The 54,497-nt window shown below is 42.9% G+C and overlaps 3 protein-coding genes and 1 long non-coding RNA gene across 4 annotated transcripts; all 4 read left to right on the forward strand.

Annotated features, from left to right (window-relative positions):
* The first annotated feature begins 12,421 nt into the window (after positions 1-12,421).
* On the forward strand, positions 12,422-33,548 carry LOC118383371 (oocyte zinc finger protein XlCOF26-like). The gene is made up of 4 exons (XM_052507013.1): positions 12,422-12,518; positions 13,359-13,456; positions 13,560-14,304; positions 32,582-33,548. Exons 1-3 carry the CDS (start codon positions 12,422-12,424, stop codon positions 14,271-14,273), a joined length of 909 nt encoding a protein of 302 aa, XP_052362973.1. The 3' UTR covers positions 14,274-14,304; positions 32,582-33,548.
* On the forward strand, positions 18,034-23,332 carry LOC127923103 (death domain-associated protein 6-like). The gene is made up of 2 exons (XM_052507014.1): positions 18,034-18,611; positions 23,289-23,332. Exons 1-2 carry the CDS (start codon positions 18,419-18,421, stop codon positions 23,330-23,332), a joined length of 237 nt encoding a protein of 78 aa, XP_052362974.1. The 5' UTR covers positions 18,034-18,418.
* On the forward strand, positions 23,338-32,583 carry LOC127923104 (zinc finger protein 235-like; the record flags this gene model as incomplete). Its single annotated transcript, XM_052507015.1, has 8 exons — positions 23,338-23,341; positions 25,340-25,402; positions 25,561-25,800; positions 29,681-29,853; positions 30,151-30,253; positions 31,573-31,709; positions 31,867-32,100; positions 32,304-32,583. Coding segments are annotated over 8 exons (1,230 nt in total), but the record flags the coding sequence as incomplete, so codon positions are not given.
* A 9,706-nt stretch (positions 33,549-43,254) lies between the features above and the next one.
* On the forward strand, positions 43,255-46,441 carry LOC127923105 (uncharacterized). Its single transcript, XR_008113315.1, has 2 exons — positions 43,255-43,295; positions 46,118-46,441. It is a non-coding gene; the product is annotated as an uncharacterized LOC127923105 (long non-coding RNA).
* Positions 46,442-54,497: the final 8,056 nt, after the last annotated feature.

Below are 54,497 nucleotides of genomic sequence, written 5' to 3' on the forward strand. Positions count from 1 at the left end.
TCAGGACCAGTAAAACACTGGAACTCAATGTGATTGTCATAGGAGGAGGAAGGAGGTTCTGGCTGCCGTGTTCAGGACCAGGAAGAACTGGGTTCTGAGGAAGATCATGACCATGACTCTGTGACTCCAGGTTCTGGCTATGCATTCTGTGTTCATCATGTCCTAAACTCCAGATCTGGGTTCAAATGATTTAAAAACATTCAAAACTCAGTGTTTCTGGCTGCCGTGTTCAGCCATGTTGAACTGGGTGATGGTCAGTTTTGACTAGCCCAGGACATATTGATTTCAATCACAGACAGATTTTCCAGAGATGGAATCATGTCTACTATTGTCTGGTGGACTGTAGTAAAAACTAACTCAAGCCCCTGTTTTGATGTTGTCAAGTAGATATGGAAGAAGAGGAGGAAGAGGAGATAAGATTGACTCTGGCCAGTCCAGGTTGGCTATGCCAACAGAAAGAGAATCTAACCCAGGTAATATATTACAATAGAAAGAGAACTAACGCAGGTAATATATTATTTAGAAAGAGAATCAGAATAAAGCCTATTATATTATTATTGCTGAAGTGTCAGCTAGTTATTGATGGTCACTTTTAGATTATTGGACCAGGCACATATTGATTTCAATACTAAGCACAGACTATTTTAAATTACTACTGAACCCATGTCTACTATTGTCTATTATGGCACTACACAGTACTCTAAAAATAACCCCTAAGCACCTGTTTTGATTATTGTTCTACTATTATTGTTAAGATTATTAGGACCAGGGAGAAATAGGTGTGGCCTAATACCAGGTATTATTATTACTACTAAACTACTAGGTAATATATTACTATTATTATTACTACAGGTAATATATTACATTAGAAATTAATAGAATAAAGCCTATTTATTATTATTGTTATTATACTATTATTATTATTATTATTATTATTATTATTACTTACTACTATTATTATACTACTATTATATTATTACTACTACTACTATTACTACTAATTACTATTATTATTATTATTATTATTATTATTATTATTGTTACTATTATTATTATTATTACTACTAATACTATTATTATTACTACTAATACTACTATTATTATTACTACTAATACTACTATTATTATTACTATTCCTGTTATCATTATTATTACTATTATTATTACTATTATTATTATTATTATTACTACTACTACTATTATTGTTACTATTATTATTACTACTAATACTACTATTATTATTATTATTAATATTATTATTATTACTACTACTACTTCTTATTACTACTACTACTACTACTACTACTATTATTACTATTATTATTATTACTATTACTACTACTACTACTAATACTACTACTATTACTGCTATTATTACTACTATTATCATTACTATTATTATTATTACTATTACTACTACTAATACTACTACTATTACTGTTATTATTACTACTACTACTTCTTATTACTACTACTACTACTACTACTACTACTACTACTACTACTACTATTATTATTATTACTATTACTACTAATACTACTACTATTACTGTTATTATTACTACTATTATCATTACTATTATTATTATTACTATTACTACTACTAATACTACTACTATTACTGTTATTATTACTACTATTATTATTACTATTATGATTATTACTTGTATTATTATTATTACTACTATTATTATTACTATTATTATTACTACTAATACTACTATTATTATTACTATTACTGTTATCATTATTATTACTACTATTATTATTACTATTATTATTATTATTACTACTACTACTATTATTGTTACTATTATTATTACTACTAATACTACTATTTTTATTACTACTACTACTACTACTACTACTTCTTATTATTATTACTACTACTATTACTACTACTATTATTACTATTATTATTATTATTACTATTACTACTACTACTACTAATACTACTACTATTACTGTTATTATTACTACTATTATTATTACTATTATTATTATTACTATTACTACTACTACTACTAATACTACTACTATTACTGTTATTATTACTACTATTATTATTACTATTACTACTATTATTATTACTATTATTATTACTACTAATACTACTATTATTATTACTACTAATACTACTATTATTATTATTATTGTTACCATTATTATTATTATTACTACTACTACTATTATTGTTACTATTATTATTACTACTATTACTACTATTACTACTACTACTACTATTATTACTACTATTATTACTATTATTCTTTTTCAAATGTTTTATTACTATTATTATGTGAAGATCTATTATAAAGTTTTAATGAACATTGTGTTCCAGTCTTATTGGTTTGATGTTTTACAGGGCTTGTTATTGTTAAAAGAGAGGATGAGGAGGAGAGGGACAGAGAGAAGGATGAAGAGGAGGAGGAGGAAGGTGTGGATAGGACCAAGCCAGGTAATCACTGATCAGAACATGCATCCAGAGGAGGAGGTGGGGGATGAAGAGGAGGAGGAAGGTATAGATGGGACCAAGCCAGGATTTATTTAAACACATGACCAATTCATATACACATTAATATACAATAAACACATTCAACTATCCATTAATATACAATAAACACATTCAAATACCCATTCATATACACATTAATATACAATAAACACATTCAACTACCCATTAATATACAATAAACACATTCAAATACCCATTCATATACACATTAATATACAATAAACACATTCAAATACCCATTCATATACACATTAATATACAATAAACACATTCAACTACCCATTAATATACAATAAACACATTCAACTACCCATTAATATACAATAAACACATTCAAATACCCATTCATATACACATTAATATACAATAAACACATTCAACTACCCATTAATATACAATAAACACATTCAAATACCCATTCATATACACATTAATATACAATAAACACATTCAACTACCCATTCATATACACATTAATATAAAATAAACACATTCAACTACCCATTCATATACACATTAATATACAATAAACACATTCAACTACCCATTCATACACATATTAATATACAATAAATACATTAAACTCCACATTTATATAGACATTAATATGCAAAGTGCTGTACAGAAACCCATTCTAAAACCCCAAACAGCAAGCAATGCAGGTGTAGAAGCACGGTGATTAGGAAAAATTCCCTAGAAAGGCCAAAACCTAGGAAGAAACCTAGAGAGAAACCAGGCTATGAGGGGTTCTGGGGCCCCACAAGGGTGTGTTCTCAGCCCTCTCCTGTACTCCCTGTTCAGCCATGACTGCGTGGCCATGCACGCTCCAACTCAATCATCAAGTTTGCAGACGACACTACAGTGGTAGGCTTGATTACCAACAATGACGAGACGGCCTACAGGGAGGAGGTGAGGGCCCTCGGAGTGTGGTGTCAGGAAAATAACCTCTCACTCAATGTCAACAAAACAAAGGAGATGATCGTGTACTTCAGGAAACAGCAGTGGGAGCACCCCCTTTCCACATTGATGGGACAGCAGCGGAGAAGGTGGAAAGTTAAGTTCCTCTGCGTACACATCACGGACAAACTGAAATGGTCCACCCACACAGACAGCATGGTGAAGAAGCTGAAGAAATTTGGCTTGTCACCTAAAACCCCCACAAACTTCTACAGATGCACAATCGAGATCATCCTGTCAGGCTTTATCAACACCTGGTAGGGCAAACTACCTTCCCTGAACCGTAAGGCTCTCCAGAGGGTAGTGCGGTCTGCACAACGCATCACCGGGGCACTACACTTCCCTGAACCGTAAGGCTCTCCAGAGGGTAGTGAGGTCTGCACAACGCATCACCGGGGGCAACTACACTTCCCTGAACCGTAAGGCTCTCCAGAGGGTAGTGCGGTCTGCACAACGCATCACCGGGGCACTACACTTCCCTGAACCGTAAGGCTCTCCAGAGGGTAGTGCGGTCTGCACAACGCATCACAGGGGGCAACTACACTTCCCTAAACCGTAAGGCTCTCCAGAGGGTATTTGAGGTCTGCACAACGCATCACCGGGGGCAACTACACTTCCCTGAACCGTAAGGCTCTCCAGAGGGTAGTGCGGTCTGCACAACGCATCACCGGGGGCAACTACACTTCCCTAAACCGTAAGGCTCTCCAGAGGGTATTGAGGTCTGCACAATGCATCACCGGGGCAACTACACTTCCCTAAACCATAAGGCTCTCTAGAGGGTATTGAGGTCTGCACAACGCATCACCGGGGCACTACACTTCCCTAAACCGTAAGGCTCTCCAGAGGGTATTGAGGTCTGCACAATGCATCACCGGGGCAACTACACTTCCCTAAACCATAAGGCTCTCTAGAGGGTAGTGCGGTCTGCACAACGCATCACCGGGGCAAACTACCTTCCCTCCAGGACACCTACACCACCCGATGTCACAGGAAGGCCAAAAATATCAAAGGACAACAACCACCTGAGCCACTGCCTGTTCACCCCGCTATCATCCAGAAGGCGAGGTCAGTACAGGTGCATCAAAGCTGGGACTGAGAGACTGAAAAACAGCTTCTATCTCAAGGCCATCCGACTGTTAAACAGCCATCACTAATATAAAGAGGCTGCTGCCAACATACAGACTCAAATCACTGACCACTTTAATAAATGGATGTAATAATGTTATCACTAGTCACTTTAAATAATGCCACTTTAATGTTTACATATCTTACATTACTCATCTCATATGTATATACTATATTTTATACCATCTATTGCATCTTTCCTATGCCGCACAGCCATCGCGCATCCATATATTCATAGATACATATTCTTATTCCATCCCCTTACATTGTGTGTGTGTATTAGGTAGTCGTTGTGAATTTGTTAGATTACTTGTTGGTTATTACTGCACTGTCGTAACTAGAAGCACAAGCATTTCGCTACACTCGCATTGACATCTGCTAACCATGTGTATGTGACAAATAAAATGTGATTTTATTTAAACCTATGAAACTACCCATTCATATACATTAATATACAATAAACCCATTAAACTACCCATTCATATACACATTAATATACAATAAACCTATTAAACTACCCATTCATATACACATTAATATACAATAAACCCATTAAACTACCCATTCATATACACATTAATATACAATAAACCCATTAAACTACCCATTCATATACACATTAATATACAATAAACCTATTAAAACCCATTCAAACATTAATATGCCCATTCATATACACATTAATATACAATAAACCCATTAAACTACCCATTCATATACACATTAATATACATAAAACCCATTAAACTGCCCATTCATATACACGTTATTATACACAGCAACACGAAAAGCAAAACAAAATTATAAAAAACAGACTCAGTAAAACGGTCCCCCTAACAACCATCTGAAAGGCCCTAGAAGGTCCCCCTAACAACCGTCTGAAAGGCCCTAGAAGGTCCCCCTAACAACCATCTGAAAGGCCCTAGAAGGTCCCCCTAACAACCGTCTGAAAGGCCCTAGAGGGTCCCCCTAACAACCATCTGAAAGGCCCTAGAGGGTCCCCCTAACAACCATCTGAAAGGCCCTGGAGGGTCCCCCTAACAACCATCTGAAAGGCACTAGAGGGTCCCCCTAACAACCATCTGAAAGGCCCTAGAGGGTCCCCCTAACAACCATCTGAAAGGCCCTAGATTCTAGGGCCTAGAAGGTCCCCCTAACAACTGTCTGAAAGGCCCTAGAGGGTCCCCCTAACAACCATCTGAAAGGCCCTAGAGGGTCCCCCTAACAACCGTCTGAAAGGCCCTAGAGGGTCCCCCCTAGCAACCGTCTGAAAGGCCCTAGAGGGTCCCCCCTAGCAACCGTCTGAAAGGCCCTAGAGGGTCCCCCTAACAACCATCTGGAAGGCCCTAGAAGGTCCCCCTAACAACCATCTGAAAGGCCCTAGAAGGTCCCCCTAACAACCGTCTGAAAGGCCCTAGAGGGTCCCCCTAACAACCGTCTGAAAGGCCCTAGAGGGTCCCCCTAACAACCATCTGAAAGGCCCTAGAAGGTCCCCCTAACAACCATCTGAAAGGCCCTAGAGGGTCCCCCTAACAACCATCTGAAAGGCCCTAGAGGGTCCCCCTAACAACCATCTGAAAGGCCCTAGAAGGTCCCCCTAACAACCATCTGAAAGGCCCTAGAGGGTCCCCCTAACAACCGTCTGAAAGGCCCTAGAGGGTCCCCCTAAACAACCATCTGAAAGGCCCTAGAGGGTCCCCCTAACAACCATCTGAAAGGCCCTAGAAGGTCCCCCTAACAACCATCTGAAAGGCCCTAGAGGGTCCCCCTAACAACCATCTGAAAGGCCCTAGAAGGTCCCCCTAACAACCGTCTGAAAGGCCCTAGAGGGTCCCCCTAACAACCGTCTGAAAGGCCCTAGAGGGTCCCCCTAACAACCATCTGAAAAGCCCTAGAAGGTCCCCCTAACAACCGTCTGAAATGCCCTAGAGGGTCCCCCTAACAGTCTGAAAGGACCTAGAGGGTCCCCCTAACAACCGTCTGAAAGGCCCTAGAGGGTCCCCCTAACAGTCTGAAAGGCCCTAGAGGGTCCCCCTAACAACCATCTGAAAGGCCCTAGAAGGTCCCCCTAACAACCGTCTGAAAGGCCCTAGAGGGTCCCCCTAACAACCATCTGAAAGGCCCTAGAGGGTCCCCCTAACAACCGTCTGAAAGGCACTAGAGGGTCCCCCTAACAACCGTCTGAAAGGCCCTAGAGGGTCCCCCTAACAACCATCTGAAAGGCCCTAGAGGGTCCCCCTAACAACCATCTGAAAGGCCCTAGAGGGTCCCCCTAACAGTCTGAAAGGCCCTAGAGGGTCCCCCTAACAACCATCTGAAAGGCCCTAGAAGGTCCCCCTAACAACCGTCTGAAAGGCCCTAGAGGGTCCCCCTAACAACCATCTGAAAGGCCCTAGAGGGTCCCCCTAACAACCGTCTGAAAGGCACTAGAGGGTCCCCCTAACAACCGTCTGAAAGGCCCTAGAGGGTCCCCCTAACAACCGTCTGAAAGGCCCTAGAGGGTCCCCCTAACAACCATCTGAAAGGCCCTAGAAGGTCCCCCTAACAACCGTCTGAAAGGCCCTAGAGGGTCCCCCTAACAACCATCTGAAAGGCCCTAGAAGGTCCCCCTAACAACCTTCTGAAAGGCCCTAGAAGGTCCCCCTAACAACCGTCCGAAAGGCCCTAGAGGGTCCCCCTAACAACCTTCTGAAAGGCCCTAGAGGGTCCCCTAACAACCATCTGAAAGGCCCTAAAGGGCCCTAGAGGGTCCCCCTAACAACCGTCTGAAAGGCCCTAGAGGGTCCCCCTAACACCGTCCTGAAAGGCCACTAGAGGGTCCCCTAACAACAGGTCTGAAAGGCCCTAGAGGGTCCCCCTAACAATGCATGCAAAGGCCCTAGAGGGTCCCCCTAACAACCATCTGAAAGACTTCAAGAAGGTCCCCCTAACAAAACCGTCTGAAAGGCCCTAGATAAACCCCCAACAACCTTCTGAAACTGCATTCAGATAGACAATATCCCCAAGGTCAACAACCTGGAATGAATGTTGACTAAATTATTTGTTTTCTGCTATTTAATGAAAACCAGTTCCTATAGAAGAGGCCCTAGAAGGTTTTTAACAACCTTCTGTAATATTATTAGGCCCTTGAAGGTAATTCATAAACATACTTTTTTCTGAAAATATCCCTAGAAGGTCCCCTAACAACCGTCTGAAAGGGCCCTAGAGGGTCCCCCCAACAACCGTCTGAAAGGCCCTAGAGGGTCCCCATAAACAACCATCTGAAAGGCCCTAGAGGCAAAATTCCTACCATTTTAAAGTGCATTGTAGATCATTCCACACTGAAGTACAAAAACAAACTAAAAGCAGATCTACCCAACTCAGGGGATCTCAAAGGATATCCAGAGAGTTGCCATCTCTGAGCCCGGGTCCGGGAAGCCCGTTACATCTACAGGTTAACAATGAGGTAAGGTACTGGCGGAAATGCATGCAATGGGCCTAACCGGGCTTTTTATAGACAAAAAGAGCACAATGCATCTATGTACGAGACTTCAAGGTGGGCCAGCAGAAGGATTCTGATACAAAATGCAACGTGTGCTGAACCTATCGGCCGTAATAAACCACATCCAATGACTTCAATAGTGGCAACTGCATTCAGATAGACAATATCCGCCAAGGTCAATATACCTGGAATGAATGTTGACTAAATTATTTGTTTTCTGCTATTTAATGAAAGACCAGTTCCTATAGAAGAAGCCGATTTAAAAAAGAATAGTTTTTATTTATTTTGTAATATTATTAATTTCTTTGAACTAATTCATAAACATACATTTAATTTTTTGAAAATATCGCTTTTCACCCATCCAGGTAGACAGTTATGTATATAGGCGGGGACACGATCCGCGAGAGCACCATCCAAAGTACGTATACTATACGTATGCATAAATCATCAGATATTAAAAAAACATGTGATTTGGAAAATGTACATGTACTTGGTTTTACCTGCATTAAGTTTCAGTTCAACAAAGGCTTTCTGCAGAACATTGAAGACAGATTGAAGCTCTGACAGAGCCTGGTCAGCTGCGAAGGCAACAGCACACACCACAGTGTCATCTGCGTACAGGTGAACGATACCATTTTAAGATAGCGAGAGAGAGAGAAAAAAACAGACCAAGAATGGATCCCTCCGGGAAACCCTTTGTTACGTCCAGAACCTGATTTGACACCATCAGTAAATACACACTGTGTTCTGAGGGGTATCCTTCGAAGCAAGCTACTCTGAGGTTTTCTAAAGCTAACCAGGCTTCAGTTAGCTTGACTTCCCTGCTCAGGCTTCATCCGTACTACGACGGTGGATATTTCTCTTCTGCCTGCCGCTAACTCCAGCAGAAGGATTCTGATTTCATTGGTCCTCAAAATGGCTTGTCGAATTCTTCATTGAGACGATGCTGAAACGTCAAATCCGTGGGCAAATCAGTGCCATGTTCAAATTTGAGACGAAAATCATAATGAAGGAAAAGTAATGTTACGGATTCAGCAGGCGGAGGTGTGAAATAAGCGTTTAGAAGTATCTTCTTCATTGTTTTACTTTGCTGTGTTGATTCTGATTGTTAAAATAAATTATTATAATAATAAATGCTTATTTTAGTTTCTAAATGCATTCTGTCATTACTAAATCATGTGATAGGTATTTTTTTAAATTGTAAAAATAAATCAAAATCACAGGTCACAAACATTGAATTAATAACATATTTCGGTTCAGACTATTCATTCAGGATAGTGTTGGGCAGGTTAGTTCTGAAGGATTCATTCAGGATAGAGTTGGCCTGAGGTTAGTTCTGAAGGAATAATTCAGGATAGAGTTGGCCTGAGGTCAGTTGGTGAAGGATTCTGAAGGATTCATTCAGGATAGAGTTGGCCTGAGGTCAGTTGGTGAAGGATTCATTCAGGATAGAGTTGGCCTGAGGTCAGTTGGTGAAGGATTCATTCAGGATAGAGTTGGCCTGCAGGTCAGTTGGTGAAGGATTCATTCAGGATAGAGTTGGCCTGAGGTTAGTTCTGAAGGATTCATTCAGGATAGAGTTGGGGCAGGTTAGTTCTGAAGGATTCATTCAGGATAGAGTTGGCCTGAGGAGCAGTTGGTGAAGGATTCATTCAGGATAGAGTTGGCCTGAGGTTAGTTGGTGAAGGATTCATTCAGGATAGAGTTGGCCTGAGGTCAGTTGGTGAAGGATTCATTCAGGATAGAGTTGGCCTGTCCGGGAGCAGGTTAGTTGGTGAAGGATTCATTCAGGATAGAGTTGGCCTGAGGTTAGTTGGTGAAGGATTCATTCAGGATAGAGTTGGCCTGAGGTCAGTTGGTGAAGGATTCATTCAGGATAGAGTTGGCCTGAGGTTAGTTGGTGAAGGATTCATTCAGGATAGAGTTGGCCTGAGGTTAGTTGGTGAAGGATTCATTCAGGATAGAGTTGGCCTGAGGTCAGTTGGTGAAGGATTCATTCAGGATAGAGTTGGCCTGAGGTTAGTTGGTGAAGGATTCATTCAGGATAGAGTTGGCCTGAGGTTAGTTGGTGAAGGATTCATTCAGGATAGAGTTGGCCTGAGGTCAGTTGGTGAAGGATTCATTCAGGATAGAGTTGGCCTGAGGTTAGTTGGTGAAGGATTCATTCAGGATAGAGTTGGCCTGAGGTTAGTTGGTGAAAGATTCATTCAGGATAGAGTTGGCCTGAGGTTAGTTGGTGAAGGATTCATTCAGGATAGAGTTGGCCTGAGGTTAGTTGGTGAAGGATTCATTCAGGATAGAGTTGGCCTGAGGTTAGTTGGTGAAGGATTCATTCAGGATAGAGTTGGCCTGAGGTCAGTTGGTGAAAGATTCATTCAGGATAGAGTTGGCCTGAGGTCAGTTGGTGAAGGATTCATTCAGGATAGAGTTGGCCTGAGGTTAGTTGGTGAAGGATTCATTCAGGATAGAGTTGGCCTGAGGTTAGTTGGTGAAGGATTCATTCAGGATAGAGTTGGGCAGGTTAGTTCTGAAGGATTCATTCAGGATAGAGTTGGCCTGAGGTTAGTTGGTGAAGGATTCATTCAGGATAGAGTTGGCCTGAGGTCAGTTGGTGAAGGATTCATTCAGGATAGAGTTGGCCTGAGGTTAGTTGGTGAAGGATTCGCTGCCATAGAAATGTAACTGACTAAAAGGTGAGCCACATTCATATGACTTTTAAATCCTTTTCAAACCAGCTCCATGCAGCCTGGTCCAGGTCTCAGAATAAGTTGTGTAGTATTTAGTAGTATTTATTGGGATCCTCAATTAGCCCCACTTTCTGGGGTCAAAACAGGAAATAAAACACAACAAATAAAATACATGATATCCATAAAATATACATAACACTACATACTCTCCTGCCTCTGCCTCACGCTTCAGAAACAGGAGATCTGTCCTATGAGCCGTTCTGGTTTGTTCAGACCAAGGCTTGTGGAAGGCTACTTACCGACATACAGTGCATTCGCTAAGTATTCAGACCACTTGACTTTCCCCACATTTTGTTACACTACAGCTTTATTATAAAATAGATTAAACAAATTTAAAACATCCTCATCAATCTACACACAACACCCCATAATGACGAAGCAAAAACAGGTTTTCAGAAATGTTTGCAAATATATTAAAAATGAAAACAGAGACTGAGACTGCAGAGACAGGTGCATCCTGTTTCCATTGATCATCCTTGATGTTTCTTCATCTTGATTGGAGTCCACCTGTGGTAAATGTAATTGATTGGACATGATTTGGAAAGGCACACACCTGACTATATAAGGTCCCACAGTTGACAGTGCATGTCAGAGCAAAACCAAGCCATGAGGTCGAAGGAATTGTCCTTAGAGCTCAGAGACAGGACTGTGTCACGACACAGATATGGGGAAGGGTTTCCTAGAGCTGGCCACCTTGCCAAACTGAGCAATCGGGGAGAAGGGCCTTGGTCACGGAGGTGACCAAGAACCCGATGGTCACTCTGTCAGAGCTCCAGAGTTCCTCTGTTGCGATGGGAGAACCTTCCACAAGGACAACCATCTTTGCAGCACTCGACCAATCAGGCCTTTATGGTGGAGTGGCAAGACAGAAGCCACTTCTCAGTAAAAGGCACATGACAGCCAAAAGGCACCTAAAGGACTTAGACCGTGAGAAACAAGATTATCTGGTCTGATGAAACTAAGATTGAACTCTTTGGCCTGAATGCCAAAGAGGAAACCTGGCACCATCCCTATGGTGAAGCATGGTGGTGGCAGCATTATGCTGTGGGGATGTTTTTCAGCAGCAGGGACTGGGAGACTAGTCAGGATCGAGGAAAAGATGAACGGAGCAAAGTACAGGGAGATCCTTGATGAAAACCTGCTCCAGAGTACTCAGGACCTCAGACTGGGGCGAAGGTTCGCCTTCCAACAGGACAACGACCTTAAGCACACAGCCAAGACAACACAGGAGTGGCTTCGGGACAAGTCTCTGAATGTCCTTGAGTGGCCCAGCCAGAGCCCGGACTTGAATATCCCAGTAATCGCTGATCAGAACATACATCTAAGAGGAGGAGGAAGGTGTGGGTAGGACCAACTCAGATCAGAATATACATTTAGGAGAAGTCAACTATCCTTTCTACCTTTTTAGATACCGATGCATAGTATAGCATATAAAATAGAAAACAAGTGTTTAACCCCTGTAATGTTGCCATTAAAACAGGAGAGGGTGCCAGCTCTGACCCAGACAGCCTTGGGGACCCTGACCCGGAGAGACCTTACCTCTGCTCCCAGTGCGGCAAGCGGTTTACTGCAGCCAGCAGTTTGAAGATACACACGATGACCCACAGCGGAGAGAAACCCCACCATTGTTCCGTTTGCGGGAAGGCCTTCTTGCGATCCTATGACCTGAGACGACACCAGGTGGTTCACAAAGGTGAGAGAAACACCCATACCCTGATGTTAAACTATTTGATTGACTATGGTGCAGGTACACTATTGTGTAACACAATGAATTTGAAGATGATCTCCACTGTTTGCTTGTTGCTATCCAGACAGCTTAAAAAAATAGCTGCCAACATTCCATTAAAAACAATGCAGTCAATCCACAGCCATACACTTTCTGACATCAGTTGTTGATAGGACTTAGACAAGTTGTAAAATGCAAGTACTGATATTGTATCGTATAAAAACACTCACTGCTTTCCAAGAGAGCACACATTGAGTCATTGTGGGTTTGTTTACATATATTTTAGAGGCTAATTATACGGAAAATGTGTTTAAAACCTGTATAAACTGTATTTATAATTATATGACCAACATTTTAGGTCGACTAATTCTATTACCCAATTTCTGATGCATCACATGCCTTTTATTTCCCTGCGTCAGTTAAAGCAGGAAATGCATCACCTACTGCCATTCATTCCAATTAGACTGTGTTGGATTTCTCCCTGACCAAGATGGCTGCCATTTTCAGACCATTATGGAACTTTGAGGGTTCACAACACAGCCCCTCTAGTAATTGAGTAGGATCTCTATGGGTGCAGGTACATGGTATTGTAGCAAATTTGGGGTGTACCTCCGACCAGTATGCAAACTGGGTCCAGGAGACTGTCAACCCAACAGTGATCTGAACCGCTTGACGAGGTTGCTAGGTGTTGGGTCGATATAGTATTTTACTATATGTACAGTATACTGTTAAGCATGCAAGTGATGCTGTTCTCTCCTCTCTGTCCTAGCAGCGTCTCTAACCCCTATAATGTTGTCATTGAAACAGGAGAGGTTGCCAGATCTGACACAGACATCTCTGAGAAGCACCACCGCTGCTCCGAGTGCGGAAAGAGGTTCCTCACAAAGACGCGGCTGAACAGACATGCACTGATTCACAGCGGAGAGAAACCACATCAGTGCTCTGTCTGCGGGAAGTGTTTCTTACGACCCGACGACCTGAGGAGACACATGACCATCCACACCGGAGAAAACCAAGCACGTCTGCCATCCGTGTGGGAAGACCTTCACCTTGCTACGGCACCTCAAGATCCACCAGCGAGTCCATACGGGAGAGAAACCATACCACTGCTCCAAGTGTGCGGAGAGTTTCGCCCACCTGTTGGAGTATAGGAAGCACAGACAGACCCACCGTATCGAGAAGCCATACCACTGTGATGACTGTGGCAAGATGTTCTCCCACTTCAGAACCCTCAAGGTTCATCGTCTGATCCACACAGGAGAGAACCTCCACCACTGCTCCTACTGCGGGAAGGGCTTCACGATCAGAGGGAACCTCAACACCCACCTACTGACCCACACCAAGGAGAAACCGCATCAGTGCTCCATCTGCGGACAACGCTTCGCCAGATCCCAGTGCCTGAAAAAACACAAGCTCAAGAAGTTACACATGGAAGAGGTCCTCTACCACATCTGCGACTGCGGTAAGAGCTTCACGGATGTAGAGAAGCTGCAGACGCATGCAAGGACGCACTTGAAGAACCTTGAGAAGAGGTTCTGCTGCTCGTACTGCGGTCGGACGTTCGTACGGGCTGGTGACCTTCAAAGCCACCAGAGAACACACACTGGAGAGAAACCGTACGTCTGCACTATATGCGGGACCCGTTTCGCCCAGTCTGGGAACCTGAGAGTGCACCAGATCACGCACACTAAAAGAGAGGCCGTACTCTTGTACTGTCTGTGATAAGGGGTTCACCACACCGGGGAGTCTGAAGGTGCACATGAGGCTCCATACAGGGAGAAGCCGTATGTCTGTAGCCTGTGTGGGAAAGGGTTCCATGTACCCAAATTGCTGAAGAAACACCAGGAGCATCACACAAGCGAGATGACAGCCTCCTTGGACATGACATAGGAAAAGCCTACAATTTGTCTGGAGGACTTTTATTTTGGAAAACACATGTCGTCAATGAGACCAGTGGCCAGTACTTTAGTCACTGAGGCCTATCCTTTCTCAATTCATCTCTCCTCGATTATCTTGCATCCTCAACTGTATTGGAGGAGAATATCTAAAGTCCCTCCCTCAGACCTTCTCCTCCAATGAGTTTTGAGAAGAAGCTGAGGAGAGAGAATGCAAAAACTCGAGGACTGATGAATTGAGAAAAATCCAGGTTTCTCTGCTGCTCTCATTAACACTAGCATCGCTGGGCCTCGGGCACGTACCAGTGGAAGGTCTACATTTGAAACAGTCGAAAAATCCATTTAAGGACATGGGTTTTCAAAATAAAAGTAATCTGAAATTGCGCTCCACATGTGCTTTTCAACGTCTCACTAGTCATGACTGAATTTGTAGTGCTTCATTTAGTGATACAGCCTTCATAAAGCTTCTCTAGGTTAACGCCATATATGAAGACAGTAATGATATATATAATGATGTGTTACATCGTGTTGCCCTCTTTAGGTAGCCTAGTGGTGAGAGCATTGGGCCAGTAACTGAAAGGTTGCTAGATCGAATCCCTGAGCGGACAAGGTACAAATCTGTCATTCTGCCCCTGAGCAAGGCAGTTAACCCACGGTTCCCCTGAGCAAGGCAGTTAACCCACGGTTCCCCTGAGCAAGGCAGTTAACCCACGGTTCCCCTGAGCAAGGCAGTTAACCCACGGTTCCCCTGAGCAAGGCAGTTAAACCCACGGTTCCCCTGAGCAAGGCAGTTAACCCACTGTTCCCCTGAGCAAGGCAGTTAACCCACTGTTCCCTGAGCAAGGCAGTTAACCCACTGTTCCCCTGAGCAAGGCAGTTAACCCACTGTTCCCCTGAGCAAGGCAGTTAACCCACTGTTCCCTGAGCAAGGCAGTTAACCCACTGTTCCCCTGAGCAAGGCAGTTAACCCACTGTTCCCCTGAGCAAGGCAGTTAACCCACTGTTCCCCTGAGCAAGGCAGTTAACCCACTGTTCCCTTGAGCAAGGCAGTTAACCCACTATTCCCCTGAGCAAGGCAGTTAACCCACTGTTCCCCTGAGAAAGGCAGTTAACCCACTGTTCCCCTGAGAAAGGCAGTTAACCCACTGTTCCCCTGAGAAAGGCAGTTAACCCACTGTTCCCCTGAGCAAGGCAGTTAACCCACGGTTCCCTGGGCGCCGTGGATGTTGATTAAGGCAGCTCCTCCTCACCTCTCTGATTCAGGGGTTGGGTTAAATGCAGAAGACACATTTCAGTTGAAGGCATTCAGTTGTACAGCTGACTAGGTATCCCCCCTTTCCATTATTGTCATCGTGGTTATTATTTGACCCTGCTGGTCATCTATGAACGATCCGGCCTTAATGGTCACATGGACTCTTAAATCTCTATCCGGCACAGCCAGAAGAGGTCAGGTCATGCCTCGGCGCCTGGTTCCTCTCTACCCAACACAGCCAGAAGAGGTCTGGTCACGCCCGGCGCCTGGTTCCTCTCTACCCAACACAGCCAGAAGAGGTCAGGTCACCCATCAGAGCCCTGGTTCCTCTCTACCCAACACAGCCAGAAGAGGTCAGGTCACCCATCAGAGCCCTGCTTCCTCTCTACCCAACACAGCCAGAAGAGGTCTGGTCACCCATCAGAGCCCTGCTTCCTCTCTACCCAACACAGCCAGAAGAGGTCTGGTCACGCCTCGGCGCCTGGTTCCTCTCTACCCAACACAGCCAGAAGAGGTCTGGTCATCCATCATAGCCCTGCTTCCTCTCTACCCGACACAGCCAGAAGAGGTCTGGTCACGCCTCGGCGCCTGGTTCCTCTCTACCCAACACAGCCAGAAGAGGTCAGGTCACGCCCGGCGCCTGGTTCCTCTCTACCCAACACAGCCAGAAGAGGTCAGGTCATGCCTCGGCGCCTGGTTCCTCTCTACCCAACACAGCCAGAAGAGGTCAGGTCACGCCTCGGCGCCTGGTTCCTCTCTACCCAACACAGCCAGAAGAGGTCAGGTCACGCCCGGCGCCTGGTTCCTCTCTACCCAACACAGCCAGAAGAGGTCAGGTCACGCCCGGCGCCTGGTTCCTCTCTACCCGACACAGCCAGAAGAGGTCTGGTCACGCCGCCGGCGCCTGGTTCCCCTACCCGACACAGCCAGAAGATCAGGTCACGCCGGCGCCTGGTTCCTCTCTACCCGACACAGCCAGAAGAGGTCAGGTCACGCCCGGCGCCTGGTTCCTCTCTACCCGACACAGCCAGAAGAGGTCTGGTACCCAACACAGCCCTCAGCGCCTGGTTCCTCTCTACCCGACACAGCCAGAAGAGGTCTGGTCACGCCTCGGCGCCTGGTTCCTCTCTACCCGACACAGCCAGAAGAGGTCAGGTCACGCCTCGGCGCCTGGTTCCTCTCTACCCGACACAGCCAGAAGAGGACCAATCAGAGCCTGCTTCCTCTCTAGGTTTCTGCCTTTCTAGGGAGCTTTTCCTACTCCCTTTGATTCTGCCTCTGCATTGCTTGTTCTTTGTGGTTTTAGGCAGGGTATCTGCAGGGCACTTTGTGGTTTTAGGCAGGGTATCTGCAGGGCACTTTGTGGTTTTAGGCAGGGTATCTGCAGGGCACTTTGTGGTTTTAGGCAGGGTTTATTCCAACTGAAATAGTCAAAATACTTTACTCAACATTGGGTGCTGGAGCTTTTTGTTGTTGACCACATGCCCCCCAAAGGGTCAGAGCTCAGCCCTGGACAAGAGCACTTTGTGGCACCTGCTGATGTGAAAAGGGCTTAATAACATACACATGATTTGATGTGACACAATGTGACCTTGTCAGTAAATGTTATGACAATAAACGCCAACTGCGTGATGTGTTGTCCTTTGTCTGGGGTTCTCTGAGGGGTGGTTTACCAGACGCAAATTAAGCCTAGTCCTTGTCTAAAAAAGCATTCTCAATTGAGAATTTATAGTGAAAAAGTGCTTTTTTTAGTCCAGCACTGGGCTTGATCTGTGTCTGGGAAACCGCCACCAGAGACTTTTAACATGTGGAGTGTAGAAATGCTAAAATAAGATGAATGAATACCTGTCTTGGTGGCAATTTTGGGGATGATTTCTGTTGTCCAAGATGAGGCCTATCCAGCAGTACAATTATCCTTAAAAAATAAAGACGTTTAAAAATGTTGAGCTTACAAAGTAGTTTAGACACATACCTTTTCTATAAATGTCGTAGATTTAAATAAAAAGTCAAGGAGTCCTGCCGAATTGCGCCTGTAAATCGCTCTGGATAAGAGCATCTGATACATGCATCTCCTTTTTACACCAATACTACTGTACGCCGAATAGTATACTGCTCTAAATAATCATTTGTTATTAACTGACTTGCCTAGTTAAATAAAGGTTCAATATAAATTAATAATAGAAACAATCCAAACAGAGTGAAAGAAGCGCAATGCCTGCGCATCCGTGATGCTCGTGAACACACCTTTTTCCTCATACAGGCGGAAGTTTACAGTTGGATTCCCCGACCCTCCTCCATGTCAAATAATTGAAGAAAACCTATCCCAGGTAATCTGTGTAACGTTGAAATGTTGAACCCAACATGCTATATCAGTGTTTAAGCTACTAGAACGACTACCAGCCAGGGAAGCTTCAGGTCGAGCTAACGAGGATGCGCCTATGGCTTTTTTTCCCCACGTCCTCCACCTAGTCAGTAGCCACAGAGGGAGGATGTTTAATCTACAACATGTGAAGGCTATTCCCGTCTCAGTAACTAGCTAACCTTAACTAGATCAGTGACCGTCGTTGTTTTTCCTCCAATGTTCTGCAAGCAGCGAACTAGCAAGCTTAGACTCATATCTGATACAATAACGACGTTAGACAGCTAGACGTCAGTGTGTTTTCTGAATAGATCGATCGATCGATCACATATCTCCTCTTCATATTTAAGACTGTGGCACCATGTCTGATCCGGAATCCCCGGATGCTAGTGACCCGGCCCAGAGAAGCTCCCTGCGAGGTCCAGAGATGACGTCAGGGAAGCTGGAAGACTGCAGTCAAACACTGGAACTCAGTGTGGCTGTCAAAGATGATGATGGTAATGACGAGGAGGAGGCTGATGAAGAGGAAGAGGATAGCGATGATGTAGACTCTGGTAAGTTCAGGTGTTGAGTCAAGTCAATATTGGGCTACAATAAACTCTACTGTGCTGTGTAGCCTTTTCATAGCCTGACTGCCAGCCTGTTTCCCCTATATTGCCAACTCCTTATGGAGTGTGATTTGACAAGAGCGCAGAAACAGACTGTCAGTCAGGCTAGTTTAGTCATAGAGCTGATGGTCTTTCATCATCACTACTGTCTGTTTTCAGTCAGGCTAGTTTATTCATAGTGCTGATGGTCTTTCATCAACACTACTGTCTGTTTTCAGTCAGGCTAGCCTGGGCAACTCCAGTCCTCCAAGGCCTGATTGGTGTCACAGTGTTGTCCCAGCCCCAGCTAACACACCTGACTCCAATAATCATCTAATCACGATCTTCAGTTAAAAATGCAATTAGTTTAAATCAGGTGTGTTTGCTAGGTAGGGATGGGGGAACAGTGGGACACCAATCAGGCCCCAGAGGACTGGAATTTCTCCAGGCTCATCACTACTGTCTGTTGTCAGGCTAGTCTGTTAATCACTACTGTCTGTTTTCAGTCAGGCTAGTCTGTTCATCACTACTGTCTGTTTTCAGTCAGGCTAGTCTGTTCATCACTACTGTCTGTTTTCAGTCAGGCTAGTCTTCATCACTACTGTCTGTTTTCAGTCAGGCTAGTCTGTTAATCACTACTGTCTGTTGTCAGTCAGGCTAGTCTGTTCATCACTACTGTCTGTTTTCAGTCAGGCTAGTCTGTTAATCACTACTGTCTGTTTGTCAGTCAGGCTAGTCTGTTCATCACTACTGTCTGTTTTCAGTCAGGCTAGTCTGTTAATCACTACTGTCTGTTGTCAGTCAGGCTAGTCTGTTCATCACTACTGTCTGTTTTCAGGCTAGTCTGTTCATCACTACTGTCTGTTTTCAGGCTAGTCTGTTAATCACTACTGTCTGTTTTCAGGCTAGTCTTTCATCACTACTGTCTGTTTTCAGGCTAGTCTGTTCATCACTACTGTCTGTTTCAGTCAGGCTAGTCTGTTCATCACTACTGTCTGTTTTCAGTCAGGCTAGTCTGTTCATCACTACTGTCTGTTTTCAGTCAGGCTAGTCTGTTAATCACTACTGTCTGTTTCAGTCAGGCTAGTCTGTTCATCACTACTGTCTGTTTTCAGGCTAGTCTGTTAATCACTACTGTCTGTTTTCAGTCAGGCTAGTCTGTTCATCACTACTGTCTGTTTTCAGGCTAGTCTGTTCATCACTACTGTCTGTTTTCAGTCAGGCTAGTCTATTCATCACTACTGTCTGTTGTCAGTCAGGCTAGTCTATTCATCACTACTGTCTGTTGTCAGTCAGGCTAGTCTGTTCATCACTACTGTCTGTTTTCAGGCTAGTCTGTTCATCACTACTGTCTGTTGTCAGTCAGGCTAGTCTGTTAATCACTACTGTCTGTTGTCAGTCAGGCTAGTCTATTAATCACTACTGTCTGTTTTCAGTCAGGCTAGTCTGTTCATCACTACTGTCTGTTGTCAGTCAGGCTAGTCTGTTAATCACTACTGTCTGTTTTCAGTCAGGCTAGTCTGTTAATCACTACTGTCTGTTGTCAGGCTAGTCTGTTAATCACTACTGTCTGTTGTCAGGCTAGTCTGTTAATCACTACTGTCTGTTGTCAGGCTAGTCTGTTAATCACTACTGTCTGTTGTCAGGCTAGTCTGTTAATCACTACTGTCTGTTTTCAGGCTAGTCTGTTCATCACTACTGTCTGTTTTCAGGCTAGTCTGTTAATCACTACTGTCTGTTTTCAGGCTAGTCTGTTAATCACTACTGTCTGTTTTCAGTCAGGCTAGTCTGTTAATCACTACTGTCTGTTTTCAGTCAGGCTAGTCTGTTAATCACTACTGTCTGTTTTCAGGCTAGTCTGTTAATCACTACTGTCTGTTTTCAGGCTAGTCTGTTAATCACTACTGTCTGTTTGTCAGGCTAGTCTGTTCATCACTACTGTCTGTTTTCAGGCTAGTCTGTTCATCACTACTGTCTGTTTTCAGTCAGGCTAGTCTGTTAATCACTACTGTCTGTTTTCAGTCAGGCTAGTCTGTTAATCACTACTGTCTGTTGTCAGGCTAGTCTGTTAATCACTACTGTCTGTTTTCAGGCTAGTCTGTTAATCACTACTGTCTGTTTTCAGGCTAGTCTGTTAATCACTACTGTCTGTTTTCAGGCTAGTCTGTTCATCACTACTGTCTGTTTTCAGGCTAGTCTGTTCATCACTACTGTCTGTTTTCAGGCTAGTCTTCATCACTACTGTCTGTTTTTCAGGCTAGTCTGTTAATCACTACTGTCTGTTTTCAGGCTAGTCTTCATCACTACTGTCTGTTTTCAGGCTAGTCTGTTCATCACTACTGTCTGTTTTCAGGCTAGTCTTCATCACTACTGTCTGTTTTCAGTCAGGCTAGTCTGTTCATCACTACTGTCTGTTTTCAGTCAGGCTAGTCTATTCATCACTACTGTCTGTTTTCAGTCAGGCTAGTCTGTTCATCACTACTGTCTGTTTTCAGTCAGGCTAGTCTATTCATCACTACTGTCTGTTTTCAGTCAGGCTAGTCTTCATCACTACTGTCTGTTTTCAGGCTAGTCTTCATCACTACTGTCTGTTTTCAGGCTAGTCTATTCATCACTACTGTCTGTTTTCAGTCAGGCTAGTCTGTTCATCACTACTGTCTGTTTTCAGGCTAGTCTTCATCACTACTGTCTGTTTTCAGGCTAGTCTATTCATCACTACTGTCTGTTTTCAGGCTAGTCTATTCATCACTACTGTCTGTTTTCAGGCTAGTCTATTCATCACTACTGTCTGTTTTCAGGCTAGTCTTCATCACTACTGTCTGTTTTCAGTCAGGCTAGTCTGTTCATCACTACTGTCTGTTTTTCAGGCTAGTCTATTCATCACTACTGTCTGTTTTCAGTCAGGCTAGTCTATTCATCACTACTGTCTGTTTTCAGGCTAGTCTGTTCATCACTACTGTCTGTTTCAGTCAGGCTAGTCTATTCATCATTACTGTCTGTTTTTCAGGCTAGTCTATTCATCACTACTGTCTGTTTTTCAGGCTAGTCTATTCATCACTACTGTCTGTTTTCAGGCTAGGTTCATCACTACTGTCTGTTTTCAGGCTAGTCTGTTCATCACTACTGTCTGTTTTCAGTCAGGCTAGTCTATTCATCACTACTGTCTGTTTTCAGGCTAGTCTTCATCACTACTGTCTGTTTTCAGTCAGGCTAGTCTATTCATCACTACTGTCTGTTTTCAGGCTAGTCTATTCATCACTACTGTCTTTTTCAGGCTAGTCTGTTCATCACTACTGTCTGTTTTCAGGCTAGTCTATTCATCACTACTGTCTGTTTTCAGTCAGGCTAGTCTGTTCATCACTACTGTCTGTTTTCAGTCAGGCTAGTCTATTCATCACTACTGTCTGTTTTCAGTCAGGCTAGTCTATTCATCACTACTGTCTGTTTTCAGGCTAGTCTATTCATCACTACTGTCTGTTTTCAGGCTAGTCTTCATCACTACTGTCTGTTTTCAGGCTAGTCTGTTCATCACTACTGTCTGTTTTCAGGCTAGTCTATTCATCATTACTGTCTGTTTTCAGGCTAGTCTATTCATCACTACTGTCTGTTTTCAGGCTAGTCTATTCATCACTACTGTCTGTTTTCAGGCTAGTCTATTCATCACTACTGTCTGTTTTCAGGCTAGTCTATTCATCACTACTGTCTGTTTTCAGGCTAGTCTATTCATCACTACTGTCTGTTTCAGTCAGGCTAGTCTATTCATCACTACTGTCTGTTTTCAGTCAGGCTAGTCTATTCATCACTACTGTCTGTTTTCAGGCTAGTCTGTTCATCATTACTGTCTGTTTTCAGGCTAGTCTGTTCATCATTACTGTCTGTTTTCAGGCTAGTCATTCATCACTACTGTCTGTTTTCAGGCGAAGTCTGTTGATCATTATCTGTTTTCAGGCTAGTCTATTCATCATTACTGTCTGTTTTCAGGCTAGTCTGTTCATCACTACTGTCTGTTTTCAGTCAGCTAGTCTATTCATCATTACTGTCTGTTTTCAGGGGTGGGATTCAGTCACTACTGTCTGTTTTCAGGCTAGCTATTCATCATTACTGGGGTTTTCAGGGAGAGAGTTCATCACTACTGTCTGTTTTCAGTCAGGCTAGCTATTCATCATTATTGTCTGTTTTCAGTCAGGCTAGTCTATTCATCACTACTGTCTGTTTTCAGGCTAGTCTATTCATCATTCCTGTCTGTTTTCAGGCTAGTCTATTCATCATTACTGTCTGTTTTCAGGCTAGTCTATTCATCATTACTGTCTGTTTTCAGGCTAGTCTATTCATCACTACTGTCTGTTTTCAGGCTAGTCTATTCATCACTACTGTCTGTTTTCAGGCTAGTCATTCATCACTACTGTCTGTTTTCAGGCTAGTCTTCATCACTACTGTCTGTTTTCAGTCAGGCTAGTCTATTCATCACTACTGTCTGGGGTCAGGCTAGTCTGTTCATCACCTGTCTTTTGTCAGTCAGGCTAGTCTGTTCAGCTAGTCTGTTTTCAGTCAGGAGTCTATTCATCGCTACTGTCTGTTTTCAGTCAGGCTAGTCTGTTCATCACTACTGTCTGTTTTCAGTACTGTATCTTGTAGTAGCACCAGGGCAGAAAGTTGTGAAAGTGGACATGGATGAGGAGGAAGGGTAGTGAAATCGGGTGAGTAGAGAGCTAGAATGGGGTAGTGGTACAGTAGAGTCCTCTGGGTAGTAGCAGGACAGTAGCAAGCTGGAATGGGGTGAGGATAGTCCTCTGGGTAGTAGCAGGACAGTAGCTAGCTATAATGGGGTGGGAGAGAGTCCTCTGGGTAGTAGCAGGACAGTAGCTAGCTATAATGGGGTGGGAGAGAGTCCTCTGGGTAGTAGCAGGACAGTAGCTAGCTAGAATGGGGTGGGAGAGAGTCCTCTGGGTAGTAGCAGGACAGTAGCTAGCTAGAATGGGGTGGGAGAGAGTCCTCTGGGTAGTAGCAGGACAGTAGCTAGCTAGAATGGGGTGGGAGAGAGTCCTCTGGGTAGTAGCAGGACAGTAGCGAGCTAGAATGGGGTGGGAGAGAGTCCTCTGGTAGTAGCAGGACAGTAGCTAGCTAGAATGGGGTGGAGGAGAGTCCTCTGGGTAGTAGCAGGACAGTAGCTAGCTAGAATGGGGTGGGAGAGAGTCCTCTGGGTAGTAGCAGGACAGTAGCTAGCTAGAATGGGGTGGGAGAGAGTCCTCTGGGTAGTAGCAGGACAGTAGCGAGCTAGAATGGGGTGGGAGAGAGTCCTCTGGGTAGTAGCAGGACAGTAGCTAGCTAGAATGGGGTGGGGGAGAGTCCTCTGGGTAGTAGCAGGACAGTAGCTAGCTAGAATGGGGTGGGAGAGAGTCCTCTGGGTAGTAGCAGGACAGTAGCTAGCTAGAATGGGGTGGGAGAGAGTCCTCTGGGTAGTAGCAGGACAGTAGCTAGCTAGAATGGGGTGGGAGAGAGTCCTCTGGGTAGTAGCAGGACAGTAGCTAGCTAGAATGGGGTGGGAGAGAGTCCTCTGGGTAGTAGCAGGACAGTAGCTAGCTATAATGGGGTGGGAGAGAGTCCTCTGGGTAGAAGCAGGACAGTAGCTAGCTAGAATGGGGTGGGAGAGAGTCCTCTGGGTAGTGGCAGGACAGTAGCTAGCTAGAATGGGGTGGGAGAGAGTCCTCTGGGTAGTAGCAGGACAGTAGCTAGCTAGAATGGGGTGGGAGAGAGTCCTCTGGGTAGTAGCAGGTACAGTAGCTAGCCTAATGGGTAGTAGTGGTACAGTAGAGTCCTCTGGGTAGTAGCAGGACAGTAGCTAGCTAGAATGGGGTGGGAGAGAGTCCTCTGGGTAGTAGCAGGACAGTAGCTAGCTAGAATGGGGTGGGAGAGAGTCCTCTGGGTAGTAGTGGTACAGTAGAGTCCTCTGGGTAGCAGTGGTACAGTAGAGTCCTCTGGGTAGCAGTGGTACAGTAGAGTCCTCTGAATGGGGTGGGTACAGTAGAGTCCTCTGGGTAGTGGCAGGACAGTAGAGTCCTCGGTGGTACAGTAGAATGGGGTGGTACAGTAGAGTCCTCTGGGTAGTAGTGGACAGTAGAGTCCTCTGGGTAATGGTGGTACAGTAGAGTCCTCTGGGTAGCGGTGGTACAGTAGAGTCCTCTGGGTAGTGGTGGTACAGTAGAGTCCTCTGGGTAGTGGTGGTACAGTAGAGTCCTCTGGGTAGTGGTGGTACAGTAGAGTCCTCTGGGTAGTAGTGGTACAGTAGAGTCCTCTGGGTAGTAGTGGTACAGTAGAGTCCTCTGGGTAGTAGTGGTACAGTAGAGTCCTCTGGGTAGTAGTGGTACAGTAGAGTCCTCTGGGTAGTAGTGGTACAGTAGAGTCCTCTGGGTAGTAGTGGTACAGTAGAGTCCTCTGGGTAGTAGTGGTACAGTAGAGTCCTCTGGGCTCTTATCCTTCTGCACTCATTATTGTACACTCCTGGTTACCCATGTCTATATCAAACACTGATTGACAGAAATAATAATTATTATTATTATTATTATTAAATAATAAACATCAGCAGACACTCAGGCCCCCGTTGCCTGGTTGCCTGGTTACCTGGTTGCCTGGTTACCTGTTATAGAAGTTCTGATGGATATTATCGGTTCTATTCATGTGTATCTGTATTTTAACAGGGCTTTCTATTGTTAGAAGAGATGCAGAGGAGGAGGGAGGTGGCGGAGATGAGACCAACTCCGGTAATCACAGACCACAATAACCATTCATGGGGATGATAAAAAGCTTTGGTTGTATCCACTTTGATAGTTTATAGTGTTTACGTAAGAGAACATTGATCTGAAAGAGATACACACGGTTCCCCGACTGTATTTAACCTGTAGTGTTGTCACGGAAACAGGAGGGGGCGCCAACTCTGACACAGACTGTTCAGACGGGGAGAATGAACAGAGTTCGAACGCTCAGAGTGCAGTGGAGAAGCCACACCCTTGCTCCCAGTGTGGCAAGACCTTCATCACCGTGGGGAGCCTGAAGAGGCACACACAGACTCACAGCGGAGAGAAACCCCATCGGTGCTCCGTCTGCGGGAAATGTTTCTCACGCTCAGACGACATGAAGAGACACCTCACCATCCACACAGGTTATTGTGAACAAGTATTATTTTTCAGTATTTGGCATAGACTATTACAAGATAGAATGTAGCTGTAAGCAGCCATGGTGGTGCTCAAGCCTTATTGCACCACAGCGCCAACTTCAGTACACCAGACCATGCCTGCCATATTATCACAACTCAACATCCACCAGACCATGCCTGCCATAACATCACAACTCAACATCCACCAGACCAGACCATGCCTGTCATAACATCACAACTCAACATCCACCAGACCAGACCATGCCTACCATAACATCACAACTCAACATCCACCAGACCAGACCATGCCTGCCATAACATCACAACTCAACATCCACCAGACCAGACCATGCCTGTCATAACATCACAACTCAACATCCACCAGACCAGACCATGCCTGTCATAACATCACAACTCAACATCCACTAGACCAGACCATGCCTGTCATAACATCACAACTCAACATCCACCAGACCATGCCTGCTATAACATCAACAACTCATGCCTGCTATAACATCCACTCAACATCCACCAGACCATGCCTGCTATAACATCACAACTCAACATCCACCAGATCATGCCTGCATAACATCACAACTCAACATCCACCAGATCATGCCTGCTATAACATCACAACTCAACATCCACCAGACCATGCCTGCATAACATCACAACTCAACATCCACCAGACCAGACCATGCCTGCTATAACATCACAACTAACAACATCCACCAGACCATGCCTGCTATAACATCACAAACATCCACCAGACCATGCCTGCTATAACATCACAACCAACCAGACCATGCCTCCATAACATCACAACTCAACATCACAGACCATGCCTGTCATAACATCACAACTCAACATCCACCAGACCAGACCATGCCTGTCATAACATCACAACTCAACATCCACAGACCAGACCATGCCTGTCATAACATCACAACTCAACATCCACCAGACCAGACCATGCCTGCTATAACAACTAATCCACCAGATCACAACTCAACATCCACCAGACCATGCCTGCTATAACATCACAACTCAACATCCACCAGACCATGCCTGCTATAACATCACAACTCAACATCCACCAGACCATGCCTGCTATAACATCACAATCAACATCCACCAGACCATGCCTGCTATAACATCACAACTCAACATCCACCAGACCATGCCTGCTATAACATCACAACTCCACATCCACCAGACTTCACATCCACCAGACCTGCTATAACATCACAACTCAACATCCACCAGACCATGCCTGCTATAACATCACAACTCAACATCCACCAGACCAGATGCCTGCATAACATCACAACATCCACATCCACCAGACCATGCCTGTCATAACATCACAACTCAACATCCACCAGACCATGCCTGTCATAACATCACAACTCAACATCCACCAGACCATGCCTGCCATAACATCACAACTCAACATCCACCAGACCAGACCATGCCTGCTATAACATCACAACTCAACATCCACCAGACCAGACCATGCCTGCCATAACATCACAACTCAACATCCACCAGACCAGACCATGCCTGCCATAACATCACAACTCAACATCCACCAGACCATGCCTGCTCATAACATCACAACTCAACATCCACCAGATCATGCCCTATAACATCACAACTCCACATCCACCAGACCATGCCTGCTATAACATCACAACTCAACATCCACCAGACCATGCCTACTATAACATCACAACTCAACATCCACCAGACCATGCCTGCTATAACATCACAACTCAACATCCACCAGACCATGCCTGTCATAACATCACAACTCAACATCCACCAGACCAGACCATGCCTGCCATAACATCACAACTCAACATCCACCAGACCATGCCTGCCATAACATCACAACTCAACATCCACCAGACCATGCCTGCTATAACATCACAACTCAACATCCACCAGACCATAACATCACAACTCAACATCCACCAGACCATGCCTGCTATAACATCACAACTCAACATCCACTAGACCATGCCTGCTATAACATCACAACTCAACATCCACCAGACCAGACTCAACATCCACCAGACCATGCCTGCTATAACATCACAACTCAACATCCACCAGACCATGCCTGCTATAACATCACAACTCAACATTAGACCATGCCTGCCATAACATCACAACTCAACATCCACTAGACCAGACCATGCCTGCCATAACATCACAACTCAACATCCACCAGACCATGCCTGCTATAACATCACAACTCAACATCCACCAGACCATGCCTGCTATAACATCACAACTCAACATCCACCTGACCATGCCTGCTATAACATCACAACTCAACATCCACCTGACCATGCCTGCTATAACATCACAACTCAACATCCACCTGACCATGCCTGCTATAACATCACAACTCAACATCCACCAGACCATGCCTGCTATAACATCACAACTCAACATCCACCAGACCATGCCTGCCATAACATCACAACTCAACATCCACTAGACCATGCCTGCCATAACATCACAACTCAACATCCACCAGACCAGACCATGCCTGCTATAACATCACAACTCAACATCCACCAGACCATGCCTGCTATAACAACTCAACATCCACCAGACCAGACCATGCCTGCTATAACATCACAACTCAACATCCACCAGACCATGCCTGCTATAACATCACAACTCAACATCCACCAGACCATGCCTGCCATAACATCACAACTCAACATCCACCAGACCATGCCTGCCATAACATCACAACTCAACATCCACCAGACCAGACCATGCCTGCTATAACATCACAACTCAACATCCACCAGACCATGCCTGCTATAACAACTCAACATCCACCAGACCAGACCATGCCTGCTATAACATCACAACTCAACATCCACCAGACCAGACCATGCCTGCTATAACATCACAACTCAACATCCACCAGACCATGCCTGCTATAACATCACAACTCAACATCCACCAGACCAGACCATGCCTGTCATAACATCACAACTCAACATCCACCAGACCAGACCATGCCTGCCATAACATCACAACTCAACATCCACCAGATCATGCATGCTATAACATTACAACTCAACATCCAGACCAGACCATGCCTGCTATAACATTACAGCTCAACATCCACCAGACCATGCCTGCTATAACATCACAACTCAACATCCACCAGACCATGCCTGCTATAACATTACAGCTCAACATCCACCAGACCATGCCTGCTATAACATTACAACTGTCAACATCCACCAGATCATGCAGTCTGTTTCTGGGATTTGGGACCATTCTTGTGAATCGATACTCCTCTATATAGAAGTGCTATGAAGTGTAGAGGTCTTGCCTCATGTAAATGCTACAATAAATGCGTATCCAACAGGGAGCAGATAGGTCAGAGGTCAGACACATTTTAAAAGTTTCATGTATTATCATAGTAAGACCAGAGGTAAACATGTGCATCTATTGAGGGGCTGAATCAAAATGAATATGTCTCGCAACGGGAAATATCACTTAATGTTTATTTTTAGATGACAAAATGTTGGAATCGATATACAGTGGGGCAAAAAAAGTATTTAGTCAGCCACCAATTGTGCAAGTTCTCCCACTTTAAAAAGATGAGAGGCCTGTAATTTTCATCATAGGTACACTTCAACTATGACAGACAAAATGAGAAGAAGAAAACAAATCCAGAAAATCAAATTGTAGGATTTTTTTAAATGAATTTATTTGCAAATTATGGTGGAAAATAAGTATTTGGTCACCTATAAACAAGCAAGATTTCTGGCTTAGATGACAAAATGTTGGAATCGATATATATGGATGCTCTTGATCGACTTTATCAGTACCTCTAACTCATCCCTAGGAGAGAGGGTGAGCCACGTCTGTCATCAGTGTGGGAAGACTTTCACCAGTCTGGGAGGGCTGAAGAAACACCAGATGACCCACACAGGTGTAGTGGCTCCTTCTTCCAGGTGTATAGAGGATGATGTCATGGGATGTTTGTTGATGATGAGGGCGCGGCAGCGTAGCCTAGTGGTTAGGCATTGGACTAGTAACCGAAATGGTTGCAAGTTCAAATCCCTGAACAAGGTAGTTTAAAAACTGTCGTTCTGCCCCTGAACAGGCAGTTAACCCACTGTTCCTTGGACTTGCCTAATTAAATTAAATAAGAATACATGTTAATGATTGATGTAAATGTATTATAAAAAATATTGATATTATAATTGCCTACAAATGTTATCAGTGTCTCAAAACTCTCTTTGATTGGGCCTCAATGTGTTTTTAAAGTCTGTTATTTGTGACATTGAAACGTTCTGTCTGTCTGTGTATCAGGAGAGAAGCTGTTATATAATACATGTGTTGTTCCAGTGTTCTGAGTGTGGGAAAGGTTTCACTGCGCAGGGTAACCTTAAGATCCACCAGCGCATCCACACAGGTCTGTTATATAATACATGTGCCGTTTTACCTCCTCAGGTTTATATCTCTCAGAAAGACACTCAACGTTTTGTACCGGCTTTTAAATGAAAATGTATTTATGCTCATCTTGTTTCTGTCTTCCATGTCATTGGTATTTATGCTCATCTTGTTTCTGTCTTCCATGTCATTGGTATTTATGCTCATCTTGTTTCTGTCTTCCATGTCATTGGTATTTATGCTCATCTTGTTTCTGTCTTCCATGTCATTGGTATTTATGCTCATCTTGTTTCTGTCTTCCATGTCATTGGTATTTATGCTCATCTTGTTTCTGTCTTCCATGTCATTGGTATTTATGCTCATCTTGTTTCTGTCTTCCATGTCATTGGTATTTATGCTCATCTTGTTTCTGTCTTCCATGTCATTGGTATTTATGCTCATCTTGTTTCTGTCTTCCATGTCATTGGTATTTATGCTCATCTTGTTTCTGTCTCCCATGTCATTGGTATTTATGCTCATCTTGTTTCTGTCTTCCATGTCATTGGTATGTGTTCTGTGTAGAGTTCTCATTCTCAGCCCAACGGTTTCAGGCTTGCCATGCTGTGTTAAGGGGGGGTAAAAAACGTTTCTCTCTCAGCCGCAGCAGCAGCCAGGATTCCAGTAGTGGCTGGGTCAAGGGGTTGTGAATTCTTTCTGATGTACAGACAGCGATTTTAAGTTGAATAAAATCTCATTGACTGATTATCAGACAAGACACAGGCATTTGGTTGGGAGGAGGACAGGCTGCCAGAGAAGAGCAGAATCCACTTGTTAAGCTACGTAACACGCTGGCAAAATGCTCTGATCACTTAATATATGAGAACTGGAATCAAGTTACTCACTTAGCTAACATTTCCCCGGCCTAATTGTTGTCCAATATCCAAACGAACATTCAGCGAATTAAAAAAAAAATCTTCCATTTTAGTTAATTGATTTATCAAGACGAGTCACCCACACTCTTCTTAAAGCAATGTGGTGGCGCTGTCCCAATCAAGTCAGTGCTGAAATGATCATTTCGGTGACCACACACACACGACTATTGCTTTAAATTAGTATAACGGTTGGATATGACATTGGGAGTTTCAGTATAAGCAAGTATTTGATACATGCCTTCAATTGCATTAGCTTATTTTATTGCATTTTTTTTTAACATGAAGTTGATTATAACTAAGAGAAACTCCCCGATCTGTTTCTTCGTCCCCTCGCTCCGCTGCCGCCTGGGCTTCTGCAACGTTGTTCTCAACACCAGTTTAAATCAATATAAACTTTATTTAAAAAAAAATGAAGTTATTCTATTCACAGGGGAGAAACCGTACCAGTGCTCCCAGTGTCAGAAAAGCTTCTCCCGGCTGGCCCACTATAAAGACCACCAGCAGACTCACCGGGAGGAGAAACCGTACCACTGCAATGACTGTGGGAAAAGCTTCTCCTACTTCAAGGTTCGTTGTTGTTTTACGGTCTTAAATTGTATCTATTTACTCCTCGTCTGCTGTTTTGTTTTTATCTTTCTCACGGTTTATTGATTTTATGTGGGAAGCACTTTGCACTGCATTTTGTTGTAAGTAATGATCTAAATAAAGTTTGTTTTGATTCAAGTCGCTCAAGTGCCACCAGATGATCCACAAAGGGGAGAACCTCCACCACTGCTCCGTATGCGGTAAAGGGTTCGCCATCCGCGGCAACCTGAAGACCCATCTGCAGACACACACCAAGGAGAAACCACACCAATGCTCAGAGTGCGGGAAACGGTTCTCCCGAGCCCACGACCTGAAGAAACACAAGCTGCTCCACACGGGGCAGAAGACCTACCACATTTGCCAGTGTGGCAAGGTGCGTGTCAATTTAAAGTTACCTTATGTAGCTTTGTGTACGAACCAACAGTTTTCAGATAGAAATGCGAGTTATAGATTTGCCATTCTCTTTGAAAGCAAGTCTTATAAACTGTAGATCTGTTTATATGTGCGATATTTCTCTGCTTCCCCTCCTTTTTCATTTTTGTTTTTGTGTCTTTGTTTATCTGTCTCCAATCGAAGAGCTTCACGGAGCTGGGGAACCTGCGGACCCACCAGAGAACTCACACCGGAGAGAAACCATTCTGCTGTTCCTTCTGCGGCCGAACCTTCTTGCGTGCTGGAGACCTGAAGAGCCACCAGCGGACACACACCGGAGAGAAACCATTCATCTGCGCCATATGCGGGACCAGTTTTGCCCAATCTGGCAACCTAAAAGTGCATCAGATCACACACACTAAAGAGAGGCCGTACCCTTGTGCTGTCTGTGATACGGGGTTCACACACCGGGGAGTCTGAAGCTACACATGAGGACACACACAGGGGAGCGGCCTTTCCTGTGTAGCGCATGTGGGAAAGGGTTCACGGCGTCAGGGCAGCTGAAGAGGCACCAAGAGTGTCACATGAGAGACACTGTCCAATCATCTCCTAGTGAAGACACGGGGGTGGCGGTGGCTTCAAAATAAAAGTCCTCTCTAAGCGGACTACGAAATAAGAGTACTGGAAACGTGCCATTGTGTGTCTGAACTGTGATCATGATGGGAGGTTTTACTGCTTCATGATGTCCCTAATGGGACACCATTCACAGTGGGCTCTGGTCAAATGGGACACCATTCACAGTGGGCTCTGGTCAAATGGGACACCATTCACTGTGGGCTCTGGTCAAATGAGACACCATTCACTGTGGGCTCTGGTCAAATGGGACACCATTCACTGTGGGCTCTGGTCAAATGGGACACCATTCACTGTGGGCTCTGGTCAAATGGGACACCATTCACTCTGGGCTCTGGTCAAATGGGACACCATTCACTCTGGGCTCTGGTCAAATGGGACACCATTCACTCTGGGCTCTGGTCAAATGGGACACCATTCACTATGGGCTCTGGTCAAATGAGACACCATTCACTCTGGTCAAAAGGACTGCACTATAAAGGGAGTAGGGACACTATTCACTCTGGTCAAAAGGACTGCACTATAAAGGGAGTTGGGACACTATTCACTCTGGTCAAAAGGACTGCACTATAAAGGGAGTAGGGACACTGTTCACTCTGGTCAAAAGGACTGCACTATAAAGGGAGTAGGGACACTATTCACTCTGGTCAAAAGGACTGCACTATAAAGGGAGTAGGGACACTATTCAGGACCTACACTATTCCTCCCTTTTGCAGAACATCAGTGGTTTACTCTGTGAGCTCAAATATGAGCTTTTTAAAGTGTCAGAGAATGTGATGTTTGACAAGAAATTGTTATCGGAGTCCTGAATGACACCAATTTAGTGCACTACGTTTGACCAGGGCCCAGGGTTCTGGCTAAAAGTAGTGCACTATATAATAGGGAATAGGGTGCCATTTGGGACCCTGGTCTTAATGGTAAAATGTCATCCATCCATTTAGAATGTACACGATCTGATATTGATCATATAACATGATTCCCAAATGGCACTTATTCCCTATATAGTGCACTAATGTTGCTCAGAGCCTAAAGTAGTGCACTATATAGGGAATAGGGTGCCAGTAGGGACACAAAACAGTGTATAGTATACGACAGTGCTAATGAACATTCTCTGGTAAACACAGTTTACTGATTTTTGTCTATTTTATTATCTGAGTATTGATCTGATTTTAATAAATAAACTATTCTACTAATATGTTTCATCCTGTGAAAACTGTTTGAAACAAATTAAGTTCCCTGTCGTCCTGTAGGTGGTGCTATTGAGTCACATTCTCAATGGAGTCCGTAGTTTCCATATCGTCCTGTAGGTGGTGCTATTGAGTCACATTCACAATGCAGCCAGTGAAGTTTGTTTTTAGCCCATAGCGCTCTGTAGTGCACTGTATAGGGAATAGTGTGCCATTTGTTAGGTAGCCTTAGTCCCTCCTTTAGTTTCACACTAAAGTGTGTTTCCTACTGATAAGGAACTCTTCCTCAGAATAAACATGTATTATCCCCTACAAAAACAGGTGGTTTATAACGAAGAATGGACAAAATTAGTCATACCAAAGACTGTAAACAAAATGGGCTGTCGGGGAACTACATGTAATTTAACTACACTGAACAAAAAATATAAATGTAATAATTTCAAAGATTTTACTGAGTTACAGTTCATATAAGGAAATCAGTCAAGTGCTTGCCCAGGTGAAATTTAAAAGTGGCTGGGCCAGTGGTCTTGAGAGTTGTGGAGGGTCAACACCTTTTAGTTTGCATCCCGCTTTGATTTCTAGATAAACATTCCTGTGTTTGATCTTCCCAGTTTTGGTTTTGCTTCCTGTCTTTTCAGTTTGGGTTTTTATTTTGTTTGCTTCTTGGGAAAATTTAGTGGGTGTCTTTTACGTTCCAGTTGTTGTTGTTACTAGTCAACTATCAGTGGACACCCCCATGAGTGTCTTTCAGAGCCCTTCCTGTTTCGTTCCGGTTGTTGTCAGTGACTCTGTTCACCTTCTGTTTGAGCGATTTATTATTTGGGTTTTCTTGCTGGGAACGTTACAAAATGGGTTTCGGTAGTGTTTTCTGGGGAACATTACAAAATGGGTTTCGGTAGTGTTTTCTGGGGAACATTACAAAATGGGTTTCAGTGGTGTTTTCTGGGAACATTACAAAATGGGTTTCAGTGGTGTTTTCTGGGAACATTACAAAATGGGTTTCAGTGGTGTTTTCTGGGGAACATTACAAAATGGGTTTCAGTAGTGTTTTCTGGGAACATTACAAAATGGGTTTCAGTAGTGTTTTCTGGGGAACATTACAAAATGGGTTTCAGTGGTGTTTTCTGGGAACATTACAAAATGGGTTTCAGTGGTGTTTTCTGGGGAACATTACAAAATGGGTTTCAGTAGTGTTTTCTGGGGAACATTACAAAATGGGTTTCGGTAGTGTTTTCTGGGGGAACATTACAAAATGGGTTTAGTAGTGTTTTCTGGGGAACATTACAAAATGGGTTTCAGTAGTGTTTTCTGGGGAACATTACAAAATGGGTTTCAGTGGTGTTTTCTAGGGGAACATTACAAAGTGTGTTTCAGTGGTGTTTTCTGGGGAACATTACAAAATGGGGTTCAGTGGGTGTTTTCTGGGGAACATTACAAAATGGGTTTCAGTGGTGTTTTCTGGGGAACATTACAAAGTGTGTTTCAGTGGTGTTTTCTGGGGAACATTACAAAATGGGGTTCAGTGGTGTTTTCTGGGGAACATTACAAAATGGGTTTCAGTGGTGTTTTCTGGGAACATTACAAAATGGGTTTCAGTAGTGTTTTCTGGGAACATTACAAAATGGGTTTTCGGTAGTGTTTTCAGTGAATACAATTTTTTTGGCATGTCGCTAACTGCTAACTACTGGAATGACACAATGTGGGTGAAGTAGACAATCTCTTCCTTTCTTGTATTCTCACTTGAAACATTTTGTTTTTGTGTATTAAGCTAAATTACACAGTCTGCTGACATTTGACCCCTGAAGTGTTCTGTTCTTGCAATATGTAGTCTAACGTTTCAGATTTAGAGATGGTAATTACTAAGTAGTTTGGGATGTAGTGAAATATTTTATTTTTTCAAGGTCACTGAGTAAACTTTGTTTCTCAAAAGTAGCTTTAGTGTACAGTAGCTTAACTTCCAGTATTCAGTAATTGGTGGTAAACTATATTTTTCAGAGCAGCTTTCCCAACGCTGTTAATGGGACCTGGTCTCTGCTGCGCCACGCCAGCTTTTGCGAACTCGGCCCTGGGGTCCCTAAGGGGTGTGTGAGATTTTGTCCAAGTCATAGACAGCTGATTTTAAATAATCAACTCATCAAGCGTTGATAATTTTAATCAGCTGTGTAGTGCTCGGGCAAAAACCAAGGTGACACTTTATTTGGATGGTCCATCTGTAGATGTTCTACAGACTATCAGTAACATTTCCACTATCTACTAGATCTAACGTAACCTTAACCCTTATCCTGACCCTACACTTACCCTTAACCCTTATCCTGACCCTAAACTTACCCTTACCTTAACCCTTATTCTAACCTTGGCAAGCAGTTGCTTATGAACAGATTGTTTGTTGATAGTATGACCAACTGTAGAGGATCTATAGATACCAAATCTGCACTATCCAAGTAAAGTGTAACCAAAACCAAAATGATCCCCCTCTGGGAAATGCTGCACACAGCAATATAGGGAGATAGATTGGGGTTAAGGCCTTGTGATAAACTAGTGTCCTGTCCAGGAGGTGTACTGGTACATCATGCTGTCTCACTACAGAAACAGGAGACAGAGCAGGAGCCTGTGAGCTGTTCCAGTTCACACAACCCAAGACTTGTGCATGGCTGCTTGCTTACTCAGGGAGGGAGAGGTGGAAGGGGTAAGACGGGAGGGGAGAGAGGGGTTGGAGAGTGGCATGGAAGGCAGAGAGAGAGAGGGGTTGGAGAGTGGCATGGAAGGCAGAGAGAGAGGGGTTGGAGAGTGGCATGGAAGGCAGAGAGAGAGAGGGGTTGGAGAGTGGCATGGAAGGCAGAGAGAGGGGATGGAGGTGGAATGGAAGGCAGAGAGAGAGAGAGAGTGGTTGGAGTGGAATGAAGGCAGAGAGAGAGGGGTTGGAGAGTGGCATGGCAGGCAGAGAGAGAGAGGGGTTGGAGAGTGGAATGGCAGGCAGAGAGAGAGGGGGTTGGAGAGTGGCATGGAAGGCAGAGAGAGAGAGAGAGAGGGCTTGGAGAGTGGCATGGCAGGCAGAGAGAGAGGGGTTGGAGAGTGGAATGGCAGGCAGAGAGAGAGGGGGTTGGAGAGTGGCATGGCAGGCAGAGAGAGAGGGGTTGGAGAGTGGCATGGCAGGCAGAGAGAGAGAGAGAGAGGGGTTGGAGAGTGGCATGGCAGGCAGAGAGAGAGGGGTTGGAGAGTGGCATGGCAGGCAGAGAGAGGGGTTGGAGAGTGGCATGGAAGGCATAGAGAGAGAGGGGGGTTGGAGAGTGGCATGGAAGGCAGAGAGAGAGAGGGGTTGGAGAGTGGCATGGAAGGCAGAGAGAGAGGTTGGAGAGTGGCATGGCAGGCAGAGAGAGGGGTTGGAGAGTGGCATGGAAGAGAGAGAGAGAGAGGTTGGAGAGTGGCATGGAAGGCAGAGAGAGGGGTTGGAGAGTGGCATGGAAGGCAGAGAGAGAGAGGGGTTGGAGAGTGGCATGGAAGGCAGAGAGAGAGAGGGGTTGGAGAGTGGCATGGAAGGCAGAGAGAGAGAGGGGTTGGAGAGTGGCATGGAAGGCAGAGAGAGAGGGGTTGGAGAGTGGCATGGAAGGCAGAGAGAGGGGTTGGAGAGTGGCATGGGAGGCAGAGAGGGTTGGAGAGTGGCATGGGAGGCAGAGAGAGAGAGGGGGTTGGAGAGTGGCATGGGAGGCAGAGAGAGAGGGTTGGAGAGTGGCATGGCAGGCAGAGAGAGAGAGGGGGTTGGAGAGTGGCATGGCAGGCAGAGAGAGGGGTTGGAGAGTGGCATGGAAGGCCTTATAGACTACTGCCCTGATCTGGGTCACTGTTACTGTTTGATGGAAGAGACACCTCTAACCTAAACAACACCCCATTATAGACTACTGACCTGATCTGGGTCACTGTTACTGTTACTGTTTGATGGAAGAGACACCTCTAACCTAAACAACACTCCATTATAGACTACTGACCTGATCTGGGTCACTGTTACTGTTACTGTTTGATGGAAGAGACACCTCTAACCTAAACAACACTATATTATAGACTACTGACCTGATCTGGGTCACTGTTACTGTTACTGTTTGATGGAAGAGACACCTCTAACCTCAACAACACTATATTATAGACTACTGACCTGATCTGGGTCACTGTTACTGTTTGATGAAAGAGACACCTCTAACCTAAACAACAGTCCATTATAGACTACTGACCTGATCTGGGTCACTGTTACTGTTACTGTTTGATGGAAGAGACACCTCTAACCTAAACAACACCCCATTATAGACTACTGACCTGATCTGGGTTACTGTTACTGTTTGATGGAAGAGACACCTCTAACCTAATCAACACCCCATTATAGACTACTGACCTGATCTGGGTCACTGTTACTGTTACTGTTTGATGAAAGAGACACCTCTAACCTAAACAACACCCCATTATAGACTACTGACCTGATCTGGGTTACTGTTACTGTTTGATGGAAGAGACACCTCTAACCTAAACAACACCCCATTATAGACTACTGACCTGATCTGGGTTACTGTTACTGTTTGATGGAAGAGACACTCTAACCTAAACAACACCTAATTATAGACTACTGACCTGATCTATACTGTTACTGTTACTGTTTGATGGAAGAGACACCTCTCCCCATTATAGACTACTGACCTGATCTGGGTCACTGTTACTGTTTGATGGAAGAGACACCTCTAACCTAAACAACACCCCATTATAGACTACTGACCTGATCTGGGTTACTGTTACTGTTACTGTTTGATGGAAGAGACACCTCTAACCTAAACAACACTATATTATAGACTACTGACCTGATCTGGGTCACTGTTACTGTTTGATGAAAGAGACACCTCTAACCTAAACAACACTATATTATAGACTACTGTCCTGATCTGGGTCACTGTTACTGTTACTGTTTGATGGAAGAGACACCTCTAACCTAAACAACACTCCATTATAGACTACTGACCTGATCTGGGTCACTGTTACTGTTTGATGGAAGAGACACCTCTAACCTAAACAACACTATATTATAGACTACTGTCCTGATCTGGGTCACTGTTACTGTTACTGTTTGATGAAAGAGACACCTCTAACCTAAACAACACTATATTATAGACTACTGACCTGATCTGGGTCACTGTTACTGTTACTGTTTGATGAAAGAGACACCTCTAACCTCAACAACACTCCCTTATAGACTACTGACCTGATCTGGGTCACTGTTACTGTTACTGTTTGATGAAAGAGACACCTCTAACCTAAACAACACTATATTATAGACTACTGACCTGATCTGGGTCACTGTTACTGTTACTGTTTGATGAAAGAGACACCTCTAACCTAAACAACACTATATTATAGACTACTGACCTGATCTGGGTCACTGTTACTGTTACTGTTTGATGAAAGAGACACCTCTAACCTAAACAACACTCCATTATAGACTACTGACCTGATCTGGGTCACTGTTACTGTTACTGTTTGGTGAAAGAGACACCTCTAACCTAAACAACACTATATTATAGACTACTGACCTGATCTGGGTCACTGTTACTGTTACTGTTTGGTGAAAGAGACACCTCTAACCTAAACAACACTATATTATAGACTACTGCCCTTAATTCTCACACACACACACACACACACACACACACACACACACACACACACACACACACACACACACACACACACATATATATATATATATAGATTGGACACCAGTGTCAGTGATAGAATGATGTGTGTGACAATGCAGGTGTTGGTTGACTGGTTGATATATCTGCCCTGCTGCCTCTACCCTCTTCCTCTCCACCCCTGCCCTCTTCCTCTCCACCCCTACCCTCTTCCTCTCCACCCCTGCCCTCTATCCTCTCCTATTGTCCCATACACTAATCTATACTCTTATTTATTCTTTGGGCGAGTGCACTGCAGTTCTCCCTCGAGTTCGTGACCCCGACTATGAATACCACTGCTGTAGATAATAGAAGACTCAGAGAGAGAGGAGGAAGAGGAGGGGTCGTTGGGGCGTTTTCAGTCTAGAATACTTTCACTTTCAACGGTCTTCTGCAAAGCAGAACGAGCGCATTTCTTCTTCTTCAGCTCGTCGAACAGAAAAGCGGAAGACTTCGCCGAGGACGTTCGTTGTTAGTTCGATGGAAAATTGCGATTTTAATTGGTCTACTTATTTCATCATTGTCTCTGTATTGTGACTTCACCGGTAAGTTAGACTTCTGTCTAATTCCACAACTCTGTGACGAGTGCGGAATTAAGTTGAGTTTAATAGTTTAGGTATTTTTTCTGTTTTGTTTCCTTAAATAAATGTTGATACTGTGCATTTGATTTAAAGTATTTTAGATAACTAATGACTGACAGTGAATGGTTGAATTCTTTAGGAATACATCCTCCCTCCTGCCATGGTTCAATGACGTACTAAATTCCATGTGTGTGTAAGTGTTTGTGGTGCTCAGGTCAGCTGTTTGTTCACCCTCCCGGAATTGCTAATAACCCATCCACAACAACCCGACTAGATGTGATAAAGTGAAAATCTGAGGTCCGCACCCAACCCTAACCCGCAAATATAGAACATATGCAATAGGCTAAAGTCAAAGAGAGCGGAACGATTTTTTTTGACAGGGGGAGCATTTTTTAATAAACCTGATTTAGATATAAATGATAATTTCCTACATTTTGGCTATTTGTTAGTCGACTATTCTATAATTAGATGCATGTAGCTTCTCTTTTGTCATTCTATGTTGACCTAGAATACTACATAAACCCTTGATCAACATAATAATGTAATAGATCGATAGAATGAACGCTATCAATCTAGTTGACATCCGTAAAGTTCCCGCTGTTATCTTTCGCAGAGCGAAGATGTTTAGGGACCGGCGAGAAAATACGATGACGAAACAAAAATAAAAACGGAAAAGATTTTCTGTGCAAAATGTCCAAATGACATCAGTTTGAGCGGTTGTAAAGGAGAAATAAATCTGTGAAAATGAAACCCAATATGTTTCTGATGAGATTGCAGTTCGGCTTTTATGTGGTTGAAATACTATCAGGTTTTAATGATGTTTAATGATGAAGAGGGCACCTCTACAGATGGTATCTAACGGAGCTTTGTATTCTCTCAAGTAGGCAGAAATAAAGAATTCATATTTCTCCGCTCCTGTTTCCAAGTCGAACATTCTGTCAACATTTGGTGTATCATTTTACTGCAAGACATGTTCTGCAAGAGTTCATATTATGGCTGTATGAGAAGTCATAGACCTACCAACAGATTTCCGTTTCCATGTAATACATCTGAACAGAAGGCTGCAGTTCCAGATAGCCTAAAATAATGAAAGAAAAACCTCAATTTAGCCTGTATAAAGTGAACAAGATTTATACATTTATAGATTTATTGAAGCTGTACTTCCTCCTTTTTCAACCCACTCAACCCGCCCTTCAGCCACACAATTTAATGAGTTAACACGTGCATCACTAGTGTGTGCGGTATGTGTGTTGTTCTTCGCGTGTGTGTGTGTGTGTGTGGCAACTTCTGGGTTATGGAGTGTAACATGTATTTGATTAACATACAGATAGATAAACGTTATACAATAATATTGTCCTGTTTGGTTTGAACAATAAAATCAACAATAACAGAACAATAACGTTTTCACTTGACCTTGGTCTTCCAGATGCTGAGTGCCTGGTGGTCAGTCCTGCAGGCTGGTGGTGAAGCATGGAGACCCAGCCTCCTCTAACTGCAGCTCAGATACCCCTGTAGAGATGGGCTGGGAAGCCACCCAGGGAGGAGTTGGTCTAACAGACAACAAGGTGAAGTTCCTACGCTGGAGGGTGGACAGGTAAGAGAGGCAGACACAGCTGAGACTTTTAAAACTTGTTAAAAACGTGTTAGAAAAGCCTTTAATGAATGGTTTTACTGTTTTAGACAGTTCTGGCTTCTATTTTAGATTTATTTTAAATGCACTTTAAATATTCCATTTGATTTGACAGTGTGACTGACTGGAAGATCAAACCTACATGCTTCACAGAAGGAGGCCAGTGTCAGAAACAGCTGGACATCACAGTTTATAGTGAGTGACATCTCTCTCTTATCTTCTCTGGTGTTTCTGAATGTATTATTAGTATGGCTCTGCACTGTTAATCACTGTGTGTTTCCATTCCTCCACAGAGCTTCCAGACCGTGTCTCCATCAGCTACAGGAAGTACCCTGATCCGATGGTTGAGGGGGATCAGTACCTGCTACAGTGTCTTGTCCAGAACATCGCTCCTATTGGGAGACTCACGGTGTCCTTCTACAAAGTCAGTGCCACTGGTGAACAGACAGAATTAGACACACAACATAAATCCAAGGACAACATCAAGACACCACAGAATGGGACCTTCACCTGGACTTCACCCCTGGTAGAGATGATGACGGGGCCCAGTTGTTGTGTTCAGCCATGTTGGATCTGGGACCAGAGGGACCCCAACCTCCTCCTGTAATGGACTCAAACCGCCTCAACATCAACGTGCACTGTGAGTCCTTCTGGTTCTCTGTCTTCACACATTTAGTACAACAGTTAGTTAGACACCAGACACCAGACAGATGTTGTTTCACTTCATTTTCTCTCATGAATCAACGTTGACAGATGTTGTTTTCACTTCTTTTCTCTCATGAATCAACTTGTTTCTCATCTCTCTTTATCTCTCATTAATCAACTTGTTTCTCATCTCTCTTTATCTCTCATTAATCAACTTGTTTCTCATCTCTCGTTTTTATCTCTCATTAATCAACTTGTTTCTCTCATCTCTCTTTATCTCTCATTAATCAACTTGTTTCTCATCTCTCTTTATCTCTCATTAATCAACTTGTTTCTCTTTATCTAACTTGTTTTATCTTTCATTAATCAACTTGTTTCTCATCTTCTCATCTCATTTCACTTGTTTCGTCTCTCGTTATTCTCATTAATCAATCCCCTCATTAGACAAGCCTCAGATCACTAGTCCTGGATGTTTCTTCTCCATCTCAGCATCACGGTTTCTCACGTTATCTCTCATTAATCAACTTGTTTCTAACTGTAGTGCAAAAGGTAACTTGTTTCCCTCTCTTTATCTCTCATTAATCAACTTGTTTTCATCTCTTTTGCTCTCCCAACTTGTTTCTCATCTCTTTATCTCTCATTAATCAACCCATCATGGAAGATTAGATCAACTTGTTTCTCTCTCTCTCTTGACCATCACCAACTTTATGGCCAAGTCTCACTCTCAGATCACTAGATTACACCTGCATCGACCCCAACCCCCATCAACACAAGTCTGGGAAACAGCACCTGTACTGTTAACGTGGAGGTCACAGGTGAGATGGATGGATGATTGGTAGGTTTGTTGAAAGATTGGTTGGATGGTTGGTAAGTTGGAAGATTGATTGGTTGTTAGGTTAGTTGGATGATAGTTTGGTTGGTTGGTTGGTAGGTTGATAGATTCGGTCGTCCATCGGTCTTGGTCTGTCGAGAAGGTCCTGTTTTGGAAAAATATATATATTAAAAATGAAACAATAGAATTCACACATGGTATAATGAAAAACCTCAGTGACCGCACTCTCCTTGTCATGACAAGCTCTCCTATTACCTCTGTGACCGCGCTCTCCTTGTAATGACAAGCTCTCCTATTACCTCTGTGACCATGCTCTCCTTGTAATGACAAGCCCTCCTATTACCTCTGTGACCATGCTCTCCTTGTCATGACAAGCCCTCCTATTACCTCTGTGACCATGCTCTCCTTGTCATGACAAGCCCTCCTATTACCTCTGTGACCATGCTCTCCTTGTCATGACAAGCCCTCCTATTACCTCTGTGACCATGCTCTCCTTGTCATGACAAGCCCTCCTATTACCTCTGTGACCATGCTCTCCTTGTCATGACAAGCTCTCCTATTACCTCTGTGACCATGCTCTCCTTGTAATGACAAGCTCTCCTATTACCTCTGTGACCATGCTCTCCTTGTAATGACAAGCTCTCCTATTACCTCTGTGACCGCGCTCTCCTTGTAATGACAAGCCCTCCTATTACCTCTGTGACCATGCTCTCCTATTACCTCTGTGACCATGCTCTCCTTGTCATGACAAGCCCAATGACTCCAATGTGACATGACCTTTCACATAATCACTGGTATTTTACTCAACACAAAGCACTGTGATGTTGACATTCCAGGTGTGTTTATGTTATTTGAAACCTGACACAGATCATGACTATACGATGTCCCCCCCATATACTGCTAACATAGAGCAGGTCAACTCTGCAATCATGACTATTCAATGTCCCCCCATATACTGCTAACATAGAGCAGGTCAACTCTGCAATCATGACTATACGATGTGCCCCCCATATACTGCTAACATAGAGAAGGTCAACTCTGACCTCATGACTATTCGATGTGTCCCCCCATATACTGCTAACATAGAGCAGGTCAACTCTGTAATCATGACTATACGATGTCCCCCCCCCCCCCATATACTGCTAACATAGAGCAGGTCAACTCTGTAATCATGACTATACGATGTGTCCCCCCCATATACTGCTAACATAGAGCAGGTCAACTCTGTAATCATGACTATTCAATGTGTCCCCCATATACTGCTAACATAGAGCAGGTCAACTCTGTAATCATGACTATACGATGTCCCCCCATATACTGCTAACATAGAGAAGGTCAACTCTGACCTCATGACTATTCGATGTCCCCCCATATACTGCTAACATAGAGCAGGTCAACTCTGTAATCATGACTATACGATGTGCCCCCCCCCCATATACTGCTAACATAGAGCAGGTCAACTTTGTAATCATGACTATTCGATGTGTCCCCCCATATACTGCTGACATGGAGCAGGTCAACTCTGTAATCATGACTATACGATGTGTCCCCCCCCCATATACTGCTAACATAGAGCAGGTCAACTCTGTAATCATGACTATACGATGTGCCCCCCATATACTGCTAACATAGAGCAGGTCAACTTTGTAATCATGACTATTCGATGTGTCCCCATATACTGCTAACATAGAGCAGGTCAACTCTGTAATCATGACTATACGATGTGTGTCCCCCCATATACTGCTAACATAGAGCAGGTCAACTCTGTAATCATGACTATACGATGTGTGTCCCCCCCCATATACTGCTAACATAGAGCAGGTCAACTCTGTAATCATGACTATACGATGTGCCCCCATATACTGCTAACATAGAGCAGGTCAACTCTGTAATCATGACTATACGATGTGTCCCCCATATACTGCTAACATAGAGCAGGTCAACTCTGTAATCATGACTATACGATGTCCCCCATATACTGCTGACATAGAGCAGGTCAACTCTGTAATCATGACTATACGATGCCCCCATATACTGCTAACATAGAGCAGGTCAACTCTGTAATCATGACTATTCGATGTGTCCCCCCATATACTGCTAACATAGAGCAGGTCAACTCTGTAATCATGACTATACGATGCCCCCCATATACTGCTAACATAGAGCAGGTCAACTCTGTAATCATGACTATACGATGTGTCCCCCATATACTGCTAACATAGAGCAGGTCAACTTTGTAATCATGACTATACGATGTGTCCCCCATATACTGCTAACATAGAGCAGGTCAACTTTGTAATCATGACTATTCAGGAGAGTGTTTTGAAGATGAGTTTATAGAAAATAAAAAATATATATAAAAAGGTATGCGAAGAAGGTTGTAAATATATACATATATATATACGGACAAGGACAAAAGACATTTAAACTGCTATGCCATCTTGGAGCAGAGGAAGGATGCAATGCTCATTTCCTCTCTCTGTTCCGTTAAACTTTGGGGTGGTAGTCTTGGTAACGGTAGGTCATATGCAAAACCACTTCAGTGTAAAAAAATAAATGAATCTGAGCATCCTTGTATATGGAGTATGGGAATTGTATCAGGATTGAGATCCACATATGAATGTAGTTTAATTAAATCAAAGATAAACTCATGTCGTTTTTCGAGCTGTTTACATATTGGGAAAAAAATTCAGATGTATATCAGACATGCCAAATAATATTATTATTATAAAATAAAATTATTGTGAAATGATCAGAATTGTGTTGCCTGTGTAAACGCAGCCTAAACATCTGTTCCCTCCTCAGGAGCTTCCTGTCAGACTGCTGGAAGTGCCTTGGTGGTTGTGCTGCTCCTCCAACTCATTCATTGGCTTTAAGACCACTTCCTGAACCCACTGATTGGCTGAATACATGTGCTTTTATTTTTTTCTTCTTCAAAATCCCTCCCACTGTGATTGGTGGCTGTCTGTCCACTTTCTGCTAACTATTGATTAATTTAAAAAATATATATATTGATTGATTGATTGATAACCATGACAACAATACTTTGATAATATTACCTTGTAACTTTATGATTTTGCCTTAAATCAACAGTTTGGATCCACCTACACATTAAAGGGTTTGTCTTTATTCGTACTATTTTCTACATTGTAGAATAACAGTGAAGACATCAACTATTATGCTGTGCCAATAGTAGGACACACCTACTATTCCATGGTTTCCATGGTTTCTATATATATATATATATATATATATATATATATATATATATATATATATATCATGGATTTAATTCATTTTACACCTACTATTCCATGGTTTCTATATGTGTATATATATCATGGATTTAATTCATTTTACACCTACTATTCCATGGTTTCTATATGTGTATATATATCATGGATTTAATTCATTTTACAGTGTTATTGACTGCGTTTTATTTCACTATCTCTGACCATTCGTGATCTTAGTCAGCTATGACACATAATACTTCATTTCACATTTCCTTATTAAGTTATGGTGTCAGATAACATACAATGAAACTAGACTTTTGTTAATAATATACAAATGACCTTGTTCCAGGTGGGGATGTTGTTCTGCACTAGTGTGTCAATAGCAGGGCATCTTTGACTCTAGATTACATCTACTAAACATGTTACATTGTTTGGTGAGGATGTTGTTCTGCACTAGTGTGTCAATAGCAGGGCATCTTTGACTCTAGATTACATCTACTAAACATTGTTTGGTGGGGATGTTGTTCAGCACTAGTGTGTCAATAGCAGGGCATCTTTGACTCTAGATTACATCTACTAAACATATTACATTGTTTGGTGGGGATGTTGTTCTGCACTAGTGTGTCAATAGCAGGACATCTTTGACTCAACTAATCATATTACATTGTTTGGTGAGGATGTTGTTCTGCACTAGTGTGTCAATAGCAGGACATCTTTGACTCTACTAATCATATTACATTGTTTGGTGAGGATGTTGTTCTGCACTAGTGTGTCAATAGCAGGGCATCTTTGACTCTACTAATCATATTACATTGTTTGGTGGGGATGTTGTTCTGCACTAGTGTGTCAATAGCAGGACATCTTTGACTCAACTAATCATATTACATTGTTTGGTGAGGATGTTGTTCTGCACTAGTGTGTCAATAGCAGGACATCTTTGACTCAACTAATCATATTACATTGTTTGGTGAGGATGTTGTTCTGCACTAGTGTGTCAATAGCAGGGACATCTTTGACTCAACTAATCATATTACATTGTTTGGTGAGGATGTTTCTGCATAGTGTGTCAATAGCAGGACATCTTTGACTACATCTACTAATCATATTACATTGTTTGGTGAGGATGTTGTTCTGCACTAGTGTGTCAATAGCAGGACATCTTTGACTCTACTAATCATATTACATTGTTTGGTGAGGATGTTGTTCTGCACTAGTGTGTCAATAGAGGACATCTTTGACTCTACTAATCATATTACATTGTTTGCCAGATCAGCACGTGTCTAATCCGAATGTTCATTGTAGGCAGTTGCTTTCATTTCCGGCGTCTAATTTGTAAAGGTTTCGACTGTATTAAATGATAACTTTTGTCGATTCTGTGAAACATTTTACATGATGTTGTGATGTAGGTGATGAAGCTTTAAGAGTTCTTATCGATTCACATTGTTTGGTAAAACAACGTGTTCCATTGATCCCATTGCAGCCATCTGGGGCCATTACACATGAATCATATTACATTGTTTGTATGTTGTTCTTCATTACTGGGGCCATGTGCACATGAACACATACTCTGCTGTGGGGATGTTGTTCTGCACTAGTGTGTCAATAGGGGGCATCTTTGACTCTAGATTACATCTACTAATCCACATCTGTTTGTGGGGATGTTGTTCTGCATCACTGTAACAATAGCAGGGCATCTTTGACTCTAGACATCATAACATACACTTGTTTGGTGGGGGTTGTTTCTGCTACTGTGTCCAACTCTGCAGGACATCTTTGACTCTACTAACATACACTCTGCTGGTGAGGATGGCCTTACCAGACATCAATAGCAGGACATCTTTGACTCTGCTAATGGGGGCCTTGCCAGACATCACTGTAACACAATCTGCTATGTAGGGGCCTTATTTCAGAGCGTCTAATTTGTAAACACACTCTATTATGGGGGCCTTACCAGACATCACTGTAACATTTTACACTCTGCTGATGTAGGTGGGCTTTACCAGACATCACTGTAAAACACACTCTGCCATGGGGCCTTACCAGACATCACTGGGCCAACACACACTCTGCTGTGGGGGCCTTACCAGACATCATGAACTGTAACACACACTCTGCTGTGGGGGCCTTACCAGACATCACTGTAAACACACTCACTCTGCTCTGGGGGCCTTACCAGCCATTACATCACTGTAACACACACTCTGCAATTAGAACCATTTATTCTGTTGGAACACATGTTATGGGCTCTTGTTAACATCACTGTAAGCACATACATTGCTGTAACAAATTACATTGCTGTCTAATTCTATTATGCTGTATGGGCCTTACCAGACATCACTGTACATTGCTGTTACAAATTAATTGTCTGTAACAAATTCTGCTGTAACAAATTAATTGTCTGCCTTAACAAATTAATTGTCTGTAACACACAATTGTCTGTAACTCATTAATTGTCTGTAACTCATTAATCTGTCTGTAACACATTAATTGTCTGTAACAAATTAATTGTCTGTAACAAATTGTCTGTAGGGGCCTTACCAGACATCACTGTAACAAATTACTCTGTCTGTAACAAATTATTGTCTGAAACTCTGTGTCTGTAATGAGAGGGACAGAGGATCCAATTTCTGACAGCTAAGAAACTAATTGTCTGTAATGAGAGGACAGAGGATTTATCTTTTAACAAATTGGAAACTCTGTGTTGCTGATGTGTCTAGTAACAAATGTTCTGGACCTAAAAACTCTGTGTTGCTGACAAATTGTTGTCTGTGTTCGGAGGAGTGTGTTAGTCCTGATGTTGCTGACTGTGTTTCCTGTGTTCTGACTGTGTTGCTGAAATGGTCCTGTGTTGTACTGATGTTTCCATTAGTCCTGTGGCTGACTTTTAAGACTGTGTTAATCTGTGTTTGATGTATAATTGCTGAACTGTGTTAGATCCTGTGTTTGCTGACTGAGTGTGAAAACTGTGTTGCTGACTGTAAAAACACTCACTGTTTTATTCTTAACTGGGGAGAATCACATCACCTCTATTACATCACTGTAAAACCAATCTGTGATGTTCTGTTTGTCAGTGTGTGTGTGTGTGTGTGTGCCATATGTGTATGTCTGATTCCTCGGGACCACTCACGTGAATGTATGTGCTGACTGTAAGTCGCTTTGTGATAAAGCGTCTGCTAAATCATACTTCATGTATAATTAATTATTATTATTAATGAACACACTCTGCTGTGTGTTTGGTTTTGCTGTGTGTGTGTCTGCTGTGTGCACACACACTCTGCTGTCACACAATCTCTGGTGTGTGTGTAACACACAATCTGCTGTCTGTAACACACACTTGCTGTAGCTCAGTTGCTGTAGAGCACTCTGCTGTGTGTGTGTGTGTGTGTGTGTGTGGGTGCTGTGTGTGGACCACCCCATGTGTGTGCGTCCACACTCTGTGTATGCACACATCTGTCTGTAAGTGTGTGTTTCTTGTGTGCGTCTGTGTAAATGTCTCATATGTGTAATTATTACACTCTGCTGTAACACACACACTCTCTGCTGTAACACACACTCTGCTGTAACACACACTCTGCTGTGTGTGTGTCACTCTGCTGTAACACACAATCTGCTGTGTAACACACTCTGCTGTAACACACACACTCTGCTGTGTAACACACTCTGCTGTAACACACACACTCTGTGTGTGTAACACACACACTCTGCTGTGTAACACACACTCTGCTGTGTACACACACTCTGCTGTAAACACACTCTGTGTAACACACACACTCTGCTGTAACACACTCTGCTGTGTGTGTGTGTGTCTGCTGTTGCTGACTGTGTTAGTCCTGTGTTATAGACAGTGTTGCTGACTGTGTTAGTCCTGTTGTCAACTATGTCTGCTGTAACTACTGTACCCATGCTGACTGTGTTATATGTGCTTCACTGTGTTAGTCCTATTGCTGACACTACCTAGTTCTGTGTATCCACTATCACTACCTATGCTATATATCCACTATCTGCTGACTGTATGTTACACACACTCTGCTGACTGTGTTAGTTCTGTGTTGCTGACTGTGTTAGTCCTGTGGTAGTCCTGCTGTGTAACTGACACTCTTGGTCCTGTGTTGCTGACTGTGTAAGTCACTGCTGTTGCTGACTGTGTTAGTCCTGTGTTGCTGACTGTGACTGTTAGTCCTGTGTTGCTGACTGTGTTAGTCTGTGTTGCTGACTGTGTTAGTCCTGTGTTGCTGACTGTGTTAGTCTGTGTTGCTCACTGTGTTAGTTCTGTGTTGCTGACTGTGTTAGTTCTGTGTTGCTGACTGTGTTAGTCCTGTATCACTGACTGTGTTAGTCTCTCCTGTGTTGCTGACTGTGTTAGTCCTGTGTACTCAGCTGACTGTGTTGCCAGTGTGTTGCTGACTGTGTGTTAGTCCTGTGTTGCTGACTGTGTTAGTCCTCTGTTGCTGACTGTGTTTAGTCCTGTGTTGCTGACTGTGTTAGTCCTGTGTTGCTGACTGCGTTAGTCCAGTGTTGCTGACTGTGTTAGTCCTGTGTTGCTGACTGTGTTAGTCCATCTGTTGCTGACTGTGTTAGTCCTGTGTTGCTGACTGTGTTAAACCAGTGTTGCTGACTGTGTTAGTCCTGTGTTGCTGACTAGTGTTAGTCTGTGTTGCTGACTGTGTTAGTCCTGTGTTGCTGACTGTGTTAGTCCTGTGTTGCTGACTGTGTTAGTCCTGTGTTGCTGACTGTGTTAGTCCTGTGTTGCTGACTGTGTTAGTCCTGTGTTGCTGACTGTGTTGCTGACTGTGTTAGTCCTGTGTTGCTGACTGTGTTAGTCCTGTGTTGCTGATCTGTGTTGCTGACTGTGTTAGTCCTCTGTTGCTGACTGTGTTAGTCCTGTGTTGCTGACTGTGTTAGTCAGTGTGTTGTGTTACTGTGTTGCTGACTGTGTTAGTCCTGTGTTGCTGACTGTGTTAGTCCTGTGTTGCTGACTGTGTTAGTCTGTGTTGCTGACTGTGTTAGTCCTGTGTTGCTGACTGTGTTAGTCCTCTGTTGCTGACTGTGTTAGTCCTCTGTTGCTGACTGTGTTGTCAGCTCTCACTTAGTATCTGTGTTGCTAACTGGGTTAGTCCTGTGTTGAGGGCAGTGTTGCCCAGATGCTGTGTTAGTCCTGTGTTGCTGAATGTGTTAGGGCGCAGTATGTTGGGATATAACTAGTCCAGTCTGTCAGGTTTGATGACTGTGTTGCTGGCTACCCAGTTAGTCTGTGTTGCCAGTATCCTGTGTTCTGACTGTGTCACTATCCTGTGTTGCTGACTGTGTTAAGTCTGTGTTGCTGACTGTAGTCCTCTGTTGCTGACTGTGTTAGTCCTCTGTTGCTGACTGTGTTAGTCAGTCTCACTGTTGTTCATAGGCTCAGTGGTCTTAACTGGGGAGGAGAGGAAAGAAATGAGGGCAGGATTCGCAGATACAACAGCAGAAACTGTGAGTGTGTGTAATGGGTAGGGCACAATTCACAGGATATAATAGCAGAAACTGTGTGTGTGTGTGTGTGTGTGTGTGTGTGTGTGTGTGTGTGTGTGTGTGTGTGTGTGTGTGTGTGTGTGTGTGTGTGTGTGTGTGTGTGTGTCTGTGTCTGTGTGTGTGATAGATGAGAACAGAGACTAAGGAAATCACTATCAGTGCCTAGTTAAGTCCCCTATCACTACCTATATCTATATATCCACTATCACTACCTATATCTATATATCCACTATCACTACCCTATATCTATATATCACTATCACTACCTATATCTATATGCCCACTATCTTTACCTATATCTATATATCCACTATCACTACCTATATCTATATATCCACTATCACTACCTATATCTATATCCACTATCACTACCTATATCTATATACCACTATCACTACCTATATCTATATATCCACTATCACTACCTATATCTATATATCACTATCACTACCTATATCTATATATCCTATCACTACCTATATCTATATATCACTATCACTACCTATATCTATATATCCACTATCACTACCTATATCTATATATCCACTATCACTACCTATATCTGTATCCACTATCACTGCCTATATCTATATGCCCACTATCACTACCTATATCTATATGCCCACTATCACTACCTATATCTATAATCACTATCTACCTGTATCTATATGCCCACTATCACTACCTATATCTATATACACTATCACTACCTATATCTATATGCCCTATCACTACCTATATCTATATATCCACTATCACTGCACCTATATCTATATACCACTATCACTACCTATATCTATATATCCACTATCACTACCTATATCTATATCACTATCACTACCTATATCTATATATCCACTATCACTACCTACTATATCTATATATCCACTATCACTACCTATATCTATATATCCACTATCACTACCTATATCTATATATCCACTATCACTACCTATATCTATATATCACATATCACTACCTATATCTATATATCCACTATCACTACCTATATCTATATATCCACTATCACTACCTATGTCTATATGCCTATCACTACCTGTATCTGTACTCCACTTTATCACTGCCTGTATCTGTATATCCACTATCACTACTATATCTATATATCCACTATCACTACCTATATCTATATATCCACTATCACTACCCTATATCTATATATCCACTATCACTACCTATATCTATGTATCCACTATCACTACCTATATCTATATATCACTACCCTGCTTATCTATGTATCCTATCTACTGTATCTGTATATCCACTGTCACTACCTGTATCTATATATCCACTATCACTACCTATATCTATATATCCACTATCACTACCTATATCTATATATCCACTATCACTACCTATATCTATATATCCACTATCACTACCTATATCTATATATCCACTATCACTACCTATATCTATATATCCACTATCACTACCTATATCTATATATCCACTATCACTACCTATATCTATATATCCACTATCACTACCTATATCTATATATCCACTATCACTACCTATATCTATATATCCACTATCACTATCCTATATCTATATATCCACTATCATACTATACCAGAACAGAACGATATATCCATATCATATATCACTATCACTACCTATATCTATATATCCACTATCACTACCTATATATATCCACTATCACTACCTATATCTATATATCACTATCATCATATCTATATCCATATCATATATCCACTATCACTATATCCTATATCTATATATCACTATCACTACCTATATCTATATATCCACTATCACTACCATATCTATATACCCACTATCACTACCTATATCTATATATCCACTATCACTACCTATATCTATATATCCACTATCACTACCTATATCTATATATCCACTATCACTACCTATATCTATATATCCACTATCACTACCTATATCTATATATCCACTATCACTACCTATATCTATATATCCACTATCACTACCTATATCTATATATCCACTATCACTACCTATATCTATATATCCACTATCATATATCCTATATCTATATATCCACTATCATATATCCTATATCTATATATCCACTATCATACATACTTACCAGAACAGAACGAACTGTCATATATCCCATATATATATATCCACTATCATATATCCTATATATATATACATATATCCACTATCCATATATCCCATATATATATATATCCACTATCATATATCCTATATATATATATACCACTATCATATATCCTATATATATACATATATCCATCATATACTATATATATATCACTATTATATATATATATATATATATATATATATATATACATACTATCATATATACTATATATATATATATATCCACTATCATATATCAGCTCTGCTGTATGTCTTACTGCTATTAGCAGAACTGCAGCTCTGCTGTATGT

The sequence above is a fragment of the Oncorhynchus keta genome, unplaced genomic scaffold (genome assembly GCF_023373465.1).
Source record: "Oncorhynchus keta strain PuntledgeMale-10-30-2019 unplaced genomic scaffold, Oket_V2 Un_contig_28345_pilon_pilon, whole genome shotgun sequence".
NCBI classification, from domain to species: domain Eukaryota; kingdom Metazoa; phylum Chordata; class Actinopteri; order Salmoniformes; family Salmonidae; genus Oncorhynchus; species Oncorhynchus keta.

Coding starts and splice junctions, on each gene's coding strand:
- LOC118383371 (XM_052507013.1), top strand. CDS start 12,422: ATGACCCACAGCGGAGAGAAACCCCACCATTGTTCCGTTTGCGGGAAG. Junction 12,519..13,358: donor ACACCAGGTGGTTCACAAAG/GTGAGAGAAACA, acceptor TCATTGAAACAG/GAGAGGTTGCCAGATCTGAC. Junction 13,457..13,559: donor AGACGCGGCTGAACAGACAT/GCACTGATTCAC, acceptor TCCACACCGGAG/AAAACCAAGCACGTCTGCCA.
- LOC127923103 (XM_052507014.1), top strand. CDS start 18,419: ATGTCTGATCCGGAATCCCCGGATGCTAGTGACCCGGCCCAGAGAAGC. Junction 18,612..23,288: donor TAGCGATGATGTAGACTCTG/GTAAGTTCAGGT, acceptor TAGTAGCACCAG/GGCAGAAAGTTGTGAAAGTG.